We start from the raw sequence: 66,658 nt of genomic DNA, 5'->3' as shown, positions 1-66,658 counted from the left end.
CCTGGACCCTGTTGGACTAGAAAGAGTAGGGAGATGGTGGGGTGGGGGCGGGGAATCCTCTGCCCCAATAGCTCTGCGGCTGCCCTACCCGCGGCCGACAGCAGAGGGGGCCCTCGGCTTTGGGATTGAGGCCCGGGGCTGGCGGAATGGGAGGCCGAGCTGGGGGCTAGGGGAGGATTTAGTGGGAGGGGCTGGGGGTGTTAGGGTGGGAAGGGGCTGGACAGGTGAACCGGAGGAGGGGGCGGGGCTCCTGTGGAAATTTTTCCGGCTCCGAAGGGCGTGGGAGCGCCACAGCCTCCGCGCCATATGCAAATGACGCAAATTACTATGCAAACCTGCAGCTCTGATTCTTAGTCTGCAACTTAGGTCGTTTTCCTAACGCAGCTGGGGGTGTGGAGGGAGAGGGCTGTGCACACTCACCCCAACCCGGGGCCTAGGGCTTCCTCCGAGGGCGACGGGACAGATTCCTGCGTCCAGGGAGGTTTTCGGCCTTCCCGGGGCATTTAGGAAAAAACAAACTCCGTACTCCGGGAAGTGGCTTCCTTTCGGAGCTCCAGTTTTCCTCTCTGTAAATAGGGGTGATAACGCGGCTCTCTAACATCTCGCCCCGCGGAGAGGGTTTATAGGTGGATCCCGAAATCCTGCAGCTTGCCTTGAGGCTGGGGGATGGACAGCACTGACCTCCACCTTTTGGCCCCAGACCACGAGCCCCTTCCTTACTCCCCTTTGGCGGAGGCCGGGAGCACAGATTAGGCAGAGTGTTGCTAGGGGGCGTGATTCGGCGGTTGCTAGGCTGCAGGGACGTTGCCAAGCAACGCTGGGCGGGGCTCGTGTTGCTAGGCCCGAGTAGACGTCGCCAGGGATCCGAAGGGCCTCCTAGACCCTTGGTTTTAGAGGAGGACACCCCAGGCTGACAAGGATTGCGTCGCTGCTCCCCCCGTAATTCTCCGCGGCCTGCGGCTGTGGGCGACCCGCTGCCCCACTCCGGGCCTTGGCTTCCCTGGGCTAGACGCAGTCTCTCAGGGTTTTCTGGTTCACACCCTCTGCGACTCCGTGATCCTCTGGGCTTCGGAGCGAGGAACCCTGGGTCTTTGTGCACATGTCTATGCGCCTGCTTGTGGGAGGGGTGGGGGTAGCGTTTGGGTTTCCATAGCAACCGCTCCTGTGTCACCCCCATTGCTCCCAAAGGTTAGAGCGGTTATCTGTGTACATTTACACATATTTGCATGTCATTAACATAGAGGAGGGGCCGGAATTTGTTGGAGCAACTATCCCTGGACAGTTCCCTTGTTTCTCCCTTATCCCGTTTGATGGGAAGGTGAGTTGCGCATGCGCGAGCGTTTTGCTTGTTGATGTTACCAGATTTGGGGTGGATGGGAGAGCCATGATAGCGACCACTGGTTCCCAGCCCTCACCTCCCGTAATTGAACCATTAGCCTGAATCCATCCAAGATCCCTGCCCAGAAACATCCAAACCCCGAGGCAATGCCAGGCCTGGTTGAAATCCCAATGCTGCTCTTTCCTGTGTGGCCTTGGGCAGGTTTAGTTCTCCTCTCCATGCTTCCATTTCTTTCTCTCTAAGTGAGGATACATCCTATGAGCGGTTCTACTCTGTCACATGGGGTTTCTATGAGTCAGAATCAACTCGACGGCACCTAACAACAACAATCCCTAACTCACCAGTTGTGTGAGGGTGGGTTCAATGAGATGCCACTTTTACAGGTACTTATTGCTGGTCTGGCAGGCAGCAGCCACTCAGTGGTAGCTTCTTCCCCTCCTCATAAGAGCACCGGCTCCTCTCAGAACCCAACCAAAGCAGATTAACTTCCTTTGCAGCTGAAGAGATGGCAATTAGACACCAGCAAGAACTTCCAGATGTCATGGCAGTCTGGAGTTGAGGCACAGAATGAGGACTATCGGTTTGCCTGTTTGTCCTGCTTGGAGGCTGGAGGCCAGGTTGGTGAAGTGTGGGCATAATCTACGCCAACACGCACACACACAGTTGTTTCCAGAAACCTTGCATTCTTGTCCTAAAGGTGGCTGCAGCAGTGGCAGCTGAGGTTGGGAGGCTCAAAGACCAGAGCTGAGGAGGTCTGGGCTGAGATGCCAGGGATGGGGCAGGTCTGAGAGCAGAAACTTTGCTTGGGGATCCACATGTCTGAGCCTTTACCAGAGAGGACTGGAGGGGTCCTGGGGGCACTTCCTTGCCCTTTCTGGGCCTCAGTTTCCCATATGGACCAGGGGACTCCTCTGCTGTGACTAACGGGCAAAGTCAGCTCAGGAACTCTCTCACAGCTGCAGTTCCCTGTCCTTGGGGCTGCGCAAGCAAAGGTGGAGAGGGAACCCTTGAAGGCAGTTGGGATGGAGCCCCAGATCTCCTCCTGGAAGTTCTTGTTCTAGTTTGGGCTCCAGCTACTCCAGATACCCTCCTCAACAGCTGGGAAGTCCTTCCTGGGACTAACTTGCACATTTCCTGCTCTGGAGGAAGCTCCTTCTTCTTGCCCTGTTTTCTCCCAGTGTCTCTGTAACCTCAACAGCCTTGACTGCTAGGGTCAGAGGGAAGGCAGAGGAGGGGTTACGGGGGAGAACAGTTCCTCTCTCTGTTGAACTCTTAGTTTTCAATTAGGTTCAGATAATTAAAATAAATGAGGCTGGCTCCTGTCCTGGGTAGAGGAAGGCTGTTGGTGATGGGGAGGAGGTATAGGAGCTGGATTCTGATTGGTCAGTTGGCTTCCAGAAGAAGTAGGATGGCGTGGGAGCCGTACCCTGAAGTTGTCACACTGACCACTATATGCAGCACTGCTGTCTGCTGGAGGATGGTGTTGGGCCAGCTCCTTCCCTGGGAGCCACCTGTCCTCCACAGGTGAGGGTTCCAGGGACAGGCTGAGAGCCTGGCAGGGCCTGACTGGCCTGCCTGTGTGCCTGTGTCCCACTCTGGGGGCCAATTAAGTCTCCATCCCTAGCCGTGCCGATTAACAGTTAATAAGGCAGCAAACACCTGCAGCTATGGAGGCGAATTAAGAGCAACAGTCGGCATAATACACAACCCGATAAGTGAGCAATTAACAACTGGAGAAAGATTAATAGAAGCAATTATGTCCTACTCGGAGCTCTGTAAATACGACTGTCAATGACTGGGAGACTCAGTCCATTCCCGCCCAGCCCCGCCCCAGGCCAGAGCCTCTGCCCGGAGTGGAGCCAGCTCAGCCATCCTGTGGATTCTGGGCCACCGAGCCACATACACGGCAGACATGCACAGATATCCAAACGTGACCGTAGACTTAATGGATAGAGATACACTCCAAGAGATGGCTCACAAAATGTAGTCACACAGATACATACATCTCCCACTGTCACAGACACTCACACAGATATGTACACACATCCAGAAATATGCACAGACGTAGAGAGAGACCCACACAGTGTCAGGGAGACAATCCCCTTGTTATACGTACACAATTCCCGTTATATGTAGAGGTTCAGCGAAAAAGAAGACCTTCAGCATGGTGGATTGACACAGTGGCTGCAACAATGGGCTCAAGCATAGCAACAATTACAAGGATAGCACACGACCGGACAGTGTTTTGTTCTGTTGTGCATAGGGTTGCTATGAGTTGGAAACGACTCAACGGCACCTAACAACAACAACAATACACAGAGCTAGAGGCACACAGACTACCAGACACACAGTGAAACTCAGATACACAAACTTACCCATGTAGACACACACAAGTACACCACCATGGTGTCACAGAAGCATATGGGCAGCTGCTGTCCTTTGATGACCTTGCAAAGGGTCAGCTATAGTGGGTGAGGACATTGGACCAAGAAAATTGGAGTGAGGGTGGAAAGGGACACATAAGGACTGTATGTGTGTGAACGTATATGCTAGCATGTCTGCATGCATGTGACTGTAAGCAATGTGTGCTTGCAAGAATGTGTTTATGTATGACTTTCTTACCCATTGACGGGTATGTTTCTGTGTGTGAACACACATGTGCCTGTATGTATAACTGTGTGGCTGTATGAGTGTTTGTGTGTCATGACGTGTGCAAGGGCAGGTGTGTGCGTGCTTCTGTCTGGAAGATCTGTGACTACACATGTGGGCATCTGGTTCACGTGTGAGGCTGTGTTGGTGCCCATGTCTGGGTAAGTGTGTGACTTCATGAGAGTGGCTTTGTGGGAGTCTTCGGGTGGCTGCTTGACTGTCTTGAGGCTGTGCTGGTGGGGGAAAGGGCATCTCTGTGGGAGGCTTCCCCAGGGAGCCTAAGGTTCTGATGATGCCTGAAACCAGGGTCTACCTCCAAAGAACAGGGGCTTGAGGAGAGTCCAGGGTCCTCGAGGATTCCTCAGGCTGACTTAGTCTCCCTCACAGGGACTTCTGGGTTCTCTGGTGGGGCTCGGGACCATGGAACCTCATTCAGGTAAGAGGAGAGAAATGAGAGCGGTTTTTAAAGAAATGAATCTGGAGGTTAATTTCTCCGGGTTGAAAGCAGAACCAAGAATTCACTGAGAGTGGACACCTTCTTCCCAAACCCTAACCCTAGTCCCACCTCTTTCTCACGCCTGGAGCTTCCTTGGAAAATACCCAGACCCTAACCCATGTGCTTAGCCCACAGTCTGAGACACACACCTTCATATACAGAAACCCTAAACGACAAGGACACAGCCACACAGATATACAAACATAGACACACAGCCATGAATGCAAACACAAAATCCTACTCACAATCATACCTAAACCTACCACCCCACACAGATCACAACACACACAGGTCACATGTACAGCCCAGCTCAGACACACCTGCACTCCCACACACCTTCACACACTGATCGATGTCTGAGATGAGTCTAGTGCCAAGCCTGAGAGCCAGAGGAGAGTCCTGAGACAGGTACTTGCTTCCCCGCAACACCAGCCTGGCCAGATGGCTGAGGCCGCAAGGGCCCCAGGAGAGCTCTCCATCACCGTTAACCCACTGGCCAACAGGTGGGTTCACTGAGGCCTGGCTCTGCCAGAGTCGGGCAGGGGTGTAAATAGGAGGTAATGAGGCTCACCAAAATCCCCCCAGACCCAAATGGGCCGGGAGGAGGTTCTGAGCAGGGGACACACAGAGACACAGACTCACATGGAGACAACCACAAGACATGAAAGGACTCAGACACCAGCAGATACTCCCCCCAACACCCACAGGCGAGGCACCCTTTCTGGAGGGATGAGCTGCTCACCAACCAGGGTTGACCTTTTAGAGACTGGCCAGGCCCCTGGCTCCCGGCTCATCCTCCCACTGTCTAATGAAAACAGACAGGAAACGATGTTGTCCTGGGCAGCAGATCTGAGGCCTCCAAAACCAAAACATCTGCCTGTCAGTCTGCCCTTCTGTCAGTCTATCCAGCCTTCTGTTTGACTTTTACTCATCCAATCTTTGTTTTCCATTCATTCATTCACTCATTCAACCAATAAGGATATTAAACAAACCATTGTGTTCAGTGCAATGACTTGGCTGCCCTCCTGGCATCTTGGCCTAGTGGTGCAGGAGCTGGAGGAGGAGAGAAGGGGAGGCTGGGCTCTGAAGGAGGAGGGGAATAAAAGTAAACAGAGGATGTCCCCATCCCCTACTTCTTTCCCACTCTCTCAAAGTGAAAGAGAAAGTGCTTCTTCTCCTGCTGGAGGGAAAAAGGCCAAATCCCAGAATAATAGATAATAATAGTGAACACTTACTCGCTCTTACTCTGTGCCGGGCACTATTCTAAGTGTTTTACATGAATTAACTCAGTTTATTCTCAGAACAACCCTATGAGGCGGGTACTATTACTAACCCCATTTGAGGACATGGCGAGGTTAAGTAACTTGCCCAAAGTCAAAACATTTGAAGAGCCTGGGGACAAGAACATAAATGGAAGTCCCTGGTTTTCCACCTGCCTTCCTTCTCATCTTACCCTGACTCCATCCTGCACAATGGGGAGCATTGTGTGCATGCCTGTGGACACCCCAACATTCAAGTCCCTTCTTGGTCCATACTCCCGGGAAAGAACCACCCCTTGGACCTGAGGAAGAAGGTCCTGGTAGTAGCTTGGGACTCTTTAGGCAGGGAATTCCAGGTCCCGGGTAGTCTAGAAAGGGGCTGGCACTCCAGGTGAACATAACCCCATGGGCCTTTGAATCCCTTGTCTGGAGTGGGGGGGCAGGGACTGTGGTTGCCCAGGTCTGAGGGTATTGGAGCTAGTAAGTGGCAGATCTAGGATATGAACCCAAACACTGGGAGTCAGCTCTTAACCAGACTAGTCAGGGCTGAGGGATGTGGGAAGGGGCAGGGTTTTACTCCCCCACTCCACTGCCAGCTCAACCCTTACCAAATTCAATCCATTCCCACCAATGGGAATTCTCTGTGCCCAGCTCCTGCTGGGTGCTGGAGGCTGTCAAGGATCACCTGATTCTAACTCTTGTCACACCTCCCCACCCCATTCCCACTGACATCCCACCCCTCCTGCACCAGGAGTTAGGGAAGAAGTGGAGGCTCCTGGGTAGATGGAAACCCTCAATATCAACAGTCAGCCCTCATCTCTGTTTCCTTGTTCCCAGGATTCCTGCTCAGTCTCTAGAGTCCCCTCTTTCACACAAGTTCCCAGGCCAGGAATTTCGATCTCTGGTGCCAGCTAGGCCCTTGTTATGCAAATATAAGCAAATGAGATGCAAGCAGAGCAGTCCCAGATTAACAGAGAAATCCCCAGCAGCTGGAGGAGTCACCATAAAGTCAGCCCAGGCCTGCTCTGAGCTGCCCCTCCCACCTAGTCTCTCTCTGTCTACCTGGGTCTGCCTGGTCCCTCCCTGTCCTTGCCACCATCCTTCTGCCCCCCTTAGAAGTTACCTGCTCAGACACAGGGGCTCTGGGCAAGGGAGGACATCAAGACCCAGGCCCTCCACTCCCAACTTGAGATCTCTGCCCCTCCCCCCACTTTTAAGAAATTCAGGCAGGGGTAGAGGTTAGGGGTGGGGTGGGGGTGAATAGAGCTGAGAGAGGGAGACCTTTGTTTTGCACCAATAAAACCAAAAAGAGAAAAAGCCAAACCCATTGCCATTGAGTCGATCCTGGCCCAGAGCGACCCTACAGGACAGAGTAGAACTGCCCCACAGGGTTTCCAAGTCTGTAAATCTTTACGGAAGTAGACGGCCACATCCTTCTGTCTCTCTCTGTCTCACACACACACAGAGCTCAGGGTCAGAATACCTGCTAAAATGCACACACACACACTCATTCACCCTTGGCTCACACACACCATCATACAAATCTGGCCAAGCTCCCCCTCCTACACCCCTCCCCCGCACCCAATAAATTAAGCAGCAGACATCAACAGGCTGCAGTGGGATGGCTGGTTGTGCCCACCCCCTGGGCCTGGAGGGTGGAGGGTCCTACTGCGGAAGGAACTTGGGTCTCTGTGAAGAAACGAGGGAACGAGGATCCTGCCCAGGGCAACACTCTGGGGAAGGGGCCTGGAAATGTGCCCAGGAAGCCTGGGCGTGGGCAGTACCCACCAGAACCCCTCTGGGCGGTTGAGATTCGTGTCTGTGCCCACGGGCACTGCCCGGGGCAACCTGGCCGGCTGGCCGGCCCAACCAGTCCAGGCCCAACTTCTAAAAATAAGAGTCAGGAACCTAAGCCTCTGGTTGGTTCTGCAGGAGCCTGTTGCCTTGGCAACCCCTTCTCAGAGGCCTCCCTTCCGTCTGCCCCGTTTGGCTGCTGGTTCCCGTGCCAGTCCCCTGTGCTGGGCCCCTCTGCCAACCCTCTGTCCTGTCCTCCTGGAGGAGGGAGAAGGGGGGTGAGGCTGGGGGTTGAGCCACTGAGAGGACCTTGGGGGCTCCAGCTGAGCACAATGGCCTGTGTGTGAGACCCAGCATGGGGCTGAGTGTGTCTGTGGCTGTGTCCGACTGTGGGTGTGTGGCCTGCCCCGTGTCTGACAGTCTCTGTCAAGCTGTGTCTCTGGTTATACACCTCTGCCAGAGACTTGATTCTCAGGGTCCCCATGGGTGACTGTGCTGTATTTGTGGGGACTCGTGTCCTTGTGTGTGACAGCGTATGTGACAGTTTGTCCATGCCCCTCTTTGTGCCCCTCCCCTCTCCATGGGCTTTCCCTTCCCCCTGTCCACCCCCTCCTCCCAGGGCTGCAAGCTAGGAGTGCAGAGGTGCCCAGGGGGAGCCAGCAGGAAGGGTGCGGTAAGCGGGCCAAGGTCAGCTTTTTCCAAAGTCTGCAACCAAATAGCACATAAGCCCCAATCTGCCCATTTTCGGAAAATGGGGGGGAATGCCACTCCTGAAATTGTGCAGTCTAATTCTGCGCGCGTGTGTGTGTGTGCATGTGTATATGTGCGCTAGAGTCACTGTCAGAGGGAAAGCCTCCCTTCCCCCTCCCGGCCCTCCCCTCCCATTAATCACCAAGTCCTGTCAAATCTCCTCAGTAATCATTGCTCCAGCCGGCCCCTCCTCTCTTTCTCTCTGCCACCACCACCCAGCCCAGGCCAGCCCCTCTCTCACCCAAAAGATGCGATGCGACAGCCTCCTAACACTCTCCTAGTTTCTAGGTTCCACATCTTGTCCCACCCCACTTCCCATGCCCTGTCCCCTCCACTCTGGGGCCATACCAGTCTTCCTAAAACACAACACAGACACAGACACAGACACAGACACACACAGACATACACACACGCCCTGTTTGGGGCCCATGATGCTCTACTTTGTTCAAAGTGCACACTCGAAGCTCTAAAGGCAAAGTCCCTGCTCTCCCCTTTACCCAGCCCCACAAGCTAAGCTTCCAGAAGAGGTCAGGATCTCTGTTGCCTCTGTGCCTTTGCACACACTGTTTCCTATGTCTAGAAAACCAGTCCTCCCTGCAATGGATAAAGCTTACTCATTCTCAGAGACAGCTCAGGCATCACCTCCACCAGGAAGTCTTCCCTGATTGGGTTAGGGGCTGGGTTCGGAGCCCCTCCTCTGTGTTCCCATGGCATGCTGGGCTGGCCTCCCTTCCCTATGGCACTCATTTCTAATGACTTTTTTTCTGAAAATTTTTAGAAGATTTGGAAGAAACAGAAAAGTATAAAATGAAACAAAAATCACCCATAATCCTTTCAGATAACTCTTGGTTTGTTTCCCACCAGACTCTCTTTAAATACATGGCTTAAATATTTTCTTTCCAAAGCCGAGACCATCCTATATGTATAGTTTTGTTTCTTGTTTTGTTTCACTTATCATCCTATAGTGAGTATTTTCCCAGGTTATTAAAAACTCTTCAAGAACATGACTTTAAATGGTTGCATAAGACTCCTTTATATGGGTGTATCATGATTTATTTAACCAACCCTTTATTGCTAGACATTTATGTTGGTTGTGATTTTTCATGGTTATAAATAATGGTATGGCTATAAGCATCCTTGTACCTGGTTCTTTTTTAACATCTTAGGTTATTTCTTGGATTGAGTTGCGCAAGGTAGATTAATGGACCCAAAGGGTCTGTCAGCTTTTAAAGCTCTTGACAGCACTGCATGATGGCCTTCCAGAAAAGCTGTTCCAATTTACCCTTCCATCAACTGAGTCTGTGAGCACCCTATATTCTAGTTCACACCCACACTGGTGCTATCTTAAAAAAAAAAAAAAGGACTATTAATTTCAGAGGGTAAAAACGGCATCGTATTGTTTTAATTTGCATTTCTTTGATTACTGGTGAGGATAAACCTTTTGTATCTCCTCTTTTGTGTCATGCCCAAATCATACTGAGCTATAATTATATTTTTACATCCTGCTTCTCCCTCACCAACCTAAGCTTTTGAGGGCAGGGTCTGTTTGTGTCTAATTCTCTCTATCAGAAGCTGGGACATAGCAGTGGGGGATTAACCAGTAAACATGGAATGTACCAGCTTACAGTAAGCAACCTACACACAGGCTTGATTGTGTGTGGTGAAACCCATGTGAAATTGTGCACTGCAGATTAGTAAGTAAACCCGTGCAAACCTTGCTTTTTGGGTAATCCATCCCTGGTTAGTGTGTGTTCTAGAATACTGGTTAGATTGAATCAAGGACTCTGTCTTCAGCCTGAGCTTTGGCATCGGGGTTAAGCTTAGCTCTGAGATTTGAGCTTAGGCAAATCGCTTTGCCTGTCTGGGCCTCAGTTTCCTCCTACGTGAAGTGGGATTGAATGAGGATTAGATATAATGAAGAGTGTGAAGATGCACGTAAAGCGCTGTGAGAAGTGGCCAGTGGCTGATATTCCAGGGTCAGAGAGAAGGTGTTCCTCTCATATCTGGGGGGTTGACTTTGCTTGAAAAGAAAAAAATATATGGGAATGGCCACTTCTTCCCTCCAGAGACAAGATGGTGCCCAGACGCTTCTTGGTCTAGGGTGGGCAAGGAGCTGAGAGCAAAGGTTCTGGGCAAGACTGAGATGAAGCATGGAGTCAGACAGGGCTGAGTTTGAGTTCAGCTGAGACAAGGAGGCTCTTGTCCTTGGATGAGCCTGAGAGGGGAGCCACTGGCTCTGTTCGTATCTGTCAAGGTTCGTATATTCTGGGCTGTTCCTTCTGCCATTGCTTAGTGTGGTCTAATTGCTGCCATTTGTACCCACTGAACAGAGAGGGCAAGCACCTCTGCTCTGGCACAGAGCATCTCTTCCTGGGGTTGGCCCTCTGCCACAGGAATGTCTCAGAGACAACCCCCTGCTGGGGGCATCCTTACCCATCCTGGCTCAGGACATGTTCCAAGGCAGACACGCACAATTTGTCCAAACATTACCAGCCTAATGGCACTGTCATTTGGAGTCTGGGAATGAGGAGAAATCAGCTTTTTCTCAGTAATTAACGTGACTGATGGGCCCTGAGACAGAGTGGCAGCCCCTTGAGTGAAAACCAAGCTCCCAGGAAAGTCAGCCAGGTCATCCCTCTGCCTCCAGAAAGGTCTGCATCCCATTCCTGGTCTCTGCCTGGCTTCCCTTGAATAGGCCACGCACCCTCCTTCCCACTGGTCATTCCTTTAGGAATCACTTCTGGGGCTCAGCCTTGATGGTCAGGAGGTTCCTCCTTGACTCTGCCCATACTGGAATTCAGTCTGTTCTGCCATCGGCCTCATGAGAACTGCCTTAATTTGAAGGGAATCCTTAGCTTCAGCGGGTTTCTTTATCCCATTTGTTGAAAACACCAGAATGGAAGTGAGTTGAAGTAGAATACACCAGGCTTCCTGAGGGTGTTCAGAAAAAAGCCTGGAGGGAATGGGAGCAGAGCTTGGCTCTAATGGACAGAGGGTTGAAGGCTGACCCAGCTTTCCTTCCGAAGTGAAGCCTCCTCTAGATTAATGAATATTTCTCTGGGTCCTTGCCTCAGTTTCCCCACTGTCCCCAGGGGAAAATGTTTTTATATCATCACTTTGTCTTCTCTATTATTCACTTTCTGTACTGGATAAAGGAGACACTAAGTAAATCAGTCACAGACCCTGCCCATGAGCAGCTCTGACTCCCAAGTGGGACAGGCAGACCCTGATACAAACAGCTATGGTACAGAGAAGGAGCCTGGGTAGCACAGTGTTTAAGTGCTCGGCTGCTCACTGAAAGGTCGGTGTTGCAAACCCACCAGCTGGTCTGCGGAAAAAGATATGGCAGTCTGCTTCCATAAAGATTTACAGCTTTGGAAGCCCTATGGGGCAGTTCTACTGCTTTATAGGGTCACTGTGAGTCTGAATCAACTCGGTGGGAAATCGTAACAACAACATGGTACAGAAGGACCAATACTACACAAGAAGAAGGTACAAAGAGAGCCCAGAGGAGAAAAGAATTGGTGCTTCATGGAGGAATCTGGGAGGCAGGGGAGTCACAGCAAAGAGAGGTTGGAGAGCAATCCAGGCAAAGGAACAGCATGGTCAAGGCTTGGCGGTATGAACAAGCCTGGCATGATCAGGTGGTCTAGTTCCTGGGGCATGGGGTAGATGTAGAAGTGGGAAGGGAAGGAAAGCTGGGGAGGTCAGCAGTGACCCAATGGTGAAGGACATTGAATGCTGAGATAGGAGTTTGAACCTTATCCTGAGAGCACTGGAGAGCCATTGAGGGTTAAGCAGAGGAGGGATATGGTTGGGTTTGTGCCTTAGGGCGATCATTTCGGGAAACCATGGAGAGAGGATGGGAGACAGCTGCTGGTATAGTCTCACGGTCCTGAACAAGGGCAGTGGCTCCAGAGATGTTAAGTGTGGAGACCAGATGGGACCCCCGTAGTAGTCTGTAGGTGGAGTGATGGTTTCTGGTGATCCCAGATCAGGAGCCTAAATTGAGTCTTAGCACAGTCCCTTCCCCCAATTCTGAGTCGCCAGTGGCTCCCAAGGCCTGCAGGAGAATGTTGAAATTCTCTGGAATAGCATTTCCAATCTGATCTGGCCCTGCCTACCTCTGCAGCCTCATCTCCTCCCACCATCCTGTGCTTTGGACCAACTGGTTTCTCCATAGCCCTGTGCCCATGTGACCCATTCTAGCACCCAATCTTTGTTCATATTAATTACTGCCCCTCCCTCTATGCAATCTTCCCTCCTGTCCACCTCCCCAAATCCTCCCACCACCTCAGTGAAGCCAGACTGGTCTGCCTCAGCTTCTCTCTGCCCCCATTTCTCACCCTCTCTCCCCTCACTCTACACCTAGTTTAGCACAGACCGTGCAATTGGCATAAACAGTTTTGTAAAGATTCTTAAAGGAGAATGCAGACTTTGGCCCAGGCCAGAGTAGGAGGAAGCCTAGCTCTCATCCTCCGGGGGCCCTGATGGGGCCAGGTCGGGGGAACAGTCGTGTCTACAGCCATCTCTCCTCGGCCAATGGCACTGTCGTTATTGCTCCAAATTAGGCACCAATTTGCCCGTGTAATTGTTTGCTAATTGGCATGAAATCCTAATGTAATTAGTTGGGCCCCTTATCGGGGAGCCTGGGGAGCCAGAGGCAGTAGGGGGCCGCTGGAGCAGGGAGGGGGTTCAGAGGCTGGAGAAATGTATGTCTGAGCTGCCATCAGGGCTGAAACAGGGAGTGATAGAAATTGCAGAATCTCACAGCTAAAAGGGCCTTTGGAAAGGACCCCTTGCCCCCTGTCTCACAGATGGGCAAACAGTGGACAGTGAAGGAGAGGTTCTCCAAGAGCTGGTGGCATAGCTGGGCCAGACACCCAGGTCACCTGTATACAGCTGTGGTCTGGCTGTGGATCAGGATGGCTGTCTGGCTTTCTGCGTCCAAACAGAGGAGCCACTTTCGGAGGGAGGCAGGGAAAGTGGGTAGGGGTTTGGGCACTAGCTCACCTTTTGAGTAGGAAGTGCAGGGAGTAGAGGGCCAAAAGGTTATAACTGGAGGAGCAGTGGGTGGACAAGATAGGGAGGCTAGAAAACCTCCCCGGGCTCTGGGTTGTTTTTTTTTTTTTTTTTGCCTCTTCCCATCTCTCTGGAAAGGGCCTGACAAATGCTCTGGAGCCAGCTCATACCAGCTTGTGAGAGCCGATTGTTAAATATTTAGGAATTTTGCCAGCCTGTTGACTTCACATGGGTAACTTAAATTGGCCATCGTGGGAGGATTTACACCATGTAAATTGGCAAACGCTACATATCAGGGCTATATGCTTCCCCTCAAGAGCCAGTCGATCAGTTACCAGCACACCACTGAACCCAACTGAAGTATGGTCAAAAAGCCCCAGAGATTCTGGTCATGTTAGGGCTGGAAAGTGCCGCTTACAGTAGTCCCTCCAAATCCCAACACAAGGGGAAACTGAGGCTTAGAGACCATCTAAGAAGTCTGTTACCCAGACCTCAGAAATCTATGACCCAGACCTTCAGTCTCCAGGATATTCTGCTCCCCAGGACCCAGCCTCAAGTTACAGGAAGGAAGCACTAATGGTGGACAGGTTGACTGCAATGGCTAGAATGATGGCAGAGGGAGTCCAGGGGACTGTAGGAGGTCAGCCAGAAGGGGACCTTTGTCAACAACCTACCCTGTTTCTTTGATTCTCTCCCAGGCTTCAGGGCACTTTGGCAAGAAAGGAGGAGCTGTGGACCCATGCAAGTCTGGGAGGAGAAGCAACTGGTACCAGGACTTTTCTGGGGATGCCATTCTAGTCACGTGGTTCCCTCCCCTACTTACCGCCAGCCTCCTGAAAGTTGACTGTCATGCCTCAGGTTGCTTCCCATTCCCCTTCACAAAGTCTATCCCTAATCTCTCCTACTGCATCAGCTCCCAGGGTTCCATTCTCCTTAATCCCTATCTTTACCCAAATCTCTCCTGTTTCCTGGTCACCATCCCTGGATGTCCTGAAGGCACCTCAATGCAGCATGTCCAAAATAGAACTCATTGACTTCCCACAAGCCTTTCCCCATCTGAGTAAATGGCATGCTTCCCCTCAGGGCCTTTGCACTTGCAATTTCCCTTATTTAAACAGCTCTGCCTCCAAATATCCCTCAGCTCCTTCAGGTCTCTGCTCAGATGTCACCTTTCCAGAGATACCTTCCCTGACCAGTCTAAATAAACCCCCTATTCTTCTTCATCACTCCCTGCCCCCTTACCCTACAGTATTTTTCTTCTTTGCACTTATCAACACAGACATTCCATACATTCATGTGTTTGCGTCTGCCTCCCCTACCGGAATGTAAACTCAACGTAAGCAAGGGCAATTATGTGGCCAGGTTCTAGAAGTTACTGGGGTCCAGACTGTGTATTTGTTGAATGCATGAATGAATGAGCCATTTGCCCCAGTCATCTTTTCCTTAAACAAATTTGACTATGATTCTTTTCTGTCCAAAACCCTTCATAGATTTCTGTTGTGTTCAGAGTAAAATCTACCTCTGGCTTAGCTTACAAGGCCCTCAGTGATGTATTTCCTGCCTAACTTCCCACTTCATACACACGCACACAACACACACACACACACAGAGCCATGCCCAGGGCCTGAGCATACTATTTCTGCCTTTGAATAGCATTCCTTCACCCGTCTGAGTGGTCTGCATTCTCTGACTCATTCATTTCCTTTCTTCATTCACTGTTGATACTAGGCCCCTAGCCCAGCCTCACCAGAGGACTCAGCAGCACTGGCTTCTCAAAATGCTCCCAATCTGGCAGGGAAGGAGGACCTAAAAATCTCATTCCATCCCTAGTTCTTCCTTTATTGTCCTTTGGACATGCTGGCATTACCTCCTTGTGTCCAGCCAAGCCCCTGGGGATGTCCATGAGGAGGCAGCCTCTGGCCCTTTGCCTGCCTCTGGGTGTGGGGTGGCACCTTACGGGCATGACTGGATTTGGGGTCTGGCCTTCCCCCCACCCCACCCCTCTTTGGGAGATGGGCTGTGGGATGAACCATCTCTGGGTCCCCAGGGCCCAAGTTGGGGCCTGAAAGACTAGAGAAGACATCAAGTAACTCAAGTCATCCCCTATTCTCTGGGGTCCCTGAGCCTCAGATCTCTTCACCCAACAGAGTCCAAGACCCAAGGGAGGTGGGGTGTTCAAGAGAGTGTGAGGTATGCACACAACTTGCCTGTGTCTCTGGGTTAGCGTGTGTGCGCATAATCTGGGTCTCAGGGACTATCCCTGCCTCTTGAATATATGAGGTGTGATTGGGTACGTGCCTAGGTGTGCCTAAATTAGGGCAGTATGCACACGTGTCGGCACAAGTGTGCATGTGCCCATACCTGTGCCTGTTCCAGATGGCCCCTCCTCAGAACCAGCCTGCAGTCTCGGCTGTCCTCCATGCACTCTAGCTTTAGGCTCCAGCGCAGCCACAGGACTGTGAACATCTCACAGCAGCAGACCCATTACCCAAGAAGGATGAGCTGCCCCCCACGCCCTCAGTTTAGCAAGAGCGTGAAACCATCACCGATCTGCCCCTCTTGCTAACGGCCCATCCTCTCCAGCCATTGCCTCCCTGAGAGCCCACTGAGTGTTCGCAGGTCGGCCAGCGGCTGCTGGCGGGGAGGGGTGCCCAGAACTGGAGGCAGGCCGGCTCGCCTTCCGAGCCAGATCCCCTCCCACACACGGGGAGGGCCAGAGGCGCAGGCACAAAGCTCAGGGTCCGAGAGGGTTGTAATGAGAGAGCGGATGGGTTCACCCAACCCCACCCACACTCACATGCGCTCTGTCCCAACCCGCAAACTCATACACACTTCAATAGCTGGATACTAGCACAGACGCACCAACACTCGCAGACGCAAGCACTTGCAGACACACAAGGACAAAGACACCCACGCACACAGACACACTGACACACACTCGCAGACACACGTAGGGGCTGGAACCCGGACATACAGATACAGACACGCCCATACAGACTCATTCCTACAAACAAGCGCCCACCCAGACTCGCAGATACACACTCAGATGCAAACGCTCGCCTACGCATAGGTACTCACAGACACACTGACACACCCTCAGCCCCCTTCGGACGTCCACATAGTGATACAAACACACAAGCACACAAACGCACTAACACACATTCACAGACATATGCAGTGCTGGAACAGGGACACACAAAGACACGAACACGTTCATACAAACACACACTTGCTGATGTAATGCTTGCCCACAGGCGCACAGACACACAAACACCCTCTCACAGACCCACAAACACTGGCGCTCACTGACACACTCGCAGCCCATGCAGGGGTTTACACATGCCCCCACAGTCACAAAACGCATTGACTCAGGCACGCCACACACGCAGGCGCGCATTCGTGGACACACGAGCGCCACACACACACACACACACACACACACACACACACACACTTGCACAACGCAGACGCACTTGGGCCCCAGCTGTCTTTGAAATTCAAATCTGTGCTCCCCAGCACCGCCCCGCGGCCTCTTGGCCCTGCACTCCCGCAGCCAACTCGCTGACTTGGGACTCATTACTGCAGCCCGCCTGGAGCGGAAATTAAAATCATTTCAGGGGAGACCCGGGCAGCATGTGGGGCTTGCGGGCGGCCACGGTGGTGGGGGGAAGAGGAGAGGAGGCACGGTAGAAGGAGCCTCTGCTCCTCCCCACTGTGTGACCTTGACCCAGTTTTGCAATCTCTGGGTTCCCTTAGGAGGGGGATCCCCAGAAAGGCAGAGCAGAGCTAGCTAAGCTGGTTGGAGCTGGGGGCCAAGGTCTCAGCCTGGGAGCAGGAGGGGGCTTCCTGGGAAAGATTAGTTCAAAAAGGCCCCAAAGCCAAGAGTCACAATGACACGAAGCAAATCTGCAGATGCATATGCACACACTGATCCACAGCCCTCACCTGTACACCCGTATTATACGTAATACTTAGGCCCACAACCTCACACAGACACACATTGACACCCCGCGCCTCGAACTTGAGGGCCTGCTAACACCCCAGACCCGGGGACACACCACACGCTGGCACAGACAGATAGCAAACACTGACACACACAGACCCAGTCACAGGCCTGCAAATGCCATACACCCCAACTCACATTCCACACAAAGGCACAGACACGCACAGGCCTGAAAACACTTCCCCTCTGTACACATGCATGCACACGTGTGCACATAGATATACACACAGCTCAAGAACACACTGAACACATAAAAATACCATGCGCTCGAGTTGTGCACAAACTCTAATGACATGCAGAAGTGCCCTGTAAACACACATCACATTCCCCCAGACACTGAGTGGATGCACAAACCCCAGCATCACACGCACATATACTTTCTACACCACACATACACACAAACTGAAAAATAAATGCATGAAAATCTACACACCCTGCATACAAAGAAACACACAGCAGAGATCCCCGGAACCAGGCCCAGGCTCCTGACGTACAAAACCTAGACAGACACATACACAACCTGCTCACAGGCACACCACACACACACAGACTCTCCCCCCACACACTGACGCACACAAGCGCCCACACGTGTACCCGAGCTCAGCCCCACTCACTCCCACTCCGACACACAGAACGCTCGCTTGGCTCTGCACTCCAAGGCCCCTCCCCTCCAAACACAACCTTCGGGAATCTTCTCCCCCACCCCCCAAACAGGGCACACCCCCAAGCCTCCGCCAAGGTCAGGGTTGTGCTAGGTGGCTTTGAGACCAAAGGTCACACCCTTCACCCAGCAGAATTTCCTGTACCACCAGCAGGAGAGACTGTGTATACTGTGTATGTTCAAGGGAGAGGTTTGACCTCCTAGGGTTGTGTCAGCATGCGAGTGTGTCTGTGAGGAGTGGAGCTCTGCCTGCCAGGGAGGCATGTGACTGTCAGTGCTGGTGTGCCTTGTCCTTTGGAACACCCTCAGCAACCCTGGTTGCCGCCCTCAAAATCTGGGCATCCAGTCTCAGCCTCCCTGGAGTCAGACCTTCCCCTTCTCCCCCCACCTTTGGCCCAATCTTTCACCCTGAGGAAGTTGGTCTTCTCTGGAACATCAACTCTAATCCTGAAATAAACTGTTTTCCACAGTTGGTGATTGGTCTATCTTCTGGGGGGTGGCAAGGCAGGACTCAGGCAGGGCCTTGAACAAACACTGAATAAGTTATAGGCATGAGTCGTGTCTTTGCCTCTCTCTAAGCCACAGTTTACTCATCTGTGAAATGGGGATGACCATACCACTTTCAGGGGGCTGGTAGGGCAAATGGTTAATGCATTCAGCTGCTAACTGAAAGATTGGAGGTTAGAGTCCACTCAGAGGCACCTTGGAGGAAAGGCCTGGTGATCTACTTCAGAAAAATCAGCCACTGAAAACCCTATGGGGCACAGCTCTACTCTGACACACATGGGGTTGCCATGAGTTGGAGTCCACTTAACAGTAACTGGTATACCAATTTAAAGGTTCTGACAGTCAGTGAAAAGCAGCTGGCACAGTGTCAGGCCCACAGAGGGGCTCAACAGGATGAGCTGGTCCCTCTAGGCCTTTAGGTCACCCCACCCTGCCTGCTATGCATGTTGTGTTCTGCTTGGCACAAGCCAAGTCCAGCAGGTTCCAGGTGGCACAGAGCCCAGGGGAGAGAGCTTGGGGCATGCCGGTGGGTCGAAACACACTGGCCCCATACTGCCAGTGTGCCCCTGTGCTCAGCAAGTGTCCCAGCTCCTCTCTGAGAAAATCCCCTTTCCCCTCCACTCTGGCAGGAAACTGGGGGCAGCTCTTCTCAGCTACCTCTACCCCTTGCATGTCCGTAGTCTTGGAGCTTGGGCACAGGGTATTGTGCTGTTATCTCTGGGCATCTGGAGTGGCTGCCAGGCTCTTTGTCCTAAAGGCCTATAGCAGGAACCTGTAGAATTAGACCTCAGGGAGGACTTACAAAGGGAAGTGCCTGGGCTGCCTGCTGTCAGGCAGAAGGGGTTGTGTCTGACCTCAGCTTAGAGCAGGAGGTGACACAGCTGATAGATAAACCAGAAAGGTCCCTGCTACGCCAGAAAAATGGAGGTATGTTGTGTCCTGGAGTTGTGCGTGTGTGTGATTATTTATATACCTGTATTTCTCAGTCACCTGTATATGTCTGGGGGCAGGTAGGTGTGTGAATATGGGTTCGTCTGTACATGCATCCATGTATGTGTATGTGTGTGCATGCGTTTGTGTATTGTGCTGTGCATGCATTCATGTGTGTATTGTGTGTGTGCCTTTACATAGACCTGGAAGGAAGAAAAGAAAGAGCCCTCCAAATAAGGAGAGAAGACTCCACAGGGAAATGGGTCCAGATTCCATTTCTCTGCAGGGACCATACACACACATTTCCTGGTCAAGCGGGCAGTACCATGGCTCCTGCTGCCTTCTTCGAAGCACTGATCTCTGCAAATGAGAGTTCCTGCTGGCACGCCTCTCTCCCGAGGGGTCTGGGAAGCCCTCAAGATCGGGGACCCAATCTGAATTATCTCTATGTTCCCAGAGCTTGGAACAGCTCTTGGCCATGAGTAAGTCTCAAAGGGGCCCACGTTCACGCCGATAACTCTGTGCAGTGCCCTCCACGTCTATCGTCTTATGTGCCCCCAACAGCTCTGCCAGGTTAGGATCATTATTTCCACTTTACAGAAGAGAAAACTGAGGCTTGGAGAGCATAAGTGGCCTATCCAAGGTCCCACAGCTAGTGAGGGACAGAGGCAGGAACCCAGATGTATTGACCCTAGGGCCTGAAGGTTTTCTGGTTCATCACACAAGAAATCAAAACACTGTTTTACTCAGCAAGCATAGGTCAGGGACCATAGACTGAAAGCTCTGTGAGGACAGTCTTCTTGCCTCCTCACCACTCATTCATTCACTCGTGTACGCATTCATCCATTTAACAAATATTATTGAGTATCCATGTGCCTGGCCTAGTTCTAGGTGCCAGGGGATCCAGCTGTGAATGGGTGAACAAAGCCTCTGGCATCAGGAATTTCACAGTCCAGCAGGGGAGACAGGTGATGTGTGTAAATGAACAACGTATTTTCAGAGTAATGAGTGCTCGGAAGTAAATAAAACCGGGCCAAAACCCACAGGGAGTCGGAGTCAACTGGAAGACAAGAGCAACAACAATGGGATGGAAGAACTGGGGTGCAGGGGTGCTTTAGAGGTGTGGTCATGGTGGTCAGAGGAGGCCTCCTGGAGGAGGTGATGTTGGTGTTTAGGCCTCTGTGATGAGAAGGAGTCTGGGCCATGGGAAGTGCTAGAGGAAAAGCATGAGGGCTTCTGTGACTGGAGCATATTGTGTGGGTGGGGTGAGAGATGGGTCTGGAGAGATGGGCTGGGGCCAGATCCTGCAGGCCCTGGAAGGACTCTGTACTTGATGCTAAGTGCCTTGGGAAGCTATTGGAGTGAAGGGGAGTGATTTACACTTTAAAGAGATGGCTCAGTCAGCTCCAGAAGAATGGACTGGGGTGGGGTGGGGTAAGAGTGTGACCTGGAGACTAGTTAAGGGAGAGTCCAGGCACCGGATGATGGTGGCTCAGACACAGGTGTTGGCAGTGGGGGTGTGAAGAGTGGATAGATTTGGGATATATTTGGAGGTGGAACCAATGGACTTGCTGATGGCCTGGATCCCAGTGCCTAAAACATAGCAAGCACTCAATAAATACTCGTCGAATGAATGAATGAAGCCACCCCCTTGCTGCCAGGCTCTGTAAACACTTGTGTGCACCTTTTAGTATAAGACCTGTGTGTGAAGATCACCCAGGGCTCTGACAGGCTTCTCCACTCTCCGCTCCAGGGGCCAGAGGATACAGGTACTGCCCAGATGGGCCCCACACAAACCCGGGATTGACCTTCCGGGAAGTTTTGGTTGGGGAGCAACTAATTTTCCCTTCTCTCCTCAATCTACATCACCAGGAAAAAGACAGACACCAGCCTAGGTTGCCCCAGGAGCCTAACCCATTTGGTGGTATCTGCAGCAGGCAGGATGGAGGCTAGCTGTGCAGCACTTCCCATAGACAGAGAAGGCCAGTCCATCTTTTCATGATTCCCTCCAGGTTCCATGATGTCCAGGTAGTGAGGTGTTGGTCATATGAGCTCTGGGGCAGGCCCTGATGAAGAGATTTGGGTGTCTGTGGGGACATGCTAGGAGCTCCTGATAGATGTCTGGAGGTAAGAGTGGGGGACTGGAAAGAGACCTTAGTACCCAGAGTTTTGGGTGGTGGTGGAGGTGCTGGCTCAGTAGTGATGGCAGGCAGGGGCTGAGTGAGGGGTGCTCCTGGATCCCACCAGCGGGAAGGAAACCTGCCCAGGCTCTGGGCCAAAGAAATCATGGGAAAAGGAAGAAGAACATTTTCTCATCTGTTTAAAGGGCAACGAAGCGTAACAGCGGCGGGCCCAGCGGGAGGCAGGGCTGAGGCCAAGCAAGTCAGGCCAGGGAGCTTCCTTCCTCAGCCCACCGCCCTCTCCTGAGCGGCCCCAAGGTTTAGGCTTTGAAGGCTGTGCTGCCTCCAGAGCCGTTGGTGGCTGCTGTTAACAAAAATACTAATTAATTAGTAATAAGATAATTATTAAAGGAGCCCTGGTGGCACAGCATTTAAACTGCCCCGCTGTTAACCGAAACGTCTGAAGTGCGAACCCGCCAGCCACTCCATGGGAGAGATGTGGCAGTCGGATTCCATAAAGATTTCAGCCTTGGAAACCCTATGGGGTGGTTCTACTTTGTCCTACGGGGTCACTATGAGTCGGAATTGAATCCATGGCAGTGGGGTTTAAGGTAATTATTTATAATGACCATTTTGAGGAGTATCATGCTTGCTGATCCCTCTCTTTTATCTTATGGGAACCCAGGCTGATATCACTTACACCATTTCAGAGGTAAGGAAACAGAGGTCCAAAAATGCTAAAGAGACTTTCTCAAGGTCACCCAGCACAGCAATGTGAGAACAGGAAAGAGAAACTAGCCTTTAGTTGCCCTTGTGGGGTGGGTCCCCTCCATCCCAACAGAAGCGCCAGAGGAAGCCCCAGTGGGGCTAAAGGGCTGGGGTCCTTGTCCTTTGCCCCATGTGCAGGGGAGGCAGGGGAGGGGGAAGAGGTGATGTTCTCTCACTCTGTCCAAGCCTTTTCTACTTAAGCACAGGCTGGTGCCCCTTCCCTTCCCAGTCTCTGCTCCAGGCTCCCTGGAGGCTGCTCCTGGGGTTAAGGCTTGCTCTTCCCACCCCGCCAGGGCCATCAAAGAAGTAATTTCTCCTCACACAGCTGGATTTGAATATGGAAACGATTTGTAATTACTCCAAGTCCTCCGGGGTAGGCGGCATTATCACCAGCGTGAGTCTGGAAGGGCAGGGACTCCTGGAAAAGGAGGTGGGGAAGCCCTGATGGAAGGAGACACCTCCAGGGAGGAGGTCCTGCCGTCTCCATCCAGTTCCCATAGCCCCTCCTGCCCTGCTGACTTCCCCATTCTGCTCTGAGAAGACCCTGGGGATGGGGTAACATCTCCGTCAGCCCCTCGTCCTGTCTGACCACCTGTTTTTCCTAGGGCATACAATTTTGTGGCTGAACGAATGGATACAAGAAGTCAGAGAGCCACCAAAGAACAGACAAAACACTGATCTATCTGGAGCCAGCCCCTCCTACTACCCCCATCCCAGCCGGATCCTGGGGGTTGGGGGAGGGCCTCAGGGATCCAGCTGCATCACATCTGCCAAAGACCTGCCTGGGTTTCTTTGGGTTCTGGGTCTCTAGTATGCTAACGATCATGAATACTCATAAGAGGGGGAGGCAGGCTCCCTAAAGGAGGGGAAGGGGCTAGACCTCTGGGGAACAGGGTCTTGGAGGCTCCTGAGGGTGTCCTTATGGGGACCCCATGTTTTGACCACTCTCTCTGCCTCTGCCCACCTCCTTGAGGCCCCAACCCCAGTAACCCTGTTGCCCATCACAGTGCATAAGTAAAGAGGGGGCCCACGGTCTCAGCTGGAAACCCTGGTGGCGTAGTGGTTAAGAGCTATGGTTCCTAACCAAAAGGTCAGCAGTTCAAATCCACCAGGTGCTCCTTGGAAACTCTATGGGGCAGTTCTACTCTATAGGGTAGAACCTGTAGGGTTTCTACGAGTCAGAATCGACTCCACCATTCTGACTCGACGGCAGTGGGTTTTTAGGGTCTCAGTTCAGACACCCTCTGTCCTCCTTGCAGCTCTCAGCACACACTGCAGATGGAGAGGCCTGCCTCGCTCAGCTTTCACGGTAGCAGTAGAGCCTCCAAACCCAGAATCACTGGGGTGTGTTTGAGGGTGCCCAGTAAGAACCCAGAAGCCCTGCATGCCAGCACTAGGTCCAATGCCCAGCCCTGCTTGGGCTCCCGCTGGGAAAGGGAAGGTACCAGGCCAGTCCTCCTCCCTGCCTCATACCAGCCCAGCCTTCCTCCCTGCCTCATAAAAAAAAAAACTAGCCTCATACTGCCTCATAAATTCCCTTAAGGTGACAGGTGAAATTCCTTCATCGCCCCTTATTACCTCCTTCCATTAAAGTCGATAATCTCTCACAATCACTCACAACAAATGTTACAGAGACCGCTGGAGAGCGAAGGACAGACAGAGGGAACAGGGGGTGGTTCTGTCTTCCTCTTCCAAGTACTGTCCCCGGGGGCACGCGGAGTCTTTCTGTCCAGTCCTGGTCTCCAGCGTGACACGACTCAAGGGACCCCAGTAGAGAGGTAGAGTTGGAGGTGGGTAGACTGGGGACTTCTTTGCCCTCCAGGTTTGGTCCCCTCTTGGCCAGAGAATCTTCAAAAAGTAAGGTTCCTGAGACCATTCCACCCTTACTGCGAAGCTGCCCCCTGCTGGCTTCTCCTTAGACCAGAGCTGTCCCTCTCTGACCAGAGCCATCTGATTAACCTACTTGTCTTTGGCTGCAGTGGTGTGTCCCCAGTCTGCCCACCTTCCTGGTGGCAACATGCCCAGGCCACAAACCAGGGCCCTGAGCCATGGGTATGTCCGTGGCCACCACCTGAACCATGTAGGCTCAGGCCCCACCCAACTGTCCCTGGGCACAGTGCCAGGGTGGGGAGGGGGTGGGTCTGTACATTTTGCTGCTTCTACACAAACAGATGCAACATGGGGGCACAGGGAAAGGCACTTGGAGAATATACAGATATTTAGAAAAACATGTAACATACTGCACACATGCAGCATCCCCGTGCCTAGGGACATGCAACATTGCAGAGTTTACACCAGAGTATGCACCAAACATAACACACTGCAGTGTGCAGATGTGGCTCCTACATAAGCTTGCACACATATAGTATCTCTGTGTACAGGAACAAGCAACATGCAATCAGGGTCTGAACACAGGTTAACACGCTGTGCAAGTGTATGGCGCTTGCATGCACAGAGCCAGGCAACATTGCAATGCACACAAAGGGCACCTGTATGCATAAGAATATGTAAAGTTCAGAGCAGACGAGTGACACTTGCATGCACAGGGGTGTCCAATATGGAATGTACATGAGGGGCACCTGTTTCAGCCCCCAGGGCCCTGGAGACCCTGGCTGCAAGAGATGTCTCCGACCATGGGTATCACTGGAGGGGCGTCCCGGATCGCCTCATCCTGCGGTCCAGGAGGCCGCGGGCGGGGCAAGGGCTTACCCCGGGCTTCTCCCGCGCCGGCGCCGGGGGTTCAGGGCGGGGGAAGAGGAGGGTGCGCTGCCTCGACAGGCGCTGCTCCCCCTTTAACAGGAGGCGGCGCGCCTCGCCCCCGCCCCCCGCCCCTTCTCCCGCGGCTCCTCGCGCCCGGCCCGGCGCGCGCCCCCTCCCGGGCCCGGCCCGCGCAGGCGCCGCGTCCCGCCTCGGCCGTCACTCGGCCCCGCGCGCGCTGCGGGCAGCGGCCGGAGCGGCTGGAGGAACCTGGCTTGGCGGCGGCAGCGGCGGCGGCGGCTCGAGGAAAACGAGGAGGATGCGGTTCCGGTTCTTGGGGTTCGGGGCTGCGGCCGCCGCCCGCGAATAGGAGGCGGCGCGCGGTGCGGGCGGCGCTCGGGGTGGGGAAGCGGGGGTCGGCGCGGCGAGGAGGCGGCGGCGGCAGGAGCCCGCGCCCGGCCCGGCGTCTGCCCGCCCGCCCCGCACTGCTCCGCCGCGCCTTTTCTGCACCCGCCGCTCCGCGGAGCGGGAGCCTCGGCCATCGGCGCGGCTGCTGCGAGCTGCCCCGCGCCCGGCCCGGCCCCCGCCTCAGGGATGGCAAACTTGCGCCCCTTGGCAGCCTCCGCCAGCGCCGGCCCCCGCTCCTGCTGCTGACGGCGCCCAGGTGAGTGCACGGCCCAGACCCTGACCCGGCCGCTCACCGAGCCCTCCGGCGCGGTCCCGAGTTTCCGCACCGGCCCGAACTCGGGGCGCTCCCCTAGCCCATCTCTGCTGAATTCTACCCCTCCGGGACTGAGTTCGTTTAGCAACCACCCACCCCCATCTCTCTGGGAACTCCCAAGCCTGGGGCCAAGGACCCCTTCATCTCTGATGAGTCCTTTTTCCTCCCCCTTCCCCAGCCTGGACCGACCCCCTTGCCCATCTCTGCTAACCCGCCCCCCCCAACTCCTGACCCAAACCGTACCCCCATCACCGTCTCGAGTCTCTATCTCAGCTCGGATCTCGGCAGTGCGACTCCGCCTTGATTAGAGCTCCTCTCTCCAACCTGCAGCTCGACTGTGTCTTCCTCCACCTCCCCTCCTAGTCTGGGTGCCGGACCATGCCCCCTATTCCCCACTTCATCTGTGCCCAGAGTCCTTCTTGTCCCCATCCATGTCTGTCCATAGTTACTGCCCTCCCCCACGCCCGTACCCCAACTGTGCATCCCTTCCATTTCTGCCCCGAGTGCCCCCTCCCCCCCTTATCTGCCTGGAGTCCCGCCTTCCCTCGCCTATCTCTGCTGCAAGTCCCCTCCCCCCTAGCCTAGACTTGGGGCCGTGTCCCCCGTGTCTGCTCCGAGCCCCCTCCCCTCCAGCCGGATCACGCTTGGATCTGCATCCCTGGCTCCTAGTGTCCATCTTTGGCAGGAGTCTGTCCATCACACCACCCCTCTCCTCCCACCCCTGGCATACAACCAAGGACCAGACGCACCCTCCCGCAGCCCCGGGGGCCGGCATGACTTGGGGGTTGTAGGCTGTCGAGTTGGCTGCCACTCCCGCAGTCAGCTAGGTCCGAGGGCACGGCCGCAGAAAGTCCTCGGCGCCGCGGCCGGTGCAGAGCGGGCGACCGGTCTGGTGCCCGCGGGGGGAGGGGTGCCCGGGCCGGGAGATGCCGCCTGCCTGCCCGCCTCTCCAGCTGCCAGCCGGGCCCCCGGGCGTACTCTGGCGCCCCCTGCCCGCGGCCCGCCCCTTCTCCTCCCATGGGCAACCCCAGGTTTCCGCAGCCAGGAGCAGCAGCGGTGGCTGCAGGACTGGCACTGGGAAGTCCCTAGGGAAATGAGGTTGGTGGGCGAGGCCCCCTCGTGCTACTTGTGCCCGGACACTCCTTGTTGTCAGGTCACATGCTCTGGGGGTGGGATGGGGTGGAGGGCTCGCCCCAGCAGCAAGTCAGGAGTCCTTTGAGGCATCAGGCACAGGCCAGTAGGACTAGCACCCTGGCTTCAGTAGGGTCCGGTTGGGCTTGTTTGAGCTCTGGTAGGTGTCCCTAGGGAGCCTCTGTGTACCCCAAGGCTGTCCCAGCGAGATGGGGAGTGTGGGCAAAGGTGGGCTCTGTCTGGCTTGGGGATGGAGCAGGCAGGCTGCAGTGGAGTCCACCCGACCCTACGATAGAGCAGGCACTTGGGAAGTGTCCCCTGTGCTACTGAAGAGGTGGTAGAGCAGTGTGAATTCTGGACACGGTATGCCCTTGTGAGGAGGGGGGTGAGGGAGGGTCTCCTCTAGACCAAGTTGGAGGAGGATGTCTTCCCCTCTGCTTCCCTTCTCTCCTCCTTCTCCTTCTTTCTCTCTCCCACTCCCATTACTTTTCAAAAAGGGACAGGCCTAGCCCGGGGGTGTATATATATGGTAGGCATTTCTGTAACACAAAGTGAGGTCCTAGCTGGTCCCTGCCCCTTTTCCAGCCTCCCAGCCCCCAGGTAATTGAGCTGATTAGCTAGGAACTCAGCTTTTGGTCAGATGATCTGGGTTCAAAGGCTGTGTGACCTGGGCAAGCTACTGAATCTTTCTGAGCCTCTGTTGCCCTTCTGTAAAATGGGTCAGTGATCACTGCCTCATATAGTTGCTGGGAGAATGAAATGAGATTGTATAGAGTGTCTGGCACCTAGCAGTGCTCAAAAATGATAGGTGTGTTGGTCTGTTCAACCCCAAAGTCAACCCCTCCCCCACCTTATGCTCTGAATTCCAGAGAAACACAAAACAGGTTCTGGTGTCTTCACCCCGACCAACTTCCAGAGTAATAAAGCCAGAAAATACCTCCAGCTCCAGTAGTTTCAGTGGGTCCCCCCCGCCATCCTGCAACATCCCATTGGACCTCTCTGGGGTACCATCTGGATAGGGGAGCATCAGTGAATGCCAGGCACTGTCTCCAAGGCCCTGGTTCAGGTGTAGAGGCTGGGGAGGTGGGGTAAGTAAAGAGAAGAAATCTGTGTCAAGGCCCCCCAAAGGCATGCTGCCTTGTGTGTGTGTGGGGGGGGTGCCCTGCACCACAGAGGAGCTTCCACCTCCCCCCAGAAGGTTAGACACAATCAGGAACTCCCAGGATACTGTGCAGAGGGATAGAGCTCCAGGTCAGAGTTAGAGGGTGGCCTGGACTGAGGGCCCTCGACTTTTGAAGAAACCTGGCTTTGGCATGAAGGGGTTGGTGAAGGGTGGATAAGGGGAAGAGAGGGGCCTCGAACCGGTGACGTCTGCTCAGCTGGAAGTCCTGTGGACAGTGTGGCTGGACCGGAGTCCCACCGGGGAGTAGGCAGCCTCCCAGCCACCCGCCTGCCAGGGCAGCCCTGACATTGGGGAACAAAAGCTTTCGGTTCCTGTAGCAACGGAGGCTCCAGCTGCTGCAAAGTTCCGGGGAGGCAGGCGGAGGGTGGCTGAGTCACCGCCCCCTCCCCCGCCTCCCGCGCGGCACCGCCCCCGGGGGTTGGGGGCTGCCCGTTCCGCCCCTACCCCCGCTCTGCCTGCCTTTACTCCTTGTGGCCTAGGGGAGGCTCCTGGAGGCCCCCTCCTCCGACAGACCCCCAGGAGGGAGACAGAGCGGCCCTCTTTGCCAGTCCGAGGAGAACAGGCCGCTGGCGAGGGGTGGTTCGCCCCTCTGCTCAGTCCCGCCCACCAGCTCAGAAGGCCCCGAGGAGGGTGTGCTCCCTCTCGGATTCCCGAGCTCCAGGAGAGGGGCCCCTTGAGGACCCCCCCCCCAGCGGGGTGCGCAGGCAGGAACCCAGAGGCCTCGAGTGGGGGGCGTCCCTGTCCGTGTAGCGGCCTGGGTCCCGACGGGGAGCGATCACCCGGGAGGCAGAGGGTGAGTGACGGGCAGGCGAATTGGAGTTGCCAGGTGGATAAACGCGACGGAGGTGCGCGCCGCCGCGGCCCCCGCCCCCTCACGGCCTCTCCCCCGCCCGCAGCCCGGCTCCCAGCCGCCCCTGACCCTGCTCACCGCATCCTGGCCGATTGGGCCCGATCCCTGGGATCCCGGAGACCTGGCCCTTGCCCTGAGGCGCCCCTCCCCGACGCTCTAGGCCCCCCTTAGCTCCACTCTCCCCAGTCTAGTCTGGCCACTTCACCAGCTTCGAAAGCCTAGGATTCCTTCATTGGTGCAGAAGGGAAGCTCGAGGCTGGGCAGGCTGGTGGGGTCTGGGAGGAAAGGCACATGGAGTAAGGGCCTGAGTGTTCTTGGGCAGAGAGTGGGATTCTCGGGTCTGCTGAGGGAGGGGGGCATGCGGTGAAGTGAGCCCTTAGCGTGAGAAAAGGGTCCCTGAGATTACTGGGACCAACCCTTCACTCACCTCAGCCCAGAGAGGTCCTGAGGAAGAAGGCCTTTTGATCTTCCTCTCCATCAGCCTCCTTCTGACCCAGGAAGCTCTTCCTCAGAACTGATCTCCATACCTCTTCTCTCTAGCTCTTGTTCTGAGGGCTTTGTGGTCTTGCTGGGCTTGGAGGTGGGAAAGCCACTCTTGTGGTTCAGCCTTCCCAGAGGCAGCGGTGACCTCAACCTCAGCGGGAAGGAGGAGAGAGTTTGTGAGGTTCTGAGAAGAGGGAGGAGAGCCCACCATGTGCCAGGCACATGCTGGGAACTGGTCAGGAGGCTGAAGGAGAAGAAATATGCAACCCCGAGGGCAAGGATTATGGTCTCCATTCCTCATAGGGGGAACTGAGGCCCAGAGAGGTTAGTCATATATGGCTAGTAATCACTTGGACTACCTGTGAGGTGGAAATCCTTCTAGGTGTCCCCTTCTAGGTTCCCTCACAGGGCAGTGGCTCAGGACAATGGCTCTGGGTCAGTGCCAGAGGAGAACAGGCCTTTGGCCATACACACCCAGGAGGGTTTGAATGAATCACTGGCTGTCTCTGACCTAGTTTGGGATTTCATGAGGTGGGGAGTGATATAAAAAGGAACCCCTAAAGGGTCTTATGTTGCAGCAGAAACAATAAGGGTCATAACTACACAGGTTGGAAATCCTAAAAGGAGTGCGAAGGGCGTGTCTGAAGAGGACTGAGCGGAGGAGGGGGCTTGGGCTGGGTTTAGAGGTGGCCCGGCTCTGAGGAAGCCAGGCTGGGGCTCTGCAGGAGTGGACCTAGTGCTTCTTGATGGGTTGGCCCTATGTAGTAGGGAGCAGCAGAGTTCCAGGAGGTGGGGCTGGGTGGCCGAACCCCCAGTTTCAGGAACACAAAGGTAGGAGCAATAGGTCAGATCACATCTGACCCTTAGCTGTCATGTGCTGAGCCCCAAAGGGCCAGATACCTGTGTATATTCTTGAGAGTACATTTGCATCTCTGTGCATGTGTACAAATATCTGACTCTTTACACCCTTGTACACCTGAGTGTGTGCACTCTGTGTGCATATGAGTTCATGCATCTGCGGTCCACACTGACCTGTGTGCTTGTCTGCCTGTTCATGTGCAGAACACCTGTAAATGTCTGTCTGTGCATACGTCAGTGCACACATGCTTTCGTGTGCATGTCTTCATGGCACAAGGATGTTCAAGCTCAGGCGTGCTGGTGCGTGTGGGGAGGCTCCCCGACCTGCTCTAAGTGGGGGAGGGGAAACCAGTTATAATGAGCCCCCACCTCCCCTCCACTGAGCCTCAGCCATGGCCTGAATTTTGCAGACTGCTTAAAAATAATTGGGGGCAGCAGGGGGATTGGATGTCACTCATCATCAGCTGCTGGCTTTGCTGGTGCTGCAGCAGGCTGGGTGGGCTGAGCGGTTCAGGACAGGCATGATGTAGGGTGAGGAAGACCAGGGCTCTGGTCCCTGTTTCAGCTCTGGGGTGGTGGGGGGGGTGGAAAGGAGGGGTGGTCAGGATGAGGGGCCAGGGACGCATAGCCTCTTCTGGCTTCTGCTGAATAATGCCAGGCAGGGCTTTGGAGGAGATTGAGGAGGCTTCTCCTCAGTGAGTGGGTCTGTGCTGAGCTTCCTTCCTCACTCCCCCCCGCCCCCGCCCCCGCCCCGTACAGCTGGGGAGGGGCAGAGGGCCTGTTTGGGCCTTGGGCCGACTTAGAGGCACAGCGAATGGGATCTGGGGCAGAGAGGAGCTCCATCAATGCTGTACAGGGGTTGGAATTTTGGAGTTCTGGTTTCTGCATGGAGCGCTGGTGGCCCAGTGGTTAAGTGCTATGGCTGCTAACCAAAAGGTTGGCAGTTTGAATCCACCATCCCGTTCTTGGAAACCCTATGGGGCAGTTCTGCTCTATTCTACAGAGTCACTATGAGTAGAAATTGACTCAGTGGCAATGGGTAGTTGCTGGGTACCCCCTCCGCACCCGCCCCCCCCCCCCAGCCACGATTTAGACTTCTGAACAGCCAAGTGGAAATCTGTCCCCGGGGAGCAGCTATATCTTGGGAAATCTAACCACACCTGTGAATTATCCTTCTCTTTGTAATTCAGTTCCCAGATCTGGCCTGAAGCCTGAGCAGCAAGGAAAGGGAAGGAGCAAGAGACTATTGGTGAAAGAGAGAGAGAAACCTAGGCTGGGGCCTCAGGCTCTGGATTCCAGTCCCAGCTGTTGTGCAGTCTTGAGCATTACTGCCCTTCTCTGAGCCTCATCTTTTCCCCTCTCACGTGAACAGCCATGTTCTAGGGGCCCATTCTGTGCTGTAGGCTATGCTGTGGGCACGGAGAAGGGAGGGAGTGTAGATTGCTCAGGGGGCAGGGCTGGAAGTGGAGCTGAGCCAGACCAGGGGCCAGGCTCCACTTTCTGGATCCCTGTGGGTACAGGCTGGGCAGGCTGTGGGCAGTGGCTCCACACTGGGAGGGTATCTGCAAATCTCCCACTCCGGCCCCCTTGTCCACTCTGGCCTGTGCGTGTGTCTGTCAGGGTAGGACTTGGGTCCGAGTTGCCTTCCGACACTCTGAGTAAGTTCACACCTGCTGGAAGCTCAGCTTAGTGCAGACACTTTGAAGGGAGGTAGAAATCAGTAAACCCTGGTTCCTGCTCTTAGGAGATTGAAGACTCAAGAGATGAGCAAGCTAGCCCTGGAGAAATAGCAAGGGGTAGAGATCATGATAGAATGGTTAAGCGCTGGACTACTAACCAGAGGGTTGGTGGTTCAGACCCACCTAGAGGTGCCTTGGAAGACAGGCCTGGGCATCTGCTTCCAAAAGATCACAGCCTTGAAAACGCTATGGAGCAGTTCTACTCTGCACACATGGGGTTGCCATGAGTCAGAACTGACTTGAAGGCAGCTAACAACAACGAAGGTCATGACTGTTGATGCGGACTTTGAGGCAAGGGCTGTGGAAGCTAATAGCAGAGAGATGGTTTAGTGGCCTCACTGGGGGGAAAAGCAGGCCCTGAGCCAGGCCTTGGAGGATAACCCTACATGGGCAGGAAGGGAAGAGGAAGGTAAGGGGGGAATTATTGCCCCCATTTTGCAGATGAGAAAACTGAGGCCTACAAGGGTCACCCAGGTAGTAGGTAGCCGGCCAGGCTGGGGCTTAAGCCCAGCAGCCTTTTCCCAGTGCTCCTCCCCTCATTTCCACCAGGAAGTCCACAGCAAAGATACACATGATGTTCACACTTGCGATACCCTCCCATGGGCATGGCCAGTCCCTGGCACACTGGTGGTAACCCACCCCTTTCTCTCCCACTCAGCAAAGCAAGTGAGTGCCAATGACGTTGTTCTAGGAATAACCTTGAATTGCTTTGATTTATAAAAAAGCAAATCATTGTCAAACATCACCACTTTGACAATTACTGCTGGATTATGCATGACACACCTCACAGCTGATCACGACACACTGTGACTGAGAGCGACAGTTAGGGAGAATAAGGGTGGGGTGGTGGGAATGGGGCTGGATGTGAATGTCAGGCCGAGACCCTTGTGGTTGATGGGGTTGACTGTGAGGAACCATGGAGTAATAATAACGACAACAACAACTCATGCTTATGAAGTGCTTACTAGATTGCAGGTCATCTGTGGAGTGCTTTTCCTCACCTGTTTCATTTAATCCTTGTAGGAAACTGTGAGATAGGCACTATCACTGCTCTGTTTTACAGTTAAGGAAACTGAGCCTCAGAGAGGTCAAGCTTCTTGCACTAAGGTCATACAGGTGGGCCTGGGGGACTTAAAAGAACATGGTCTTAACCACAGGCCCACTCCCTATAGCTAGCCACAGAAGGTTCAGAGCCTAGGCAGCCTGCTGACCACTGTCTTTCTCCACAGGGCAAGGGACATAGGATGACCCCAGCCTGTCCCCTCTTACTGTCTGTGATTCTGTCCCTGCGCCTGGCTGCCGCCTTCGACCCTGCCCCCAGTGCCTGCTCTGCCCTGGCCTCAGGCGTGCTCTACGGGGCCTTCTCACTGCAGGACCTCTTTCCAACCATTGCCTCGGGCTGCTCCTGGACCCTGGAGAACCCCGACCCTACCAAGTACTCCCTCTACCTGCGCTTCAACCGCCAGGAACAGGTGTGCACCCACTTTGCCCCCCGCCTGCTGCCCCTGGACCACTACCTGGTCAACTTTACCTGCCTGCGGCCGAGCCCTGAGGAGGCAGCGGGCCAGGCAGAGTCGGAGGTGGGGCGGCCAGAGGAAGAGGAGGAGGCAGCAGCGGGGTTGGAGCTGTGCAGTGGCTCCGGCCCCTTCACCTTCCTGCACTTTGACAAGAACTTCGTGCAGCTGTGCCTCTCTGCTGAGCCCTCAGAGGCCCCACGCCTGCTGGCGCCCTCCGCCCTGGCCTTCCGCTTTGTTGAGGTCTTGCTCATCAACAACAACAACTCCAGCCAGTTCACCTGCGGTGTGCTCTGCCGTTGGAGTGAGGAGTGTGGCCGCGCTGCGGGCAGGGCCTGTGGCTTTGCCCAGCCGGGGTGCAGCTGCCCTGGTGAGGCAGGTGCTGGCCCTGCCACCACCACACCTTCAGGTCCTCCTGCTGCCCACACCCTGTCCAATGCCCTGGTGCCCGGGGGCCCAGCCCCACCTGCTGAGGCCGACTTGCACTCTGGGAGCAGCAATGACCTGTTCACAACTGAGATGAGATATGGTGAGTGGGAGCTGGGCCCTAAAGGGTGGTGTGTGTGGGGGCCTGAGGGTGCCCATTGGTGCCCATCCTGGCAGGTGCTGGGGCTATTCATGTAGTCATTCACTGATTTCCCTTGGTGTCCAGCCTTGTCCAGATGTTGAGGTCACTGAGATGGATTGGGGTCAGACCTCATGCTTCAAGAGTTTGCAGCCTAGGGCGGAGAATGAGGGTGCAAGTGAGATAATGCAGAGTGATCAGCATAAACACAGGGAGGGAACCCCCTAACTGGATAATCAGGGAAGGCTTCCTGAAGGAAGCAATTTGGGAGCAAAAATTGGAAGAACATGTGGATGTGTGCCAAAATAAAGGAGTAGTGAGGGTGTTCCAGGCAGAGGGAGCAGCGTGTACAAAGGCCCAAAGCTGGGAGTGACCGTGGCAGGCCCTGCTCTGCAAGTTGACGAGTTTGCCTGTAGGCTGGATTACACAGGGAGCGGGGACATACATGGGTCAGTGATTTTTGGCAGTGGCCCCAGGGTCAGGGCAGACGAAGGCAAAGAAGAGCGTGCCTGGGTGAAGAGGCCTGAGCTTCGTGGTGGCCTTGGAGGGCTGGGCTGGCTTTGCTCCCAGCAACCCTTGTCTCCCCGCTCTGGGCCCATGTCTTCTGGGACTGAGGCTGCCAGCTGCTAGAGCTTCCTGCTGACTGGGCAAAAGCTCTGCGAGCCCTTGAGTCCTGTCTGCTCCCTCTCCCACCCCACCCCTCAACCACGGTTGCCTTCCACCTACCCTCCTTCCTGCAGCTTCAAAGCCCCAAACCCTCAGCTGACTCCTGCATTCCTACTGAACAGTGCTGGGCTAGGGACTGGGCAGGTGGCCTGGCAGGGAACAGCAGCTGAGGACATAGGGTGGGAGGGAGGCAAGCCTGGGACCTGGTCCCCATCCCTGGTACTGACAGGGAGACCCCTCTCCTCTCTGGGTCTCAGTTTCCCCATCTGGGATAACATGCTGGCCTGTCATCATGAGGATCAAGGACATAGGGGTGGAAGTCAGGAGAGGCATCTGGATTTCCCGGAGGGCATTTATGAGGAGGCAGGGGTCTGGTCTGGGGGCTGTAGGAGGCCTGGAAAACTGAGGTGAGCATTTTGCCTCTGCCCAGCTCTGCTTTGGAGGCCAGACCCCTGGAGTTAGAAACTACCTTTGGCTGTCACCTTGAGTGAATTCCTTTATGTTTTTTGGATATCAATTTCTTCATCTGTAAAATGGGCAGATATTTCTATGATTTAATTAGACGGATAGTTATCATGACAACCAGTGCTCTGGGAGGGTGGGGGCTTCTTAGCCTCCCTACGAGACAGCCGGCATTGTGTCCATCCATGACAAGTGCCCAGGGGCTCTTCTCTGGCCTCTCCCCCAGGCCAGCTTGGCCTCTAACAGCGGTCGATGAAGCCGTCGGAGTGACAGCCAGGCTGTGGGCAGGTTATGGGCCCTGGAGGCTGACCTGGGATTTAGTGCCTGCAGGAAGAAATTGAATTTCGCTTCTTTGTCGAACATCGGCAGAGAGCACCAGGCGTATATCAGAAGGTTTATGGCTCTTCCTGCCTGGCGGCCATTGCCTATCACACTCTGCAGGGGCCTCCCCCATGGTGCTCAGTTGAGGGCAGCTTCTTTTGTCTGGCTTTCCCTGTGGTCCCTCGGCCCAGTGGTCCGCAATGGATGGAGCAAGGCTCTGTCCTCATGGGCGGGCACCATCTGGGCAGGCTGCCATGTGGAGCATAGAGCCAGGAGCAGCCAGCTGGGCTGGGTGGAAGCCGGAAGCAGGAGTTGGTTAGTAGCCGAGGTGTCTTTGGGGGTCAGTGAGGCCAGTGATGAGAAGGGCACCCTAACTGGGCCTCCCCACTATCCTCAGAGCCTCTGCAAGGGCCTCTGGGACTGGAGAGGGGTGGAGATGAGATGCTTGATTGTTTTTAGTCATGAGGCCTGGTGTCATCTCTGAGCAAGGAGCCTTGACCTGGGACTCCCAGCTGTTCCCAAGCCTGACCTCTGCTCTTACCCTTGTCCTACTTGGCATGTCTCAAGATTTCTCCATGGGGTTGCCTGCAGGGAGGGCCCCTCTGGGGAGCAGTGTAGGGTGATACGGCATCAGCCATGGACTCATGTGGTGCACTGGTGCCCTGAATCTTGCTCGCCCAGTCCCTTCCTCTCTCCTTGTCCCCCTTCCTGCCCAACCTCTCTGAGCAACTTGATGCTAGCACATGGGTGGCAGCCACATGACTTAGTTTGTTCCATGTGGCAGGAGTGTCTGAGGGTTGGTGGCATTGTCAGGGCCCAGAGCACTCTGTGCCTGGTGGCAGCAACACCTTTGCCAGGCCCTTGGCCTTGCCTCCATCCCCTTACCTCTCCACCTGGACCAGCTGGACATATATACCTGCCACAGGAGAGTGGGCTGGCATGTGGAACTGGCCAGTCTGAGAGCAAGATTCGTGAGGGCAGAGGTGAGCAGGAGTGAGACCCCTGGCCCTGCCCCTCTGGCAGGTACTGGGGTAGGGGCTGTGCTTACGTTCTCCAGAACATCCGGAGTAGGCCACACGGGGTAGGGCTGGGCTGGTGCTGGAAGAGCAGCTGGGCTGGGAGCTGGTGGGTAGTGATGGGGTGGTGGTGCCTGGGCCTGCCTCAGTGCCGCGTGGATTTGACAAGAGGGTACAGACGCCTGTTAATTTCACGCAAACTGCCTTTGATAGATCTCTTGTTATTTTTGGTGAGTTGAGCCATAAATTTGTGCCATCTTGCTGCCGCAATCTGTTAAGTGGGGGGAAAGGAAGAAAGGGAAGGCAGGCAGGAAGAAACTCGGCAGAGGACTGGCACGGAGGCTGGCTGAGGCCAGGGCAGGGAGGTGGGTTGCCAAGGGAGGGCCAGCTGCAGAGCCTAGTTCCCGGGGGCTGGCCACCAGCCTGAAGCTCCTGCCCATTGACCCTCCATTCCTGAGGAGGCACTGTGCAAAGTGACAGTAGGGAGAAACCCCCTCCCTCCTCTGCTGTACACCCTACCTGTCCCCAGGGGTACTGTTCTGCCCTTGGGTGGCTGGGTGCTGCTAGCCCACCCTCCCCACTTCATCCAAGCTCCTTTCTGAGGCCATAGCCACCAGTTGAGCCTGGTGTCTCCTGAGTGTTGAGGCTGGGAGGCAAGAGTGAGTTCAAATCCTGGCTCTGCCACTGCTGCTGTGTGACTTGGACAAAGTACTGTTCCTCTTGGGGCCTCAGAACCCCAGTTCTCTGTGGGTCACTTCCCTGATCCAGCTACCGGTGACTCCTCATTGCTGCCCAAACTCCTTAGCTTGGCATTCAAGCTCCACCCTGGCCCAGCTGTGCCTGCTTTTCAGCTTTCCCTTTAATACTTTGCTGTCAGGGCTCCTCATTGCTCTCTGAGCCCCCACTTTCAGGCCTCCCTGCCTTTCCTTGGGCTGTTTCCCTCACCTGTAGTATCCTTTGCCCTTGGTTAGCTGGAGCTTCCATCTTTACATGCACAGCTCAAGCCCCGTCCCCTCCAGAAAGCGGCCTCTGACCTGCCCAGCCTGGTCCCAAGACTGGCCTCTCTCCTCTGCTGCCCTCCTTTGGCCAGCTTGGTCTGGTGACAGGAAGTAAGGCTGTACTTGCCTGCTTGGGCTCAGACAGAGGGGAGGCAGGGCCTCTCTCAGCATGGGGTTGGGGAGACCAGCACGTGCTGTGGCATTTCCTCGAAGGTGCTTCTAGCCAGAGCTCGGCTGAGTTTCCTGTGCATGCCTTTGCCCTGGAGCTCCTCTTGCCACCACAGTGTGGGGAGGGGGCACAGACTCCCCTGGACATCCTCAGCCGGGACTGAGCTCCCACCAATCCATTCCGCACATCTTCATGTTTTTGTCTGGGTGAGATTGTGCCAGGCCTTGGACCAGCTCTGGGAGAACGAGACCTGAGATGAACAAGATTGGACTTGTAGTTGGGGAGAATGCAGTGGTCTATGGTGCTGGTCAAGGCGACAGACTAAAGTCGCCCAGCCCCTGGTTCGGTTCCTGACCCCACCACTTACTAGCTGTGTGGCTGTGGGCAAGTTACTTCACCCACATTTCCTCACTGTCTAAAGGGGATGAGGCATTGTGGTTCAGTGGTAGAAGTCTTGCCGTTCATGCGGGAGACCCGGGTTCGATTCCTGGCCAATGCACCTCATGTGCAGCCACGCAGGCCTCTCAGTGGAGGCACTGTGATGCTAAACAGGTTTCAGTGAAGCTTCCACACTAAAATAGACTAGGAAGAAAGGCCTGGTGATCTCCTTCCAAAAATCAGCCGTTGAAAACCCTATGGATCACAACAGTCCAATCCGTAACCGATTGTGGAGATGGCATGGTGCGGGACCGGGTGGCATTTTGTTCCGTTGTACATAGGGCTGCCCTGAGTCAGGGGTGACTCAATGGCAGCTAACAACAAATAATGGGGATAGTGAAAGCTATTCCACCAAGTAATGGGGAGGAATAAACAAGAGAATGTGGGTAGTGTGCTTAGCACAGTGCCTGGCACATGATACATCCCAAATAAATAGTTGCTGTGCCATCATCGTGACTGTACATATGTTGGTGTCGGGCAGAGGGGGTAGGAGAGTGAGGGGTTAAACCATGAAGGGGCGCAAATGTCTAAAAAAAGTGACGCCGAGTTGGGTTTTGCGGAGTGAATAGAAATTCGCTAGCCTGTGAAGTTCTCTTTAAATTGAATTACTTTTTAAATTTAATATGTCTAAAAAGGAAATTTTATATCCGAAGTGGCAAAAGAATATCGCTTACCTTAAATAGAAGATAACCGAAGAAACCACCACAGTGAAAACAAAGCGGCATATTAAATCCCAGCTAGATGCTGTTTCCTTCTCTCAATTTGTTGGAAAGAGAAATTAGCAAGTGCTGGAGATGTGTTAAAGTCTAGCACCACACAGACTTTATCTTTCATGCACTAGGAAGGATTAAAAGTAAGGTGATCGGATAACATCATCTAAACAGGGATACTCTTGAGATTATAAGGGTGACTGAGATAGGTACTATTAATTACTTCAGGGCAGCAGGCATAAACCAGACTATCCCGGGCAAATTGGCAAATAGTCACCCTGATAAATTAAAAGAGATCTGGAAAGGGGCTAACTTCCTCAATCCATGATCCCGCGTTATTTAATGGCGCATCTGTGAGCCATCCCAAGGCCTCTCCCACCCCACGCTTTGGGAAACCCTGCGTGAGGCAGACAAGATGGAGAAGGGCTTTTGAGGTAGAGGAAACAGCCTGTGCAAAGGCGTGAAGGTGTGAAACATGCTGAATGTAGGGAGCTATAAGTAGACGGAGCTGCTGGACCATAGCCTCAGTGGTGGCAGGTGGGGCTAAGGACATGGGCCAGCCTTGACTGCTGCCCCAAGGCCCCAGCACCTTGTTCTGTTGGTCAAGGGCTTTAATTAAGGCAGCAAGAAGCTGGGCATCGTGGGGGAGGCAGAATGAGTCAGATGTGGTCCCTGCTCTCTAGGAGCTCCTGGCCGCATGGGGGAGGTGGCAGAGACTCAGCGAGCTCTCATGTGAGGCTGGGTGGACAGGCCAGCAGCAGGGCTTGGGGAGGAAGAGTCATTGGAAGGGGAACTGACCTTCTGTCTGGGTGTCTGGTCTCATAAAACCATAGCCGTTGAGTCAATTTCGACTCGTAGCGACCCTAAAGGAGAGAGTAGAACTGCCCCATAGGGTTTCTAGGGCTGTAAATCTTTACAGAAGCAGACTGCCACATCTTTCTCCCACAGAGCAGCTGATGGGTTCGAACCACCTACCTCTCAGTTAGCAGCCAACTGCTTTAACCACTTCGCCGCCAGGGCTCCTTTATAGGTCTCACAGGGGGCTACATTGAGCTGCAAGGGTAGAGCCTGGAATTTTCAAAGGCCAACTCCCTTCTTCCATGCCTGAGCCCTCGGGATTCATGTGGGGAGCCATGGAGGGTGGGACAGAGCTAAATCTCAAAGGGATCACTTGGTGCCGTTCAGGGCTCCAGGTCTGGCATCAGGGAGGGTGCAGAGAGCCCTGGGGATAGGACTTTGTAAACGGCAATGCTCTCTCCTTATGGAACTGATGATTATTGTGGTTATTTTTAACATGCTTATGACAAATGAGGCTGAGGGGCTGGACTGTAAAGTTTGGAGTGCAGGGTCTGTGGGACAGAGAGTAGCAGGTGTCAGCAGTCCTGCTCAAGTGGCAGAGAGCCTGTGCCCCCGCCCACTGGTTTCAGGGGTGAGACAAGGTAACGTCTGTATGATTAGTGCAGAGGAACCCCCAGGGATAGCTGGCCCATGTTTCTGAGTGCCTGTCCTGTCCCTGGCTCCCCAGGGCTAGGCCTTGCCTGTGAGAGGGGCCAGGAAGATTGAGACCCTCCCTCAGGGTTCACAAGACAGATGAGCCCAGGATACTCCCAGGCACAGCAAGAGGAAGCCTGGGGCATAGGCCATGAAGAAGGGGCCAGCATGCCTAGACCTCTGTGTGGTCAACCTATGAAGGCTTCCTGGAGGAGGTAGCATTTGGCATGTAGAAGATTTGGGTATTGAGATGGAGGAAGAGCATTCCAAGGGAGAGAGAATAAGCATTAGCAGATGTGTAGAGGAAAGAAAACATTTGCCTGTTCAAGGGATTAAAAAAAAGGGGGTGACAACTCATTTTCATTAAGAGCTTGTCGTGCTCCAGGCAGTCCATACCTCTTGTCTAATTTAATCCTCATAGTGAACCTATGTGATAGGAAGTGTCGTCCTTATTTTCAGTTGATGAATCTGAAGCTCAGAGAGATGAGGTGACTTGCCCAAGGGCACACAGCAAGACAACTGAAAATCAAACCCACATCTGCCTGTCTCCAAAATCTGTACCCTTCCCACTGACCCACCTCGCCTTGCGGTATGCTTGGTTGCATGGTAGGAAAGGAAAACAGGGCTGGACAGGTCACAGGGCCTGCAGCATGTGGGCCCAAATACCAGGCTCTGAGAGGTTTACACTGTAGGCTGTAGCAGTGGGAGCCACTGAAGGTTCCTCAGCAGGGGAGTCATATGGCCGGAGCTGGACTCCCAGAGGATCATTTTGGAGGCTACAGAGGAAAATCAGACTCCCATCCTGGTGGAGAGGGGGTCAGACGTGCAAAGGAACAGTTAGAAAATGGTGTGAAGACAGGATAATAAAACAAGTACCAGGGGCTTTGGAGGGAGGGTAGTGACTCCGTGCCCATGGGAATTAGGGAAGGCTTCTCCAAGGAGGCCCAAGTTGAGCTGTATTTGGTCAGAGCTAGTGCAGGCCTGGGTTCAAATCCCACTGCAGCCTCTCTCCCTTGTCTCACCCCTGATTAGTAAAATGGGGGAAACCAGTCCTAACGAGGCTTCAAGGAGATGTTGTAGAGTGCACAGTGACTGGCACGTAGGAGTTGTTTACTAAATGTTACCTTTAAGAAGTGGCTGAGCGGGGGAAGTGTGTCCTGGGCAACAGGCATCATCTATATACTGGGAAAGCCGATTGGTTGCAGGACAGTGAGCACCCAGCTGAGCTCACTGGACAGACATTTGGGGGGTGGCTAGGGGCATCTGCTCCTCTTCCTGGACCCCTCCATGTCCTCCTGGACCCTGCCTGGCTCTGCTTCCTCTCTGGCTCCCCCTGTTCCGGACCCAGAACTGGTTGGGGCCTGTATGTGGTTCATGCTGAATAAATGTCTAATTCAGTATATGACACCTGTGGTCTTCTCTGTCTTCTCCCCACTTTGAGGGAGAATGGCCTTTGCATTACTGAGTGGAGGAGAATCAATTGCTGGCCTCTCTGTTGAGCGGGGTGGGCAGAGTATGGAAGGGAAGGCTGGTCACCCTAGGCCCCAGCTGGTGGCTTTGGGCATATTCTTTCCCTTCTCTAGCACAGTCCAGGGGCTTCAAAGCCACCCCAGGAGATGGGAAAGGTGCTCAAGAGCTGGATTTGGGGACATGCTCTGATTTTCAAATATGGTAGATTCTGGAGACCACCAACACCACCCTTGGCTAAATAGTGGGCCGGCCAATGGTTGATGTGTGGTTGACAGAGAACACGGGCCACAGGTACCAATGTGAGTCCGTGACGAGCAGGTCAGGCTGGTCTCCTACATTTCCTTTTTTGATGAGCCAGTGGATAGGCAGGAGGGGGTTGCCAGAGACAGGTGATGGACAAGATGCTGAAACAAGAGCTGGATGAGAGGACTCAGCTGGACCTGCAACAGGTGGAAGTGTCTCCTGAGTGTTTGTTAATAAATGAGTATCAGACTTGGGGTGGTCTAGGTGGAGGCTTCAGAGTCCTGTCTTTGAGCCTGTCTTCGCAGTACCTGTGGTGAGCGCTGGCTCATCTAATTTGTGATGCTGGTGCTGGTGGGCAGATTAGATATTCTCACAAGGGGAGTCAAGATTACAAATGACTGTTCCAGTGACCCCGTGGGGGACGGGGAAGCCAGGAGCGGTGTGTTCATTGGTGTTGTTGATGTATCTTTGGGCTGGGTTCTGTGCTGCCGTTCACTGGGGCCAGGGAGATGACTCACACACAGCCTTCCCCTCAAAATACTCACAGGAGTCGGGGTTCAGACAGATGAAAGGGCATGTAGAAGAGAGGGTAACCAACTCTGTCCAGGGAGTAGGGAAAGCTTTACAGAAGAGAGGGCATTTGAAGTAGGTTTTGAAGCACAAGTAGGAGTTTTCTAGGCAAAGAAGGTGGGGAACAAGGAGGTAGCAAGTGGGGAAGAGAAGATGATGAACCTATTATGTTGAGCTTGAGGGCCCTTCAGGAGAACTGTTCTAGAGGCAGGAGGATATACAGGAATGGAGTGTGGGAGAGGTGGGGACTGGGGATGATGACCCAGGAGCAGTGGTTTGGAGGGGCTAACTAAGCCTTGGGGGTAGTTGTACAGTGAGAACAGGTCTGAGTATGGATGTCTGATGGGGAAAGCAGGAGGAAGGTAGACCAACCTAGGACACTATGACAGAGTAGCCAGAGAGGTAGGAGGAAATCAGAAGAGTCAGGGAAGGAAGGATATCAAGGAGGGAGTAGTCAACAGGGCCAAATGCTGTTGACGGGTCAAGTGAGACCAGGCCTGCAAAGTGTCCACAGGATTTAGCAACAAGCAGGATGCTGATGACTTTGTCAAGAACAGTTTCAGCCAGAGATGTGGGCAGATGCCAGACTGCAGTGGATTAACAGGGGAGGTGACATTTGAGCCAGGAAGTGAGTGGCAGCTGAGAAACTGGAGTGCCAGCTCATGGACCACTCATTGATGGTGACGAGAAGCTGGGGGCAGTGGCCAGAGGAGGATGAAGGTTGAAGGAGGGCTCCCCTAGCATGGAGGAGGCCTAGGTCATTTATGGGCTCCCAGGAGAAGGGAATGCTAATGGAACGCTGGTGAGACAGGGGACAATGGATGGAGCCCCCTGGGAAGGTAGGAGGAGGGTGCAGGAGCAGGCTGAGTGGCTGCCCTTTGTGGGGAAAAGGGGCTGGCAAGAGAGGCTGGTATGCTACAGAAACATTGGAAGTTGGAGGGGCAGGGCAAGAAGTCATAACTTCTGGTTTCTCTGTGAAGTAGGCTGTTGCCGAGAAGTGGGGGGAGGTGAACTTGAGGGGAGAGGTGAAGGAAGGGAACCAAGCAGGGCTGCTGAGAAGCTCTGGGGACCCAGTGGACACGGAGCCCCTGAATCAGTTGTGGTGCCAGTTGGCACAGCTGTGGATTTCTTTAGCAGCCTGGGGGTGGGCGTGGAGAAGGCGGCTTGTCACAAGGCTCCAGGTCTGGGGACTAGCTGAGCGGGTGTGGTGGAGGGCTGGGTGAGGGGACTCAAGAGCTGGCAGGCATGGCACTGACACATTCTCTGTGGTCCCAACTGAGGCAGGGCCTGAAGCAAAGCCAGGCGGGATCACAGATGCTGCACAAAGGGAGGAGGCCTGGGGGGCTGAAGGCTGGCGTGTGAGGGGGCAGGAGGTTGGAGGTTGGGAGGGGAGGGGAGATGACAAAAATAAACCTGATAGTTACTGCCTTCTGAGCTCTCCACGTGCCCAGCACAGTGCTGAGTGCTTCACAGCCTCATGGCAGGGAGGCCTTGCATCAGCCCTCGGGGTGGTGGGAGAGCTGTGGTTATAGTTCCACAGAGGAGAAAGCGGGGTCCCAGAGGTGAAGGGACTGGCCCAGGCTCGCACCTTGGCCCTGGTCAGTGGCCAAGCCCCAGCTAGAAACCAGGATTGCCTGACCCCCAGCTTGTCCTGGGGTACAGGTCTAATGATGGATGGAGAAGTTCAGGGATGTGGAGTGGGCCCTGGCATGGGGTAGCTGAAGTGAAGGGAATGGCACTGAAGTGGATGGGACTGGAAGCTGGACTGGTCCCTCTGAGCAGCGGGTCTGCCCAGCATGGCCCTCCTCATGGCTTGTCAGGAATAGCTTTCTCTCAGACACATACTTGGGACTGGGCAGAAGGGGCAGAAGGAGTACCGCTCTCTTGATTGTTGTCATTAGTTGCCATCAAGTTGATTCCGACTTGTGGCAGCCCTGTGTGCGAAGTAGAACTGCTCCGGAAGCAGACTGCTAGGCCTGTCCTCTGAGCACCTTTGGGTGGGTTCAAACCACCACTTTCAGCAAGTAGTTGAGTGCTTAACTGTTTGCACCACCCAGGGACTCTTGGAACCCTTCAAATGCACAGTGCCTGTTCACAGTGCTCACTTGGCGTTCAGAAATAGGAGAGGCCCTGGGGGCGGGGGAAGAGTACCCTCTAGTCTGGGACAGCATGGGCTAAGCTCTGTCCCCAGGTGCTGTTCCAATCCCACCTGCCCAGTAGCGTTCATGTGCACTCATGCCTCCCCTCCCTTAGTGCATGGGGGAGGGCCTGGGATGAGCTCATGTCTGTGCAGGAGGGGCAGGCTTTGGAGATACAGAGCTCCCAGCCCCTCCTCCAGTGTTGGAGGCACTTCCAAGGCCTAGACCAGACACATAAATAAGGGCGGACAAGAGCCTGATGAGGCCAGTCCCAGGCAGCCGCTGCCTCTGGAAGCACCTGCTGCTCTCCTGGCCCCAGGAGCAGCTGGGAGGAGGGTCTGCTGGATGCAGGCCCTTGGGTCTCAGGACAGTGGCATTCTGACCTGTGCCTCCAGGCCACAGTCCAGTGCTGCTTAGGGAGCAGAATCCAGGCCTAGAACCTAGCACCTGGCTTGGCACGAACCATGGTGCAGAAGCAGGCTTGGGGGTGGTCCCTGCTACCCACCTGGGCTGTCCTGCCAGCCCTAGGAGTCAGCCCTACAAGGGGGAAAGAGTGTGAGCTTCAGACTTTGGCTGTCTGAGTTGTGTGGTCTTGGATAAGTCACTTCCCCTCTCTGGCATGATAAACAGAGATGATGGAGCCTACTTCCCAGTGAAAGCACTAAAGGTGATAATGTATGGAAAGGACTAGGCACAGAATCTCACCCAGAGCTCATTGATGTGAGCGGCCACTCTCCTGTACTCTCGCCTGGGTCTGGTTGAGGCAAGAGGAAGCAAAGATGGCTATGAAGCTTGGGCGAGTCCTGAGCCTGTTTCCTCCTCTATAAAATGATGGCAGCGGGGGCAGGGGACTGAATGTGCTGCTTTCTCAGCCTCACCTGCAGTCAGTTCCAGACCCCCAGGCTAAGAGCAGGCAGGGCTACCCTCTCTGCGCCACTCTGGCAGGGCAGTGCTGACCTTTGCTGAGCCCCTGCCATCACCTCCGTGTTCCAGGTGAGGAGCCGGAAGAGGAACCGAAGGTGAAAACCCAGTGGCCAAGGTCTGCAGATGAGCCTGGGCTATACATGGCGCAGACAGGTAACTCGGGCCACCTCCCTTCCTCTGCGGTGGGGGCCCGACTGTGTGGCGTCTGGTGGCATGTGTGCTTGGCGTGTGCCCGTCTGTCTGTGTCCTGGAGCTCAGTCACGTCTCTTTGCCACATGAGGCCTGTGGGCAGGGCTGGGTTGCCTTCTGAGGAGCCTGTCACTTGGGGTCAGGGTAGGAGGGTCCCTCAAATGTCTGCTCCCCTCCCCCGCCATGAGGCTGAGTGCCTGGGAGGTGCCTCCTGCCGCCGACGCTGTCCCTCTCTCGTAGGTGACCCGGCGGCTGAGGAGTGGTCCCCATGGAGCGTGTGTTCCCTGACATGTGGGCAGGGTGTGCAGGTGCGGACCCGCTCCTGTGTGTCCTCCCCCTATGGGACCCTGTGCAGCGGGCCCCTGCGGGAGACCCGGCCCTGCAACAATTCAGCTACCTGCCCAGGTATGCCCGTCCCCCTCCCCACCCGCTCAGCCTGCAGGGCTAGGTCCTGCCTGGGACTCAGGCAGGCTAATCTGCCAGAGATGGTTGGCTGCCTCCTTTTATTCATCAGTCTTGACTGACGCCCATGCCATGCCTGGCCCCGAGCTAGGCATGGGATGCAGATGCATCAGACCAGGGTCCACTCTAGTTGGCTCGGTTCTGGACACACCGCTCCCCTGATGCCGGAGTCCTGGGACTCAGAGCTCATCTTACCCTTGCTGCCCTCCATGTTCCCAGTGCTGTGGTCACAGCAGCACCTCCTGCACTGACCAGCCTCCTTGTGTTGGCTTGTTCTCCTCCTTTCCTCGCTTCCCCTTCTTGGCTATTAACATTCAGCCTGTCCTTCAAGACTTAAGACAAGTGCCTTATTTTTTTTTAAATGAAGCCATCCTTGACCATCCCCTGCCTCCTCTAGGCTCCCCCCACCCTGCTCCCCTGGGAGCCTCCTCTAGACCCTTAAGCCTTCCTCAATTTAACATGTAGTTGCTGAGCCTGTGCCATGTGCCTTCTGGGGACAGGTGGTTCACTGTAAGGGACAGGGCAGCTTCAGCCGGTCTGCCCCTGCTGCCTGAGGGGTGGTGGCCAGACCACAGGGCTGCTGGCTGTGGTTTATTTAGAGCAGGGCCTACCTGGGGAGGGGTCGGTTTAGAGTAGGGCTTACCTGGGGAGCGGTTGTGGTGCTTGGGGGTGTGGCAGGCACTTTCAAAGGGCTGGGGCAGGATGTAGGGGGCAGGGGCAAAACTGTGTGCCCAGGTGAGAGCTCTCTGTGTTGGTGTCCATGTAGAAGCTTGTGTCTATTCGTGTGTCCATGCACTTGTGGTGGGGAGGGGCACTTCTCCTGCCTCAGGCCTGCCATGCTGGATTCAGGTTGTGGGGCTGGATGGTGGAATGGGGACTGGATGGATCTTGGGGCCTTTCCTGTGCGCTCAGGAGAGGGGGACCCCTGGCTCCCCTCCCAAGCTGTACCAGTTTCTCTGTTGGCGTGTCCGTGGGGGCTGTCCCTTGTGAGTTGAGACTAGAAACCTGTGCCTTCCCTGCCCCCCCTACAAAGGGTGGAGTCCTGGGGCCATGAGAAATCGCCCTGGCAACAGAACTCAGGGCAGAGCCAATGAGGAGCAGTCGCAGAGCTGCTAAGCTCCTGATTGGTGGGGTGGATGGGCAGGCTCTGGCAGTGGGCAGGGCCGAGGTGCAGCCCAGCCACCGGCCACGTGCTTCCTTGCAGTGCACGGCGTGTGGGAGGAGTGGGGGTCCTGGAGCCTGTGCTCCCGCAGCTGCGGGCGGGGGTCCCGGAGCCGGATGCGGACCTGCGTGCCCCCCCAGCACGGCGGCAAGGCCTGCGAGGGTCCCGAGCTGCAGACTAAGCTCTGCAGTATGGCTGCCTGCCCGGGTCAGTAGCGCCCGTGGGCTTCCAGGCGAGCGCTGCCCAGCTGGGTGGGGGGGTCGGGCAACCCAGGGGAGGCAGTCAGGTCCAATGCCCCTGGGGATCCCTGGAGCTTTCACCAAGCATGGGGAGACTGGAGAAGTATACCCGCCAGAGTGGGAGGTGACCCCTGGCCCAGACTTGGGGGTGGTGCATTGTGACCCTATCCAGCACCCCATCTTCTAAGCCCTAGGCTACCCTTGCTGGTCATAGCACTTTGGTGCTGATGGCCAGCTGGGCTGTGAGGGATCCTAAAGCTGGGCTTAAGTATGGGCAGAGATCAGAGGGTGCCCCCGCAGCCCGTTTCACTAGTCAGGAGATAAAATTGCGTGGCTCAGTGATGAGTGGAGAGGTGTCCCCTCTTCCTGGAGCTGGTGACAGGCAGGCAGGATGAGGCCCAGGCACCACCTGCTCAGTTCAGCCTCCCTTCATCCACCCCCCTTCATGGGGTTGGCCTGACTCAAGCCTTAATGCCCAGCAGACTGATGTCCCCCTGCAGTGTTCCACCTCCCAGTCCTTACACCCCTGCTCAACGGCCACCCCTGCTTTTGTCTCCCCATACAGTGGAAGGCCAGTGGCTAGAATGGGGTCCCTGGGGCCCGTGCTCCACATCCTGTGCCAATGGGACCCAGCAGCGCAGCCGGAAGTGCAGTGTGGCAGGCCCAGCCTGGGCCACGTGTACGGGTGCCCTCACAGACACCCGCGAGTGCAGCAACCTTGAGTGCCCGGGTGAGTGCTCAGCACAGGGGTAGTAGGTGGCAGCCCTAACCCCGGGGGCACCTGAGGCCGCTCACACCCCCCTCCTCCCACAGCTGCTGATGGCAAGTGGGGGCCGTGGAATGCCTGGAGCCTATGCTCCAAGACATGTGACACAGGCTGGCAGCGCCGCTTCCGCATGTGTCAAGCCACAGGTACACAGGGCTACCCTTGTGAGGGCACCGGCGAGGAGGTGAAGCCCTGCAGTGAGAAGAGGTGTCCAGGTACTGCTCAGCAAGACCCTGGGGGTGGGGGAAAGCATGTGGGCCCCGCTGAGCCCAACCCTCTGCCCCCACAGCCTTCCATGAGATGTGCCGGGATGAGTACGTGATGCTGATGACGTGGAAGAAGGCAGCTGCTGGCGAGATCATTTACAACAAATGTCCCCCCAATGCCTCAGGTGAGGGCCGGGCAGCTCTCCCCTCTGGGCCCCCAGCCTCTGCGGGCCTCCAACCTGAGTATGGAGGGAGGTAGGTGAGAGCTCGGTCCCACACCCAGCCCTCTGTTCTCTCCCCCTGCAGGGTCTGCCAGCCGCCGCTGTCTCCTCAGTGCCCAGGGCGTGGCATACTGGGGGCTGCCCAGCTTTGCCCGCTGCATTTCGCACGAGTACCGCTACCTGTACTTGTCAGTGAGTGTGTCCTGCTGGGCGGGGCTACACAGGGTCTCTCCTGGACTATGCGAGGGGTGGAGGGAACTTGAGTCTCTCTCATGCCCACATGCCTTGGCATACACAGTGCGCACTTTGGTCTGGCTATGCCTCTCCTTGTCTGGCAAACTCCTACTCATACCTTGAGGCTCAAACCTCAGGTGCCTTTCCTTATCCCTGGTGCCCACCTCCATGCTGCTACAGGCCCCCAAACTTCTCAGTCCTTAGGTGTTATGAGTGCTCATCTAGGTGCTTGAGTCGTCACTATACTGTGAGCTGTTTGAAGGGAGGGACAAAGTTGAATTTATTTGTGTCCCCAGTGTCCAACCCAGGGCTGGGGCAGGAGTGGTGTCAGCGAATGTGACCTGTGTGTACCCATTTGTCTGACTATAATTGAGTATTTGCATTTGGAGCATGTGTTCGTAAGTGATTGTGTGTGAATGTGTGTGTGTGTGTTTGTGTGCATGAACCCTCTGGGATGGGGAGGTACCCAGTTCCCATACAGTGCTTGGCATCTTTGATGTATACATCTAAGCACCTTTTTTCTCTTGGTGTTTCTATTTCAGTCTTTTTTAAAGTAGCTTCTGGGATTCTCTCTCTATATGGGTCTCTTTCTTGGACTCAGTCTCCCTGTGAGCGCCTTTGAGCGTCCCTCTGTGCCCCTTTCCCTATTTCCTTTCACCTAAATGCAGGCAGTGGGTGGGAATGGACTCCACAGTACTGGGTTTTTTTAGATGCAGGCAGTGGGTGGGATGGAGTCGGGTGGGCCAGGGTCTGTTCCAGCTCCTGACACTCCTGGTGACTGCACCTCCCCCTGTTGCTGCAGCTACGGGAGCACCTGGCCAAGGGGCAGCGCATGCTGGCAGGTGAGGGGATGTCGCAGGTGGTGCGCAGCCTGCAGGAGCTGCTGGCCCGGCGCACCTACTACAGCGGGGACCTGCTCTTCTCTGTGGACATTTTGAGGAACGTCACCGACACCTTCAAGAGGGCCACTTACGTACCCTCGGCTGATGATGTACAGGTACCACCCCGCCCCGCTGGGAGGAAGGAAGCCTGAGCAGGGAGAAGGCCCAGCCCGCCCCGCTGGGAGGAAGGGGGCCTGAGCAGAGAGAAGGCCCAGCCTGAGGGGGATGTAAAGGCCCATGGCAGAGTCTTCTGGGAGTGGCCCGTGTGACAGTCATGGGGAAGGCCCCGCCCCCCAGGTCCAGGGCCCCCTTACACTCACTGCTCTTTCCCAGCGCTTCTTCCAGGTGGTAAGCTTCATGGTGGACGCGGAGAACAAGGACAAGTGGGATGATGCCCAGCAGGTGAGGGGCTGGGCTTCCAGGCCTCTCCCCCTGTGACCCACCCCCACCTCGGACCTTTACACACTCTCTGTCCCCAGGTGTCCCCTGGCTCTGTGCACCTGCTCCGTGTGGTGGAAGACTTCATTCACCTGGTGGGCGATGCCCTCAAGGCCTTCCAGAGCTCTCTGATTGTCACAGACAACCTGGGTACAAAGGGGTAGGGTGGGCTATGCAGGTTGCACAAGGTGGGAGCCCAGGCTGTCGGGAGGGAGAGATGGTTTGAGGTGTTTTCCCATTTTCCTCTCTCTTTCTCTGGGCCCTGTGGCTCCACCTTTAACCTCTGTTTGTATCTTTCCGTGTTTCTTCCTCTCCTCCATCTCTGTGCTGTGTCTTTGTGTATGCCTCCCATCCCTCACCTTCTGTCTGTACCTGCCTCTCTGTTTACATCAACCTTCCCTGGTGTCTGTCCCCACACCTGTCTCTTTCCCTGTGTCTGGCTCCTTGTCTCTGTCCTTCCCTGCCACCGCTGCCTACCCTCCCTGCCGCTATAGTGATCAGCATTCAGCGAGAGCCCATCTCGGCTGTGTCCAGTGACATCACATTCCCCATGCGGGGCCGCCGGGGCATGAAGGACTGGGTGCGGCACTCAGAGGACCGCCTCTTCCTGCCCAAGGAGGTGCTCAGCCTCTCCTCCCCCGGGAAGCTGGCTGCCCCTGGGGCCACTGGCAGCCCCAGCCAGGGGAGGGGCCCCGGCACCATGCCCACGGGTCCAGGCTACTCCCACCAGCGCCTCCTCCCAGCAGACCCTGATGAGTCCTCCTACTTTGTGATCGGTGCTGTGCTCTACCGCACCCTCGGCCTCATCCTGCCACCCCCCAGGTGAGTCACGGGGAATGGGTGGTGGGGGTGCAGTAGGTCCAGCGAGGCCCAGGTGAGAGCAAGGAGGAAGGAGCCTGTGCTGGCCACAGAGAGATGTGTCTGCAGTCTCCTATACCCTCAGGGACCCCTCGCCTGGCTCTGGACAAAGGTGCTTCTTCAAGACATCCATGTAGCTCCCGGGCCTTTGGTGGGATCTGGGGGAGGGGTGGGCTGAGCTCTGGACCTCACCTGAAGTCCTGGGTTCCACTGAGCTCTGGGTCTTCCGTGGGCCTTGGCCATGCCCCCCATCCAGAGCGTCTTCAGGGTTCCTGACTGGGACTGGGACCCTGCTGGCAGGAGCTGACCTCAGTACCTGCCCCCAGGCCCCCGCTGGCCGTCACGTCTCGGGTGATGACAGTGACCGTGCGGCCCCCCACGCAGCCCCCAGCTGAGCCCCTCATCACAGTGGAGCTCTCCTACATCATCAACGTGAGTGAGGCCCAGGTTGGGACCCCGGGCACACCCCAGCACCAGCATTCAAAGGCCTGTCTGATGGGGAGGTGGTTTTCCACCAGTGGCAAGCTGAACTTCTAACCTGTCTGGGCCTGCCTTGCACGATGGGTGGGGGTCAGAAGTGGGGAGCCCCTACCCCACACTCATCTTCTCCCCAGGGCACCACGGATCCCCATTGTGCCAGCTGGGACTACTCCAGAGTGTGAGTTGGGCGGGGGCTCTGGGTAGGAAGGGTGAGGCCCTAGAACCCCTCCAGCCAGAAAGGGGCCTCCTGCCGGGCAGGCCAGAGGGTTCCTTGGTGTCATCTTTGGCATAAGGGGCCGAGGGCACATCCTGGGACTCCCACCTGCCTAGTTCTTGGATGTGGCCTTGTTCTGGGTTTCATCTGCCCCTGGGCAGTGGTCACTGCTGGGGGTAGGGCCACAGAGCTGGCCTGGGGGCTCACTCTACCTGTCCCTCCACCCAAGAGATGCCAGCTCGGGGGACTGGGACACAGAGAACTGCCAGACCCTGGAGACCCAGGCAGCCCACACCCGCTGCCAGTGCCAGCACCTGTCCACCTTTGCTGTGCTGGCCCAGCCACCCAAAGACCTGGTGAGTGGAAGGGGATACCTGGGGTGGGGCAGGGGAGGAGGCCCCCGCTGCCAGCCACCATCTGTGAGCGTCTTGGCAGGCATTTGTGTGTTCCTGAATGTGCATCTGTGCAGGTGCACTTGTATGATTTCACAGGGAATTCTGTGTACCTGTGATGGTGCCCACAGATGATGCTATGTGCCTGGAAGTGTGTGGACAGTGGGTGAGCTTGTGCAAGTGTACACATATTGCAAGTGTGCAAATCTGACTGTGTATGGAAGAGTGTGGTGGCTGCATGTAAATGCGTCCACATGTAGGACTGGGTCTGCTCTGTGTCCATGTGAACACAATGGTGAGTGCCCTTCTGCGTGGGGGCATGAGGAAGGTGTAGTTGCCAGTCTCCACTAGACAGGGTGTGGGGAGAGTGGCAGGCACCCCTTCCCAGCAATCCATCTGAATGTCTGCCCACCTTCCCCAGACACTGGAGCTGGCGGGCTCCCCCTCGGTGCCCCTCGTGATTGGCTGTGCCGTGTCCTGCATGGCACTCCTCACCCTGCTCGCCATCTATGCTGCCTTCTGGAGGTAGGCCTGGTGCTGGGTGGGTGGGCAGGAGGAGGGCAGCCACACCAGGTTGCCTGGGCAGCCAGCTCCCTGTCTGTGCCCACTGTACCCTCCAGGTTCATAAAATCTGAACGCTCTATCATCTTGCTGAACTTTTGCCTGTCCATCCTGGCATCCAACATCCTGATCCTCGTGGGCCAGTCCCGGGTGCTGAGCAAGGCAGGTGCAGGTTCCCAGGGGTGCCAGAGGGTGCGAATGGAGAGTGTTGGTAGGTCACAGTGCATGTGTTTGTTGTAGGTACTTAGTGATGGATGTTTGTGTACACCCGAGCCGTGTCTCGGGGCAAGGGGGTGTGTGTGAAGTGTGTGAGCATACGTGAGGGTGTTGGAGAGGGTGTGTGTGTACTCGAGGGATGACTGTTTGTGTACATCTGTGAACGCGGACGTGTGCCGAGCGCCTGTGTGCGTGTCTGTTGGGTGGATGGTATTTGCAGAGCCTGGGCCTCCTTGTGTCTGAGACACGTGGGAACCTGCACGAGGCCTCCTTTGCCACCTGCATGTGGATGGCCTGTGTTGGCTGTTCCCTCTGCCCCCTTGGCCTTCTCTGCACAGTGCCAGCACCGTGAGTGCCAGGCGTGGGGCCCGCCTGGCCGTGACGTGGAAGCACTCCTGTCTGTCCCCCTCCCTGCAAGCCCCGTCTGCGCGTAGGCAGCCTGCCTGCCCGCCTCCCCGGATGCCGAGTGCTGTGTGCGTGTCACCAGGCCTGTGTCGTGCTGTGTGTGGGTGCAGGAAGGCGGGGCCACCTGGCAGGGCTCTTTGGGGGGCAGGGCTTGGGTGGGCGGCCATGACAGCGCCCAGCAGCGGGTGTGGGAAGGCTGGCGCCTCCTGCCCTGGCGGCTGCTCAGGACCACACCCTCTCTTCCCTTCTCCCTGCAGGGTGTGTGCACCATGACGGCTGCCTTCCTGCACTTCTTCTTCCTCTCCTCCTTTTGCTGGGTGCTCACCGAGGCTTGGCAGTCCTACCTGGCTGTCATTGGCCGAATGCGTACCCGACTCGTTCGCAAGCGCTTTCTCTGCCTGGGCTGGGGTGAGCAGGGCTAGTGCTGGGCCCTGCCACTGGGCGTGGGGGATGCTGGGCTGGGACCTGGGGGGATGAGAGGACCATCTCGCTCTGGTTCCCCCCGCTTCCCCAGGTCTGCCTGCCCTGGTGGTGGCCGTGTCTGTTGGCTTTACCCGCACCAAAGGATATGGTACATCCAGCTAGTACGTGGGCCATGGGCCTCCCGTGGTAGGCGATGGGGGTCAGCGGGACCCGCTCAGGGAATTGGGCCTTCTCAAGCTGAAATCCTGGCCCCTGCCTGCTGGGAGACTTTGGGCAAAACCCTCCCAACTCTGAGCCTCAGTTTCCCTGACTGTAAAAGGATGCAATAGGATTGGATCATCTCTAAGAACAACCTAGCTCAGGGAACAGCCTTGTTTTGTCCCCATGGTGGCCCCAGGGGCTAGGTCTGATATTCTTGGCCTTTGTTGGAGGGGAAACTGAGGCTCAGCAAGGACCAGTGGCTCACTCTAACCCTGTCTGGGGCTTGGTCCCCATCAGAAATGGATCGTTGCAGCCTGGGGGGACTGAGGGATGTGCAGCTGGGGTGGTATTTAAGGATGAGGAGGGAGCCTGCTGAGTGTCTGACACCCCTTCCCCTCCCTCCACCCCAGCTGCTGGCTCTCCCTGGAGGGTGGCCTGCTCTACGCCTTTGTTGGCCCTGCAGCTGTCATTGTCCTGGTATGTGTCCCTGTCAGTGTCCTGGGAGGGTGTGGCCCCGGGGGTCAGCCTGTCTCTCCCTCCACCTCCTCCTGGACACCCCAGATCCCACCTGGGGGTCCCCTTGCCAGGAGGGCATCTGGTGATCCTGTCTTCCCCCACCCACCCCCCACGGGACACCAGGTGAACATGCTCATCGGAATCATCGTCTTCAACAAGCTCATGGCTCGGGATGGCATCTCAGACAAGTCCAAGAAGCAGAGGGCCGGGTAAGGAGGGTGCTGCAACTTGGCCTTGGGGGCAACGGTGCAGGGAGGGAGGGCTGTGGGTTCTCTCAGAGACTCAGGGCTTGAGGAGGCCGATGGACTGGGGCTCCCCGACCTTGGTGCCCCAAGGGCGCAGGCCAGGTGGGCACCTGGAACGCTCAGCTGCAGCCCCTCACCCACCCTAACTCGGCTCTCTCTCTCTCATCTGCCCTCCCCCTCCCCCCCGACTCGGGTGCATTCTGCCCCTGTACCCTCCCGGCTTCCCATGTGTTTCCCCTTCTCCCGTGTCTGTGCCACACCCCCGAGGTCGGAGCGGTGCCCCTGGGCCAGCCTGCTCCTCCCCTGCTCAGCGTGTGGAGCGGTCCCCAGCCCCCTGCTCAGCTCAGCCTCGGCCAGGAATGCCATGTTAGTTGTGCCCCCTGGGGGGCGGTGGGGGTGGGGGTGGGCAAAGGAATGGGGGGCAGTGCCCGCGGTGGGGGGAGGTGGGATATCAGCCCAGTGCCAAGAAAACTTGGCCCCACCTCGCCAATTGCCACACACTCTCAAGGGCTTGGCATCTGGTGGCCAGGGGCAACGGGGAGTGAATGTCTGTCTCCTGGGACGTGGGGTTCCTGTGCCCACCCCTACCCCCGCCTCCACCCCTGGCTTATGCTCTATCCAGGCACAGCCTCAGCTCTTCCTCCTCACACCCTCATCCCACAGAGGCTCATAGAATCTTAGGCCCTTGAATTGTTGAGCCATAGAACTTTAGAATTAGAATGATAGAATCTTAGAATAAGATAATCAGAAGCGAAGAACGTTAAAAAGAGTGAATCATCGAGTCTTATCATCTGTCACAGAATCTGAGACTTAGCGTTTCAGAGCCATTGAATCTCACTATTAATCGGAGACAGCCAGGGAGGTACAGAATGATTTCACTGCGACCCCCTGGCAGCCTAGAATCTTAACGTCTCAGCCCTACAAGAGGAGAACGGATCCACAAGGGCCTGAGGCTCAGCCTCCCACCCAGAGTCAGAAATCTGACTGAGCCACCCTGGCCTGGGGGGTCTGCTTACTCTCACACACCTCCAGGGTCAGGGAGCTCACTGCCTCTGGAGGCGGCTGGCACCATGGAGGGGAAGCTCTGCATGGTAGAAAGCTCCCTCTTACTTGGACTGGCACTTGCCTCTATGACCCAGTCTGTCTGAATTTGCAGTTAAGGGCTTGGGCTTTGGAGTCAGCCAGGCTCAGTTTGTGTCCCAGCTCTGCTGTCTGCCCAGCTGGGCAAACTCCAGTTTCCTCATCTGTGAATTGGGATAATAATCCCCATGGCTTTCTCTTTGAGTTGTTTTGATCACGATGTGAAATAATATATGTAAAGTGTGCAGTGTAGGGCCGGGCCAAGAATTGGTGGTTAATCAATGGTAGCTCTTATTACTGTGATTAGCCTTCTGGTGGTCTTGGCTCTGCCTCCAGGGTCTGCAGAGACCACTATGTCGCCCCCTGCCAGGCTGAACAGCTCGTCCTAGGGCAAGTCTTGGCCCCCTGCCTGGCTCCCTGCCTTGACCTCCCCTGGCCACCTCTGCAGAACAGGGCCACCTTCTGCTCTGTCTGGACCTGCACCTGCCTGACTCGCCTGCTGTGCCCATTAGGGACCTGGGGGTGTTCATGAGGCAGAGTGGGCTGGGGATGGCACCTGGTCCAGTAGGGGAAGGCTGCCCCCACTGTGCTCTCGTGAGCTGTAGCAGGGGGAGGTGGAGGGGCTGGTGCCTCCATGCCAGGGCCCATTTGCCTTTTTTCCCTGTCCTCCCCTAGCAAGAGGCTGGATGTTTGGGTTTGGCCCTGACCTCTGTTTGCCTGCAGCCCCAGCTGTGTTCTCTCTGCCCAGGTCCTCTGAGCAGCCCCTTGGGGGGGGCCCTGGTACCTCTTCTCTGGGGAGCTGAGGGGGAAGAGCCTCTGCGTCTCTGGCCTGGCCCCGGCCCCACCTTCCGCCCAGAGATTTGTGCCCTGTTACGTCCTCTACGTGCTCTGCCTGTGTAACATTTCAGTCTGCGTGTCTCTGCCTGGCTCATGCCTTTTCACTCTGTCTGTCGTATCTCTCTGTCCTTCATCCTCTTCTCCTCTCCCAGCCTCTGAATCAGACCCTCTGGGGAGGCAGCCCAGACCTATGCATTTCTGAAAAGCTCCCCAGGTGATGCTGTGCAAATCGGGCCGAAACTCTTGGCACCCGCATCTGTCTGCCTCCTCTTCTCTCCTGCTGTCTCCTTCTACTTTCTCCACCTCTGTCCTTGATGCTGCCTTGGTCTCCCACTCAGTCTCACTGTGTCTGTGTGTCTGTCCCTCCCACCTCTTCTGGTCCTGGCTCTGGCCCATAGTTCTCCATTCCCTGTCTCTGTTCTGTTTCTCTGGTTCCTCAGCCCCTCTCTGCTGGGAGACATTCCTGAGGTCCTGGCCCCTGGGGCTCTGCCAGTCTTGGTCAATTTGAGGGTCCCAAACTGGGTGGAAGCCCAGGCCCAGCCCACCCTGTCCCTTGGAGTGTCACCCTGAGGGACCCTCTGCTGCTGTCCCCCCTCAGGGCCTCGCTGTGGAGCTCCTGCGTGGTGCTGCCCCTGCTGGCGCTCACCTGGATGTCCGCCGTCCTGGCCATGACAGACCGCCGCTCCGTCCTCTTCCAGGCCCTCTTCGCTGTCTTCAACTCAGCTCAGGGCTTCGTCATCACTGCTGTGCACTGCTTCCTGCGCAGAGAGGTGGGACTGGGCCTTGCTGCCCCTTGCCTGCCCCATCCCCTCATCATGCCAGTACACTCTGTGCAGACAGGGAGGATTGAGGCCCAGGGAGGAACCAGCAGGGTTACAGCGGGGATAGCATCTCGAGGCCCAGCTTCAGGCCCCCAGCCAGGCAGCCCTTGGTGCCGAAGCTATGAAAAGCCCAAGCCCCATGAACTGTACTCCAACCTTGTCCTTGGCCTTCTAATCTCCTGGGATTCCTCCTCACCTCTGATCCAACCCCTTCCTTCCTGTCTGTGCTTCCTTCTTTGCACACCCGCCTGGGTGCCTGGGGTGGGAGGCACGGTCATTCGTGGCAGGGCCCCTGTGGTAGCCTCAGATCCAGCAGGCACCCTCTGCCCCCAGGTCCAGGATGTGGTCAAATGCCAGATGGGCGTGTGCCGGGCCGATGAGAGCGAGGACTCCCCTGACTCGTGTAAGAATGGGCAGCTGCAGATCTTGGTGAGTGAGGAGGCCCGGCAGGCACAGGTAGATTCTGGGTGCCCCTCCATTCCCCTGCCCCAGGCCACTCACCTCTCCATCCACAGCAGGGAGGAAACAGAGACCGGATTTGATTCAGGCTTAGCCACTGACAAGTGGGTGACATTGGCCAAGTCCTTCCCCCTCTCTGCCTCAGTTTCCCCATCTATCAGGCAGGGCTGGAGTAGATCCTATCTGGGGCCCCATTGGGTTCTGCTGGGCAAATTCCTTGTGTAGCCCCTCTGGCAGGCCAACTGAGCAGAGGTGGGTAGGGAGGAGTAAGCACCCCTCCTACCCTGGTACATTGATCCTCCCCCTGCCCACCTGCTCTCTCCCTCTCTGCCTATAGTCAGACTTTGAAAAGGATGTGGATCTGGCTTGTCAGACAGGTGAGTCTACGGGGCAGAGTGAAGAACGGTCCTGGGAGTAGACAAGAAGGGGAGCCCCCACGTCCCATCCTGGGAGGCCTGTAGGGAGCCTGCCCGAAGTCCAGCCTTGAGTTAGACAGCTGTGAAACCCGTTGACTGTATGACTTTGAGCAAATAAGCTCTCTGAGCCTCCATTAACACACCTGTAAAGGCGAGAATACCATTCTCCCAGAGTGGGTGGGAGGCTTAAATGAATTAGGGCTCATCAGGTATTTAGCACGGTGCTTGGCACAAAGGGCTGTTGCATTATCTTATTTCCATGATTCTTAGGGGATATCTTTGCAGTTCTGTCTCTTAGAGAGAAGCTGAAGTGGGGAGGGTAGTAAGGCCCTTTTGACACCCTTGGAGCTGTGGGGTCAGAGGTCAGGACTTGCACAGAGTACTGTGGGAGCTGGGCCTTGGCTCGGTTTCTTGTCATGTTCTTAACCCGTCTGGTGTGGGAGAGAGGACCAGCTACCCTGAGAGTGCCAGCACCCAACCATCTCCCCAGGACTCAGCTTCCTCCCCTGTCCAAGCTCGGGGGCCTGGAACCCACCTAGCCAGGCAAGGGCATCTGGGGTCTTCTCCTTTCCAGGACTCACCCCTCCCTTCCACTCCTGTCCTCAGTTCTGTTCAAGGAGGTGAACACTTGCAACCCGTCCACCATCACGGGCACACTGTCCCGCCTGTCCCTGGATGAGGACGAGGAGCCCAAGTCCTGCCTCATGGGCCCTGAGGGAGGCCTGAGCTTCTCACCACTCCCTGGGAACATCCTGGTGCCCATGGCAGCCTCACCAGGGCTGGGAGAACCGCCGCCCCCGCAGGAGACCAACCCCGTGTACATGTGTGGGGAGGGCGGCCTGCGACAGCTGGACCTCACATGGCTGCGGCCGGCTGAGCCGGGCCCCGAGGGGGACTACATGGTGCTGCCCCGGCGGACTTTGAGCCTGCAGCCTGGCAGTGGGGGTGGAGCTGGGGAGGAGACCCCACGGGCCCGGCCTGAGGGCACCCCTCGGAGGGCTGCCAAGGCGCTGGCCCACACCGAAGGCTACACCAGCTTCCTGACCGTGGACCACTCAGGCCTGGGCCTGGGCCCTTCCTATGGGTCTCTGCAGAACCCCTATGGGATGACCTTTCAACCACCACCGACACCCAGCGCCCGCCAAGTGCCCGAGCCTGGGGAGCGCAGCCGGACCATGCCCCGCACCGTGCCTGGTTCCACCATGAAGCTGGGCTCCCTGGAGGTGAGGGGCGGTAGGGCCATGGGTAGGGGCAGGAGGCCTACCCCTGTGTACCTGGGACTGTGTCTAAGTCACAGACTGCAGCTGGGAAGGGACAATGGGGAGCCTCCCCAGAGCAGCAATTTTGTCCAAAGTCACCAGGTGTGTGGACAGTGCACATTTCTCCCTCAGTGCTCATGGCTTGTTCTTGCTGTTAGTGGTCATCAGGTCAGTTCTAACTCATGGCGACCCCAAGTGTGCAGAGGAGAACTGCTCCATGGGGTTTTCAAGGCTCTGATGGTACACACAGTTGGTACTCAACTACTAACCTAAAGATTGGCAGTTGGAACTCACCCAGCAGCCCCATGGAAGAAATGCTCGGGGTCTTGTCTCCATAAAGATTACAGCCAAGAAAACCCTGTGGAGCAGTTCTACTCTGTAACACATGGGGTCACTGTAAGTCGGAATTGACTTGAGCGCAATGGGTTAGTTACTTTTTTCAGACCTTTCGAAAGCAGATTGCCAGGACTATCTTCTAAGGTGCCTTGGCAGTGCCAAGCATAGCTCAGCTTCTCTGAATTCCTCAAGTGGGCTTGGAACTCACTCATGCTTTGGTGCCTATTTTCCGGTAACAGGTTAGAATGGGTCCTCCTTTAAAAAGACTGTGGCTCAGGCAAGGTATGTATTGTCAGGGAAGCCACACAATGGGGATTAAGAGCCTGAGTCCCCGTGCCACACAGATCTGAGTTCAAACCTGGGATCTGCTGGGTACCAGTGACATCTTTAGCATATTACTTAATCTCTCTGAGCCTCAGTTTCCTCATTCGTAAAGAGGATAACATAGTAGCCCCTTTGTAGAGGTTGATAAGTTGAGTGAGGTGAAGCATTTGGCTCTGTGTGGAGCAGGTAGGAAATGCTGGATAATTGGAAATTTCTGCTCTTGTCATCCCTGCAATCAGCCTGTGATACTGCCAATAACCTGTTGCTGTCGCATCGATACCAACTCGTAGTGACCCTATAGGACAGAGTAGAACTCCCCCATGGGGTTTTCAAGGCGCAGCTGGTGGATTTGAACTGCCGACCTTTTGGTTACCAGCCTGGCTCTTAACCACTGAGCCACCAGGGCTCCAGTACTGCCCATAGGCCAGTGGTAATAGACCATCTTTTCCTGAGAAACTGTACGGCTCTCTGTCCCCCTCTGTGTGTTCTCTGTGGACACTTCCCTTCCTTCTGGCCTCCTAAGGCCTGCTGCCGGCAGAGTGCTCAGCCCTGGGCTGACACTGGGGTCAAGCAAGCGGTAGTGACCTGCTCTCAGCTGCCCTAGAGCTCTAATCAGAAGGACAAGGGGGATGTGGATAAGGAAGGGGGCTGGAGTCGTGGCTCAGACATGGCTGGCTGCTCAGGTTCATCCTCAGAAGCCTGCTCCCATCCTCTGCATAAAAAAAAAATATATAAGTTTGCAGATAGAGCGTTTGCGAGTTTAGTTTTTCCCTAAAGTGTATCTTGAACATTTGGTGCCTGCTCCTGCTGCAGATGGCAAAAACAGGAAGGCGTAACAAAGACTGAAAACTCGGAACCGGCACTGGGGAGGGGTGCGCTCAGCGTCGGCAGGTTTTGTTCTGTGGCCACCTGCCTGCAGTGGGGCCGTGAGGAGGGGCCTGTGTTAGCTCCTCGGTGGGAGGTAGCAGTATGTGGCAGCGTTCTGAGGGTCCCAGACAGCGTCCAGAATTCTGTTGTGTGCATCGGCGATGGGGTGGAGGCGAAGGAGCAGGTTTGGGGCTGGGAAATTATAGGTTTATTTAGTTGGGCACAAGCTGTGTCCTCAGTGCCTGTGGGGCATTGGAGGGCAGAAGGTGTCCTGGTACTTCTGGAAGTGGGGAGGATGCACATGCAAGCAGTGAGGGGCAGAGCGCAAGGGCCTGGTGTCAGAGAAGCCAGGTGGGCCACGGAGAAAGCACGGGCAAGGAGGTGGGAGAAAAGCCCAGTGTGTGGTGTCTTGGATGCCAGTGATGGTGAGCATGTTCACTGGGGCCCGGGATTGGGGAGGTCCAGACTGTGGTCCTACTTTTCCCACTGAGGGATTTGGGGCAAGCCCCTTCCCCTCCCTGGGCCTCAGTTTCCTGATCTGTAGCATGGGAAAGTGAGCCTTGGCCTCATGAGTCAGTGCCAACATTCTAGAACTCTAAGGCCTCTTTCTTGAGCAGCATGGACACTGTGTAGGTTGTTGGGGCCATGAAGATGGTTTTAGATGAGTAAGGGCCAGGGGAGGCATTAGGGAGTGGGAGGCCAGGGAGGCAGGGCCTGGTTTGGTAAGAAAAGGGACAAGGTGGAATCAAAGGAAGGTTTCGGAAAACCCAGGTCCCTGTGTTTGCAGAAGTGGAAGGTTCCACGGAGAGGGGAGCCTGTAGCTGGCAGAGAGAATGGGAGGATGGGGAGGACAGAGATAGAATCCAGTTCACAGAGGAACGAGCTTCTGCTCCAGATCCCAAGTGGGAATCCATGTCCCTGCCACAATGGTAGTCTGCACAGTGACATTTGGCCTGTGTGTGCGTACAGCCATGTCTCTCTGTGTGTCTGTCTATGTGGTGCTCTCTGTATCTGCCTGCAGCGTCTGGCATGTGTGCATTGCAATGGCAGGAGAGGATGTGGGCCTGGGGTCTGAGCTGAGCCCAGGGGTAGGGCCAGTGCCTCAGCACCTCACCTCCCTGTGCCCACAATGACAAGGGTTCTGCCTTATAGACTGTCAGCTCTGGGTCTGGGCTGGGGGGAAAGGAGCAGTGGGCAGACCCTGGGATGCCAGGCTTCCTGGCTTTACAGCCCCTTCATGGGGTGAAAAGCTCTCTCCTCCTTCCCTGCCTCCTTGTTGCTCCTTCCCAGCGAAAGAAGTTACGGTACTCAGACCTGGACTTCGAGGTAAGCACCGATGGTGTGTGTTTTGTGTGTGTGTTCAGAAGGGGCATCTGTCTGTGGTGTCTGTTCCTGGAGGGTTGGACTGCCACTCCCAAAAAGGGCCCAAGCCCCATTGCAGAGCCTGACCCCAAGATCCCAAGCCTGTATTTTCTGTGGGATCTTCCCAACATTCTGTCCCTGCCCCAGCCCATGGCTCTGGGGTGGAAGGAGAGCCACGTGTTGTCCCAGAGGGGTCAGCAGCAGGCAGGCCAGCAGCGGAGAGCCCAGGATGCTTTGTCCTTTGTCCTGGGTGGGGGTCACAGTGTTGTGGGGTAGGGCAGGCACCTCCTCTGACACCTTGTGGTTCCTAGAAGGTGATGCACACCCGGAAACGGCACTCGGAACTCTACCACGAGCTCAACCAGAAGTTCCACACGTTCGACCGCTACCGTAGCCAGTCTACAGCCAAGGTGAGGGCTCCTCCCTGGGGCTGCCCCTGCCATGAAGCTCAGGGCTTGATCTGGTACACGAGGCCTGGGCTCAGCCACTGGCCCCTTAGGTTGGGCTCTGACAGGTGGCCCCTGTCGTAGAGGGGGAAGCGGTGGACTGTGTCCTTGGATGAGGTGGCTGAGCAGAGTGTGTTCAGTGTAAGTCCCTGGGCTGAGGGGTGAGGTGGGCTCCCAGGGTCTCATTCCCTCCTGGCTCTCCTCCCTGGCCTAGCCAACCTCATCCTGTTTCTGCCAGGGCTTCCCCCACAGCATGAGCTCAGTTCTTGGGCTTCAAGGGGTAGGAAAGGCCACAGACAGTGGGCATTAATGGGGCTCCACCAGGATCTTGGGGGAGGGCAGGCAGATGGGAGTCGTGGTCCCAGGGCACAGTTGGGCACAGGGTCAGGAGCTCCAACTCTGCAGCCTGGTGGATCTGGATTCAAACCCTTCCTTGGCGTCTGCTTGCTCTGTTGTTGTTAGTTGCCATCAGTTGATTCCAACTCCTGGTGACCTCGTGTGTGAAGAGTAGAACTGCTCTATAGAATTTTTAAGGCTGTGACCTTTTGGAGGCAGATTGCCAGGCCTGTCTTTTGAGGCACCTCTGGGTGGGTTTGAACCATCAACCTTTTGACCAGTAGTTGAGTGCTTAACCGTTTGTACTATGCAGGGACTTTGTAACTTTAGGCATCCCTGGCCCTCTTTGGGCCTCCTCAGCTTGTTCCTCTGTGCAGTGGGTAAGAGGGTGTTGGCCCATCTCCATGGGCCCTTCCCACCCACCAGCAGGAGAAGCCCAGCCCAGGGGAGCGTCCTGGACTGTCCCAACAGCGGCGACATCAGAGCTGGAGCACCTTCAAATCTATGACACTAGGCTCGCTGCCCTCCAAGCCCCGAGAGCGGCTGGCCCTACACCGGGCAGCAGCCTGGGAGCCCACGGAGCCACCGGAGGGCGACTTCCAGACAGAGGTGTGAGTGCCACGCCGGACTGCCCACTGCGTATAAATATATATATCTCTCTATTTTCACACTCCACTTTGGAACAACCCAGGAGCCAGCGCCCCCTCCCCTCTCCCGACGGCTGGGCAGGGAGGCAGAGTGGACTCAGCTGGGCTGGGGGCGCGACATATGGCATAGCCTGGGGGCCAGGGTCCCACCCTGTTTCTTGGATGTCCCTCAGCCACTAGAGTCCCATCTTCGCCCCAGCCTGTTTGTCCCTTCCCGGGCTGGGGAGGGGGGAGGGGACCTTTGTTGGGAATAAACTTCACTCTGTGGATTTTGCTGCTGAGCTATTTGCTTCCCCCAGGTGAAGGCCCATCCCTGGGACCCCTGCCTTGCCCTCCATCTCCCTGGCTCACCTCACTTGATCTCATCAGATTGTGTGATGGGGTGAGCCCTGACTGGGAGGGGGAGGCCTGGGCTGACCCCACCTTTGCTTGACTCCTTGGGTGTCCGTAGGCAAGTCCCTTCCCCTGTCTGGGTCTTGGTCTGGGGTGAGCAGATTGGGAAGGTGGGATAGGGCCCCTTGCACCTGGCCTTCCCTAGTGGCTGTGATGATCATGGTGGCTGTTCACTGGGGTCCAGGAGCCTGACTGCCTGGTCTGGAACCAAGGCAGAGTTTACTGGACTGGCACCAAATAAGCTTTCTACATTTTAGCTGTTATTACTTGGCGCCTGGCCTCTTGTGCTAGGAGCTTCACACACATGGCCCCTACTCCTCCCAACAACCTGGCTGGAAGGTTTTAGGTCGTCCAGTCTGTGGATGGGAAAGTGAGGCCAGAGAGGGGAAGTGCCTTGCCCAAGGCCACAGTCAGAGGGAGAGCTGGGATATGAAGCCCAGGCTTGTTGGATGCTGGGGCCCACCCTCTTTCCTCTTTCTCACCCTCTTCCTGTTAGGACAGGAAGTTGAAGCTCAGCTTCCTGGAACTTTGCCTTCACGGCTGCTGGGCCAGGGCTCAGGGCCTGCGTGGCAGGGTGGGCATGGGGTAGACCAGCTCCAGTTGGGGAGCCTGGCTGGCTTGATGCCAGAAGGCAGAGATGGGAGACTCACTGCTGGTTGTATTTTTTATACCCCTGAGTAAATGGACCGTTGCTTAGTTCTTGGGCCCCTAGGAAGAGGGGCCATAGGATCAGCATGCTGAAACATACTGCATTGTGCACTGTGGCTCTTCTGTGGTCAGGCAGCAGCTAAGCAGGGGCATAGTTGGCAGGGGCCACAGATGCAGCTGCCGGCCTGACCACTTGGCAGGATGGGCATCCCTGGGCCCTCCCCAGGGACTCTGGGCCACAGACCCAGGCCCTTGGAGAGCTGACAGTCGGGGTTGGGGGGTTGAGGGGTGGCGGACATGTCGGGGGGTGGTGGAAGGTGCCAGTGGATCTTGAGGGGCCAGAAAAGTGATAAGGGATACAGCTCCTGAGGACCCAGGCTTCCTCTCAGTCTCACCTGAATTCTGCTGGCTATGGGAGCTGACAGAGCTCTCTCAGCACTGTGGTCTTGGCCCCAGGGTTTCCCAGGCCCTCAGCTCTTTGGGTTCTCCTTCCTCTTCCCTCTCCTGGGGCAGCCACAGCACCTATTGTACAAAGTGCTCACTCAGGCACCACCTCCTTTGATTCTTAAAGGTAGGTATTGTGACTCTGACATTCTATAGATGAGGAAATTGAGGTACAGAGAGGGAACGTGATTTTCCCTAACTCCCACAGCTTGTAAGTGACTGCATTGAACTTGTGGTCAGGAGTAGCAGAATCCCGATGGCGGCCAATTTAGGCAAAGAGGACTTCGGTCATTCAGGAGTATAAGCTGCAGCCAGCTGTGGTGGGCCGGCTGAGATGCAGGGTCAGAGTGCTGCCAGGTGTTGCGTTCCCTCCCAGCAGCTCTCCATGTGTCAGCTTCATTCTTTTAGGCAGGCACCCTCATCTGGGGGGCCACTACCAGGTTTCCTGCTCCCGGCTCTCATCACTCAACTCTGACCTCAGAGAGCAAGAAACTCTCTTGAATTCCAATTAGAAAACCCCCAAGGAAGGGCTGTGATTAGCCCGGGGTGGGGTAGGGAACTGTGATTGGCAACCCCCTTGGGAACGAGGCAGGTCTCCCAAAGAAGGGGGCTAGTCCTGGAAGGGGATAATGGGCTCATATTGACAAAGCTCCCAGTCTTTCACCTTGTACTAGCAGACCCCACCCCACATCCCCAACCAGGCCTTCCCTTGTGTTGCTTCCTGCCCTCATTCAAACCCTCGTGTCCTCCAGTCTCCTTCCTCCCCAGCCCTGGGCTCCACTCACCACCAGCTCTCAGAGCTCTCGGGGGCTGAGCTGCGATGTCTGCCCCCTCCCCCCACCCCGCCCCACTACAGTTTCTTGCTTTGCATCTGGTTTTGAGGAAGAGATTTTGTGTTCACCTTGCTGATTCTGCTCAAACAGCAACCACAGCTGCCAGCAGAGGTTCCGTAGGGCTTTGACCACTTCCATGGTCAGGGACAGAGCTTTCCTGGGGTGGGGGGACTGCTCCTCCCTGCC

The 66,658-nt window shown here is 55.9% G+C and overlaps 2 protein-coding genes across 12 annotated transcripts; both read left to right on the top strand.

Moving 5' to 3' along the window:
- The first annotated feature begins 24,931 nt into the window (after positions 1-24,931).
- LOC126071296 (translation initiation factor IF-2-like) lies at positions 24,932-29,051 on the top strand. The gene is made up of 4 exons (XM_049875526.1): positions 24,932-25,659; positions 25,895-26,003; positions 26,297-26,869; positions 28,278-29,051. The coding sequence occupies exons 1-4, from the start codon at positions 24,932-24,934 to the stop codon at positions 29,049-29,051; spliced, it is 2,184 nt and encodes a 727-aa protein (XP_049731483.1).
- ADGRB2 (adhesion G protein-coupled receptor B2) lies at positions 25,412-64,416 on the top strand. Of its 11 annotated transcripts, none has more exons than XM_049878585.1 (30): positions 25,412-25,659; positions 33,190-34,003; positions 45,725-45,808; positions 46,085-46,249; positions 47,511-47,675; positions 48,273-48,437; positions 48,521-48,688; positions 48,763-48,864; positions 48,986-49,092; positions 49,937-50,131; positions 50,349-50,417; positions 50,495-50,603; positions 50,948-51,275; positions 51,638-51,743; positions 51,926-51,969; positions 52,235-52,361; positions 52,819-52,922; positions 53,018-53,120; positions 53,837-53,987; positions 54,094-54,163; positions 54,614-54,680; positions 54,843-54,928; positions 55,232-55,330; positions 57,480-57,651; positions 58,036-58,131; positions 58,499-58,538; positions 59,184-59,800; positions 62,654-62,689; positions 63,037-63,135; positions 63,934-64,416. In XM_049878585.1, exons 2-30 carry the CDS (start codon positions 33,205-33,207, stop codon positions 64,120-64,122), a joined length of 4,662 nt encoding a protein of 1,553 aa, XP_049734542.1. In that variant the 5' UTR covers positions 25,412-25,659; positions 33,190-33,204; the 3' UTR covers positions 64,123-64,416. The 11 variants fall into 11 exon arrangements, with proteins under 11 accessions (XP_049734542.1, XP_049734538.1, XP_049734537.1 ...); XM_049878581.1 differs by having other exon boundaries at positions 25,578-25,659; positions 58,042-58,131; XM_049878580.1 differs by having other exon boundaries at positions 25,578-25,659; positions 63,040-63,135.
- The last annotated feature ends 2,242 nt before the right edge of the window (positions 64,417-66,658 follow it).

The sequence above is a fragment of the Elephas maximus genome, chromosome 3 (assembly GCF_024166365.1).
Source record: "Elephas maximus indicus isolate mEleMax1 chromosome 3, mEleMax1 primary haplotype, whole genome shotgun sequence".
NCBI lineage: Eukaryota > Metazoa > Chordata > Mammalia > Proboscidea > Elephantidae > Elephas > Elephas maximus.
Note: the sequence above shows the minus strand (reverse complement) of the source record. Positions and strands in the feature narration are given on the sequence as shown.

What these genes read in the sequence shown, in the direction of transcription:
- LOC126071296 (XM_049875526.1), top strand. Translation starts at nt 24,932, where the DNA reads ATGGGTATCACTGGAGGGGCGTCCCGGATCGCCTCATCCTGCGGTCCA. An exon ending in CTGCTGCTGACGGCGCCCAG is followed by an intron (nt 25,660 to 25,894) that starts GTGAGTGCACGG and finishes CCCCTTCCCCAG; the next exon opens with CCTGGACCGACCCCCTTGCC. An exon ending in TCTCAGCTCGGATCTCGGCA is followed by an intron (nt 26,004 to 26,296) that starts GTGCGACTCCGC and finishes CCTCCCCCCTAG; the next exon opens with CCTAGACTTGGGGCCGTGTC.
- ADGRB2 (XM_049878585.1), top strand. Translation starts at nt 33,205, where the DNA reads ATGACCCCAGCCTGTCCCCTCTTACTGTCTGTGATTCTGTCCCTGCGC. An exon ending in CAATTCAGCTACCTGCCCAG is followed by an intron (nt 46,250 to 47,510) that starts GTATGCCCGTCC and finishes GCTTCCTTGCAG; the next exon opens with TGCACGGCGTGTGGGAGGAG. An exon ending in GTAGCCAGTCTACAGCCAAG is followed by an intron (nt 63,136 to 63,933) that starts GTGAGGGCTCCT and finishes CCCACCCACCAG; the next exon opens with CAGGAGAAGCCCAGCCCAGG.